At 38.5% G+C, this 62,030-nt stretch overlaps 1 pseudogene across 1 annotated transcript; it reads left to right on the top strand.

Annotated features, from left to right (window-relative positions):
- Positions 1-13,470: 13,470 nt before the first annotated feature.
- On the top strand, positions 13,471-31,903 carry LOC150061623 (small ribosomal subunit protein eS1 pseudogene; annotated as a pseudogene). Its single transcript, XR_016535934.1, has 3 exons — positions 13,471-13,902; positions 18,467-18,570; positions 30,953-31,903. The product of XR_016535934.1 is annotated as a small ribosomal subunit protein eS1 pseudogene (transcript).
- The last annotated feature ends 30,127 nt before the right edge of the window (positions 31,904-62,030 follow it).

Below are 62,030 nucleotides of genomic sequence, written 5' to 3'. Positions count from 1 at the left end.
AAATACCTTCTTACATTTACTTTATAATATTACACATTTATTATTTATTTATAAATATATTTAATCTTATAATATGCACATAAAGGAAATATGCCTCTTGTGCATATGTGAATTTTTTAGTATAATTTATGCAAGTCAATTTGCAATGCTAAATATCACTCATTAGCACTTTACATATATAAATGTAAGCCTCTGAGAGTGGCAGTAGCACTCTTCCTATTGCACAGGGAAGGAAAATGAGGTTTGGGAGGCTCAATAATTTACTCAAATCCTGTAGGTACACAGCCATCTGATGTCACTGATTCTAGACCCTGTGCCCCAGCCAGTGTATCCTCTGCTCAGGGGCTTCACTTCAGACAGGATTAGAGAGGAAGATGTGGTGAGTTACCAAGCATTTACCTTGGAATTTAGTTTCAGAATAGGAGCTAACATCTGTCCCTTTCCAATGGATGTCTTCTACTTCAGCATCTGTCACAGGCATGCTAGTGCATTTGCCAGATGTTCAAGAAACGAATGAAAAAGAAAAGTTCCAAATGAGGTCTTCCTGATGAAACTGGAAACAAAAGCATATGTTTGCTATAAATCATTGTATTCCCCCCCCCCAATCACCTGTGCCCTGGTCCTGCTTGTGCTTCTGAATGCCAGTCTGTTCAAGCCAGAGAGGAGGTCATGAAGAGGGCCTCTCCTTTAAGTGCGAGGAAAAGATCGATGTGCTCCAATGGCAAATGTTGAGGCCAACTGCCAGTTTTGAAATTTTTTACTGTTAAGGGGTATTTCATCCTATGAACAGCACCATTATCATCACGTGGAACGAAATTGCATCTCCGATAGTCTGATTGCTAATCTTGTACAAAGGCCCTTTATCCATCTTTCCACTTTTCCTCAGCCCTGAAAATTCTGAGTCTTCTTTAGACTTCTGTACTAAAGAACTGTATTCTACTACTGCAAATACTACTGCTATGTCCTACTCTTGTAGTATTTATCTATATTAAAATGTCTCTGTTCAAAAAAAGGGAGGTATTTCAGATTGATAGATAATGGCAGAAGGAACGTCATGCTGATGCAGTTAATAGAGATGCCAAGGTTTTTGGTCCATTCTCTAAGTCAGTTTGGAAAACTTGCCCAATATTTTGCCAGGTCAGGCATCTGTCACTGCCAGTCAAAAGGGATGCTGTACAATGAGACTGAGTAATGGTCCTCTCTTCAGAATTCACTGCCTGTTCTTGGAAAATACCTTCAGCTCTTATGCATGAACTCTTAGATCCATTTTCCTGCTAAATTTTGCACACGGTAACTTTAGCTGATGCTGCAGAAACTTTGGTTATCTTACCTTCAACAAATCTGCTAGCACAGAGAATGACCCTGAAGGACTGCCATGACCTTGGCTAGTGCTACTGAAATAAAAATATACTGCAGTCTGCAACTGCATTCTGAGAAGGATGCTCTGCACTTTCATTAATGAAATTTCAACTAACAAAAAAGCAAGTAGCCAGCCACATTTATGGAGCTTGGTTCATAAGTTTTGACATCAGATGCGTCTGTATTTCTTTCCACTTGGGCTCTGTGTAATGCAAAGCTATCATTAGCAGTCTGTCTAGGGGTGGCATCATGGTTCACCCAGAAGCCTCTGCTTTCAAATTACTGTGTGTGAGATTCCAGAATTGTTTACAGTACTGATTCAGTTGATGTTTAATAACACTGGCTGGTGGCAAGTCACATGACATGTTTACGAATGCCTTGAACAAATACTTGAAACAAAGTATATTCAAAAAGAAATTCTCTCAAATCTATGTTGTTGAAATGCAAGAGAGTGAGCTATCCATAAAGAATTTTGTAAATGATGAAGGCATCAGTAGGAGTGCAAATTAGTGTTTCTCACTTTTTTTTTTTTTTGCCAGTCCTGGGAGTAAGCTCAGGGCCTGAGCACTGTCCTTGGATTTTTTTCTCTCAAGGATAGAACTCTACCACTTGAGCCTCAGCACCACTTCTGGCTTTTTCTAAGTATGTGGTACCAAGGAATCGAACCCGGGTCTTTGTGCATGCTAGGCAAGCACTCGACCACTAGGCCAAACTCCCGGCCCTGTTTCTCACTTTTTTGCGTAAAAGAAAATGCTGGTGATATAAAGCTCAGAGAAGAGGACAGAGAGAGAGAGAGAGAGAGAGAGAGAGAGAGAGAGAGAGAGACAGAGAGACAGAGAGACAGAGAGACAGAGACAGAGAGACAGAGAGAGACAGAGACAGAGAGAGACAGAGAGAGAGACAGAGAGAGAGAGGGGGGAGAGAGGGGGGAGAGAGAGAGAGAAAGACAGAGACAGACAGAGACAGACACAGAGAGACACACACAGAGAGATACTTTTAGGTCTAAATTTAGACATCCCTAGCACTAAAAAAAGAGCAGCAGGAGAGGCAAAGGCTTGCATAAAATTCCCTGTAAGTATTATTGTTTAGGAAGCAGATGGACCAAGCAACAGTGTCCTGAGGGAAACAATCCAGCAGAAAGGGCAGCAGAGGAGTCTTCAGGAGACTGGAAGCTCACTGAGAACCCTGTTGGAACTGTGTATTTCTCTCTGAGGCATCTGTGTGGTACAGTGGAGGGTCAGGTGTGTTGGAGTGGCAAGTAGGCTTGAAAGAATTTGCAGGTCCCTTGGTGAAGCTCCCTAGCCATCTCTGACCTTCCAGGTGACCGTTTTCTGTCCAACTCTCCATTAGCAACCTCATGATACTACTCTAAGCACTTCATGATACTACTCTAAGCAAAGACTAACATTTAACTACTGAGACTGTAGTGTTATGGCTATTCTCCTACCTTTAAGTCCTAGAATTCATTGTAATCTTCAAAATTGAGAATACTGGTTTACTTTGTTATGTGGATTGGTGCTACTGAAGATTTCTTTAAAATATTCATTGTCTGATTAACTGAAAGAACACAAGAAAACCGAGTGTGTGGCATAGATTGTAATCGCAACACTTGGAAGACTGAGGCAAGAAAATGACAGAAGACCATCCAGAGATCCTGTTCCAAAAAAAAAAAAAGTACAGCAGTGATAAACCACATTTTAAAAAATATTTTTTATTGTAATTAATAAAAGGGTTACATGATTTTGCCAGATAGAAGGTGCATTAATTCACATACATTGATACCCTTTCACCTGTCTTGGTCCCCATTACCCTCCCCCCAACACCCCATCTTGGTTTTCCCCCTTCCCTATCCAATTTCAAATAACCAAATAGACATAAGTCCAACATATCAGATAACAAACTGAGATACTGTAACAATATGAGATAACCAAGGGACAGCAAAAGAGATGAGAGATAACATAGTACATTAAGGACAACAATCATTCATTATATGGCCTTTGTTTCAGTATCCTAGAGGTCCGTTCAATTAGCTTCATACTATATGGCCTTATGTATCAAGGTTTTGCTCTATTGCAAATCTCTGCTAGGAGAGCCCAAGGTTTCTACTGATTATGACAAATGAGGGAAACCATTGAGCCTAAGTTCCTTTGAGTCTGGCTTACTTCACTTAATATGATTTTTTCTAAGTCTTTCCATTTCCTAACAAATGGGGCAATGTTGTTTTTTCTGACAGCAGCATGGAATTCCATTGTGTACAAATACCACATCTTGTTGATCCATTCATCAACTGAGAGACATCTAGGTTGGTTCCATATCTTTGCTATGGTGAATAGTGCTGCAATGAACATTGTTGTGCTAGTAGATTTAGTATGTCCTTGTTTCTGGATGGTTGGGTAAATGCCAAGTAGTGGAATTGCTGGGTCATAGGGGAGCTCTATGTTTGGCCTTTTGAGGCACTGCCATACTGCTTTCCATAGTGGTTGAATGAGTTTGCACTCCCACCAACAGTGTAGTAGTGATCCCTCCTGGCCACATCCCCTCCAGCATCTGTTATTATTCGTTTTCCTGATCCTAGCCATTCTAACTGGAGTGAGGTGGAATCTTAGAGTTGTTTTGATTTGCATTTCTTTTATGACCAGAGATGTTGAGCATTTCTTCATGTTTCTATAGGCCATTTTTGTTTCTTCTTCAGAGAAGACTCTCTTTAAGTCTTTGGCCCATTTTTTAATGGGATAGTTGTTACTTTGGAGATTAGTTTTGGAGTGATTCAATTTTTTGAGCTGTTGATATATTTTAGATATGAGGCCTTTGTCTGTTGTATGATTGGTGAAGATCTTCTCCCACTCTGTAGGCTTCCTAATTTACTAGCTATGTCCTTTGCCATACAAAAGCTCTGCAGTTTAATGCAGTCCCACTTATCCAGCCTTTCTCTGATTTGTTGTGATTCTTGGTCCTTATTAAGAAAGTTTCAACCTGTGCCGAGGAGGCCTAGTGTATCTCCTATTCCTTCTTGTAAAGTTTTCAGTATATTTGCTTTTACCTCAAGGTCTTTGATCCATTTGGAGTCAATCCTGGTGCAGGGTGACAAAGAAGGATCCAACTTTAGTTTTCTGCAGGTGCTTAACCAGTTCTGCCAGCACCACTTGTTGAAGAGTCTATCTTTCTTCCATTCTATTTTTTTGGCTCCCTTGTCAAGGATTAGGTGGCCATAGGTTTAATATCTGGGTCCTCATTTCTATTCCATTGGTCTTCAGGCCTGTTCTTGTGCCCGTACCAAGCTGTTTTGATAATTATAGCTCTGTAATAGAGTCTAAAGTTTGGTATTGAAATTCCTCCTGCGCTGTTCTTTCTGCTAAGAAGTGTTTTTGCTATACGGGGTCTTTTATTATTCCATGTGAAATTTTGGATTGCCTCTTCTATTTCTTTAAAGAATGCCATTGGGATATTGATGGGTATTGCATTGAATTTGTAGATAGCTCTTGGCAAGATTGTCATTTTCACGATGTTGATTCTTCCAATCCAGGAGCATGGGAGGTTTTTCCATTTCCTTAGTTCTGCTTTAATTTCCTTTTTCAGGGTTTTAAAGTTTTCATCAAAAAGGTCCTTTGCATTCTTAGTTAAGATAATTCCTGGGTACTTCATTTTCTTTGAGGCTATTGCGAAAGGAGTTTCTTTCCTGATTGTTGCCTCGTTCCTCTCACTGTTGGTGTAGGTAAGGCAGTTGATTTGTGAGGGTTAATTTTATATCCTGCTACCCTTCCAAAGTTTTAAATCAGCCCAAGGAGCTTGGGAGTAGAGTCTATAGAGGGATAGTTTTACTTCTTCTTTCCCTACTTGGATCCCCTTTATGCTTGCTTCTTGCCTCATTGCACTGGCTAGGAATTCTAACATTATGTTAAAGAGGATGGAGAGAGTGGGCATCCTTGTCTCGTTCCTGATTTTAGAGGGAATGGCTTTAGCTTTTCGCCATTAAGTATAATACTAGCTGTGGGTTTGTCATACACAGCCTTTATTACCTTGAGGAATGTTCCATGCATTCCTAGTTTCTCCAGAGCTTTTAACATAAAGGGGTGTTGGATCTTGTCAAATGCCTTTTCTGCATCTATTGAGACAATCATGTGATTTTTGTCCCTGCTCCTGTTGATGTGTTGAATTATATTAATTGATTTGCGTATGTTAAACCAGCTTTGCCTCCCTGTGATGAATCCTGTTTGATCATAGTGTATAATTTTTTGATAAGTTGTTTTAGACCATTGGCCAGTATTTTGTTGAGAAGTTTTGCATCGATGTTCATCAAAGAAATAGGTCTATAGTTCTCTTTCTTTGATGAATCTCTGTCTGGCTTAGGGATGAGGGTTATACTGGCTTCATAGGAGAAGCAACATTTTTTTTAAATAAAAAACAAATACAGTGAGATTGCCTTATTTTGCAAGCTTCTTCAATGTTGACAAAGATAAAGCAGCTGCACAGTTGCTTCTGCATTCTGTTGTGATATCGCATCATGGAACCCTAGAGACCTCCACTGTGCACAGGTAGGAAAAGAGAGTGGGGGAGTCAAAAGCTATCCCTGCTAGGTGTTGGTGGCTCACACCTGTAATCCTAGAGAATCAGGGGGCTGGGATTTAAGAATTTTAGTTCAGAGCCGGCCTGGGCAGGAAAGTCCATGAGACTCTTATCTTGAATAAACTACTCAGAAAAAGCCCAGAGTGGCACTGTTACTCAACTTGTAGAGTGCTAACCTTGAGCAAAAGAAGCTCAGGGACAGTACCCAGGCCCAGATTTCAAGCCTGAAGACTGAGGATGACAATGATGATGATGAGGAGGAGGAGGAGGAGGGGGGGGGAACAGGAGGAGGAGGAGGAGCAAGAAGAAGAAGGAGGAGGAGCTCCAATTTTTGAATGGTGACCTCACAGAGTTTGTGATTCTGAACTTTGAGAACTATAATCTAAGACAAAGGTAAACTGACACCTCTAACAAGAAGTCTAAGTATCACAACCTTAAGTTAGAATGATAAAACTATTACACAATTACTTTATCACTATTAGTTAACAATCTTGCTGGATTTTACAAAGCCAGACCACAATGTAAAGGCTATTTTTTTTAAAAAAAAATTAGGAGTCCCTTGCTTTGCTCCAATAGCATTAATTAGGTTAAGATGAAGCAGCAAAGATTCAGACAGGAGAATGGAGCAAGCCAGAAAGAGTAATATGAGAAAGAACTGTCAAAACAGAAGGATATGTACTGTGTGAGTTGGAGGCTAGCAAAGAAAATTGGCATGCAATGGCTCTGTGGATCTGATATCCATTATCTATTCTAATCCATCAAGTTCGCTTGGCTGTGGCAGCACAGTTCCAAACAGGATGCCCCAAGGCCTTCTCCTCAGAAGAGATGGAAAGGAGGAGACATTCATACCTCTGAAGCCATATGTTACTGTAACATTTATTACTCCATATGGTGCAAAAATAACCTCTGCCTAAGCTTTTCCATCTCAAATGCCAACACTTCATTTCTCCAAATGAAACTGACTATAATATCATTACCATCATAAAATCAGCTATTTGTGAGCATAACCGAATGTAAAATAACCTGACGCCTAATTTACCAGGATTGGAAATCCTGGGAGTATAATTCTGTAACCTCAGGAGTAAGGGAAGAGAAAAAACCATCATGTCCTTCAACCTGAGAAAAACACAAAACTAGCTTTTCCTTCCAGAGAATGTAATGAACAGTAAATAACATCCAAGACCAAAACTACATGAATGCTCAGCCCTTGCCAAAAGGAGCCCCAGGAATGCCCAGCATTGCTTCCCAGCCTCCAACTACAAGGGAATGGAAGGGATCCCCACACATGCTGTGATGGCCAGGGAGGTTTCTAAAGTTCTACTGAGTTCTACTCAACAGGAAAGAGTGTAAGTGCAACTGCAGCTAAAAAATAGCTGGAAAGCTCTGTAATGGGTAAATTTCTCTCTCTCTCTCTCTCTCTCTCTCTCTCTCTCTCTCTCTCTCTCTCTCTCGCTCGCTCGCTCGCTCGCTCGCTCTCCTCTCTTTCATTTGTGCTGGTATGAAATTTCAGAGGCTAGGTTACTCATTTTGCTAGCATGGAGCTGCGTATTCTGCCATGTTTGACACTACTGAAAAGGGCAATGTAAACCCATTGGGGCTAGTGACAAAAATCTAAATGTTATGTGCGGGAGCTAGAACACATAGACTACCAATGCCCATCTGGTTGAAGGGAATGTGTATTTTCCTGATCTGAAGAGTGAATTCTCTTTTTAAGAATGAAAACAAGAGAAAAGGAGGTTAAGCTGGACATGGTGGCTCACGCCTGTAATCCTCGCTACTCAGGAGGCTGAGATCTGCTTCAAAGCCAGCCTAGGCAGGAAAGCCTGTGAGATTCTTATTTTAATTACCCACCAGAAAACCAGAAGTGGAACTGTGACTCAAGGGGTAGGGTGATAGCCTTGAGCTGAAGAGCTCAGGGACAATGTGCAGGCCGAGTTCAAGTCCCAAAAGAGACCAAAAAAAAAAAAAAGACAGAGAGAGAGAGAGTGTGTCCTAGCTAGTCAAGAAACTGAAATCTAAAGATTGTGGTTAGGAGCCATGATGCATGAAACTCTTATCTCCAATTAAAAACAGGAAAAAGACAGAAGGGGCCGTGTGGCTCAAGTGGTAAAATGCTAGCCCTGAGCAAAAGAGCTCAAGAACGTGAGCACCCCTAAGCCCTGAGTTCAAGGCCTAAGATCTACACACACACACACACACACACACACACACACACACACACACACACACACACTCAGAGATTAGGTTGGCTCTGACATCTCAGGGCATTGAAGGTGAGAGATTGTCTGCTGTGAAGTCATGCAGGACACTCAGGATAGCCCAAAAGGTAGAGAAGGACACTGCTAAGAGCACAACAGAAATCTTCAGCCGTCAGAAAGTCATAACACATTTACAATGTCATTGAATTCTATGAGTACTCTCTATATATTATTCTCTTTTGGAAATAAGGCGTTTCTAAAACTTTTCTGAGATTCTTTTAATAGTTATCACTTTGTTTCATTTGTAGTTCTACCTTAGCACAAAATGAAATCTGAGCTGTTTCTGTGTGCAAAGATTTTATGTGGACATGGTCATCAGATGAAATTCCATTCTATACTGTGGAAAGAGGCAAACTGGAAGGCATTAGTCACTGCATACGTTCTATCAGATGTTTCTGGTTCATTCCAGCAGCCCTGGAGACCTTCATAAAAACGGCTGCCAAGGCTACTTGCAGGCAAATTTGTAAAATGAGAAGGCATGCTCTTTGGTTTCTTCCCTGTCAAAGGTAGTAAATGTTGTAGCAAGAGTAAAAGAAAATTATATGTGCACTGCAATCCAAGACCTATGATTGAATTCTATTCATTTATTTTTCAAATGCTTGTTTATGAAGTGCCTCCTGTTTTCTAGGCTCCAGGGGGAAAACTCAACAGGAATGAGTACCTACTGGCCAGAAGAGCAACCACTGGTTCAGCCGAACTGATTTATAAGCTAAGTCTTTCAAATGTCTACCTTTCTTTATAGACACTGCTTTGTGAGCTGTGAGGACCCTAAAGGTTATCTCCATTCAACAATAGGGAGGCTGGGGGAAGGAGAGGAGGAGGGAGAAAGGGTGTAGCAGTGGGTTCCTTGGTCCCACAGTGGCAGATGGCTCTGATCTCCAGGCTCTTTGGGACTGCTGGCATGTTCTCTGAAGTGTTTCGCAGCAGCTGGGTGGTCCTCTGAGCTCCAGCTCTGTGGGATACATCCTTCCTCAGACAGTGACTATTCTTACTTTGGTAAATGCCATTTCTCATTCAGCTCTCCCAGATCTGCGAAACCCAATCCTTGTGGTATTCAGGTTAAGTATTTCATGTGCTTTTCCTTTTGGGGCTAGCCCCTGCCTTACCTATACCACACCAGCTCACGCATGAAGACTGGAACACAGATGCAGAGATGATTGGTGGGTGGTGAAGCCAATCATCTTGGCAGGTTTGTTTACCACTCTTCATAATGAAAAGAAGAGCATGGACACTTTTAGTTGCCTATTTTACCTTACATACTCACCCATGGTTTCTTTTAGCAAACATTCCATTTTCATAAAAGGATATATATATATATATACATATATATATGAAGAGTAGTTTTCTCAGGAAATTGTTTAGATCTACAAGAGTAATAACTTCTTGACCTTTTATCATAAAGCCAGATTTTTTTAAATCCATATCTTTTTATTTTTAGCTGTAGGTATAAATCTCCTGCACAATGTCATTTTATGACTTCTTTCCTACACATTTACTTTATTTCTGTTCCTTCTTTGTAAGACAGAGATTAATTTAACTGGAATATCTGTGGATTCTTTTGTGAAAAAAATGCACTCCACAATGATTATTAGCACACTACAACACTTACAATTTGTCAGTGTTGATGTCTAAGTATAGGATAAGTATTCCTATAAAAGCAATCTAGCGTGTAATGTGCTGGATTTTAGAAAAGCAACTTGCTTTAAATAAGATCAATGTTTTCCCTTCAAATATTGGTGTGCTATCACAATTGTCAGATTCGTAATTTCCAACTACAAAGTGAAATCTATCTATCTATCTATCTATCTATCTATCTATCTATCTATCTATCTGAATGAACATTGAATGTCTGTTTCTTTATTTAACATGATCTTTTAAACTTACTTTAATATGTTCTAATAAATGGAAACTTGTTTAATATAAAGTCAAGGGGAAGAAAATTTTCAAGTTCCAAACAAGGTGTCTCCTAAACACACACACACACACACACACACACACACACACACACACACACACTAGGACTAGGATTTTGAACTCAGGGCCTTCTGTTTACAAAGCAAGCACCACCAAGCAGTACCCACATTTTATGAGTTTATTTGGCAAGTCTCTATAAAGTGTTTATGATTTGCCACAGTTCCCAGGTACTAAAAATCAAGTAATCCTAATGACTTAATAAGTCACATTTTCCAATTCATTGTTATCAATAAAATTGAATTTGACTTGTCAGATGAAGTATCACAATAAAATGGCTATTGATGATAAATCACAGTGATTTTTGGCCTCTAACTCAGGAAATCAAATTCCATAAATTTTATAACAAAACTCCAACCATTTTCTTTGACTAATTCCTCAGAACTTAGTCATTAAAGGATAATTAGGACTGAACTCATTTTGATTCTGTTTCATTTCAACACTAAATACTTTTTATTTAAGCCTATGCAAATAATAATCTGTTGCATTAGGAGGCAGAGTCTCATTAACATTTAACTTGTTCTGTCCACTAATTACATCTCAAAATAGTAAGTATAATTGTACTTCTTTAATCAACCATGCACAGGTAATAATGGTTAAGAATAACACAACACATAGAAAGGTAATTTAATATTTAGAGCTCCATATTTACAAAAGCAGTACATTTTCTTACAAATATTAGCTTCAAAATGTATTTGTAGCAGAAACATATAAGACAAAGTGTTTTCAAGCATAACTTTTTATTATATTAGGGTAAAATTATATGAGAGAAGTGGAATGGAGAGCCAAGTATTGTGTCAAATATCCAGTTCTCAGGAATGGTCACATACCTTTAAAAGAGGTGATCATGTCAAAACACACAAGTATTTAGAGTTTGTTTTATTTAGTTTGAAATGCAACAAAACACTTTTTTATATAGATGTGAATATGTACAAAAGTCAAGAAATTATGTCCTTGCAAATGTTTAAGCTTATAATTAAATAGTTTACATAGCCTAACACAATTCTATCTATCTAGTTTCCTTAAGACATCTTAGGGGAAACATGATCAGGAGACTTCACAGACACAGACCAGCAAGGGGTCAGTTGAAAATAACTACTTCATCGGCCGGGGGTTTGGCCTAGTGATAGAGTGCTTGCCTAGTATTTATGAAGACCCAAGTTCGATTCCTCAGTGCCACATACATAGAAAAAATCTGGAAGTGGTGCTGAGGCTCAAGTGGTAGAGCTCTAGCCTTGAGAAAGCCCAAGGACAGTGCTCAGACCCTGAGCTCAAGCCCAGGACTGGCAAAAAAAAAAAAAAAAAAAAAAAAAAAAAAAACACCACCAACAACAAAAAAAACAAACAAAAAAACCTACTTCAGCATTTTGAAATGGGAAATACTGCCAACACATGGGCAAAGAGGCCCTGTGTTCAGCAGCAGGGAATCTTTTTTAAGGTTCCGCAGAGCTCTTAGAATAATAAATATTATTTGGTATTCTACTTTTAACACACTATAGAATGTGTCCTTTGGGGGTATTATGGCATCTCATGGATCATCATTTTGGTATATATAGTCTAATTCAGTAGCATGTATTCTGTATTTTGTTTGGAATGCAAAAAAAATTATAGATGTTGAATCTGAAGCAAAACAAAGGCCAATCCTTCATTTACATTGTAAAAAGGCAGATTTTCAACCTCAGAAAATCAATTTAACTTGAAAAGAACAGACTAAACACTGGTGCTTCACGCCCTCAGTATCACAACTTGCTTACCAAACTATCTAGCTTTGTCTGGCTAAGAGGGAAATACTGGTCACCTCTCTTACTCTGCAGCCTATGCCAGGATTGAGAGGCCAGTTACTTGGTTCTGAATGGGTCTTTTCAAGTCTTGGTTTTTACATTGCTGAACCCCACAATCTACAAATGCCAAATGCTCTTTGTACATGTCTGGATTTGTAGACTGTAGACATAACAATGGATTATTAAAACCATGTTTATTCTGGGCACATACAAAGCTCTTGCAGTTCGTATAGAAGTGGAAAAACATCAAAAATTGATTTTGCAAATGTTCTTGAAATGTCATTGTCTGCATATCCTCAATTGGTTATAAATGCTCACACACTTGTTTTCATTACAAAAAAACAGGTCTTAACTCTAAAAGACAAAAGTATAAAGGCAAATAGTTTCAATATATTGTTTACAAATGTACTTACCATAGGTCTGTGAAATCCTTATGCACGGAATCCAACCATTCTGTATAAATAACTTGTCAATGTCTTTTCACATTTTCTACCAAATGAAGTGACCATGTGCTCGGAACTGCTGTTCTACAATATTTTCTTTTGCGTCCAGCCTCACACACTTTTGCCCTGAAATTGATTCCAAAGGGGAATTAGAAAACAAACCTATTAAAAGTGCATTTTATAGGACCTTTATTATTATTATTATTATTATTATTATTATTATTATTGCCAGTCCTGGGCTTGAACTCAGGGCCTGGGCACTGTCCTTGGGCTCTGTCAAGGCTAGGACTCTACTACATGAGCTACAGCCCATACTGTGTATGTGGTACCAAGGAATTGAACCCAGGGCTTTGTGCATGTTAGGCAAGCACTATACCACTAAGCTACACTCGAGGCCCTACATGCCCTTTTAAAATGCACGCTATCTTTTCTCTTCACTCTAGAATTCTGCAAGGACACACCAAAAGTGGTTTGTTATCAGTACTTCTGTACTTTTTTATTTACATTTTTACAGGATTGGAAGGTCACCCTTGGCTACAATAATTACCTCAACTGGAAGCACTCCTGAATTCCTGAATGCCTGAATACACGACAAGGTGTCTCTCAGTGTGTACCAGATTTAATTGTTCATTTTCCTAAATCATCCAAGAAACAATACAGAAGGCAGAGGAGGGAGAAATCAATACTCAGTTGCATTGCTTTGTTATGCCTATATCAAACTTGGAATTTTTCCCTGTCCTTGTATATACTATTTTGGAAGAATTTTCTTAAAACTTATTATTACAAGCACATTTGCTTCCCTACTATCATAACCACAATGGCTTCTGTATCATCAGCACTTTCCGTGACTCTAGGTCTGAGTAACACTTTTCAGTAGACATGTTTGTTAGAATCCCAAGAAAAGGCAGCATTTCCAGCCCTGGAAAAGAGAATTGTGTATTCTCTGCAGATGTATATTAGTGGCTTTGAATTCAGATATAAACAAGGAGACAACTTCTTCGATTTGTGTAACCTCTTGGTGGCTTTTCTAAGTTTCTCCCCTTTTAAACATTTCATTAGCCAAATCAGGGTATTCACATATATCTGCAGTACAAACGGATTTTCAAGTCAGAAGTTCACAACTACTAATGAATGTGCCTGCTTGCAACACTGCAAATGAAAAGAAAATCTGAGGAAGATTTGGCTAGTTTTCTCTTTCTGAGCGCAGGGCAGCCAGAGGCACTGAGGAAATCCCATTTGCAGCTAAGTATTAAAGCAAAGTAAAATATATCCCCAAGGGAACCTGGGAATGGACAGATTTAGATACACCTGGTTCCATCAGAAGACGCAATTCTGACTGCAGATCCTCAACTCCTTTTCTTAACCACACTGAGGCTATGGGAGCAAGTTTAAGCTGCTGATCTGCTGTGATGAGTTCTGAGGTACTTGAAACTTCTCCGGGGAAAGGTAGTTTATGGGCATCGATCACCACATCAGTGAAGAGGATCATGTGCCTGTGGAGGTTGGAACAGTTAATAGTGTGCTCTGGTAAGTGGGGAAGGGATAATAAATTAGAGGGCACTTAATATTGACATCATTGAAGGGAGGCTGGGAATTGACAGGTCTGGGAGTGAGGGAAGATCTTTGTGTCACTACTGAAAAACTCCCTGGATCTTTAGGCACTTTGCAAAGAATTCTGCTTCTGCCTTAGGACTTGGCTGAACCTTGGCTTGATCCCAGTAGAAGACTGTGGCTGCAGTCTGGTTCAGTTGGGTTTTTTTCCTCACACACAGTACACATTCCTTGTTGCTGTATCATGCAGGCATGCATTTGCCCTGAATTAAGCTTATTTGAAAGCTGAAAGTGAAAGGCAAGAAAGAAGAATTAAGAATTAACAGACCCCCAAGTGCGGGGAGGGGGTTTCTAAGATGGGGTACAATATTTCAATCTAAGACTTTTCTTCCTTTTTTATTTTTTTGATATTAATAAAAGGGTTACATGATATTTGTCAGATAGAGGGTGCATTAATTCACATACATTGATACCCTTTCACATGTCTTGGTCCCCATTACCCTCCCTCCAACCCATCTTATTTTCCCCCCTTCCCTATCCAATTTCAAATAACCAAATACAAATATATCCAATATATCAGATAACAAAGTGAGATACTGTAACAATATGAGATAACCAAGGGACAGCAAAAGAGATGAGAGATAACATAGTACCTTAAGGACAACATTCATTCATTCTATGGCTTTTGTTTCAATATCCTAGAGGTCCTTTCAATTTAGCTTCATACTATATGGCCTTATGTATCAAGGGTTTGCTGTATTGCAAATCTCTGCTAGTAGAGCCCAAGGTTTCTACTGATTGAATTTTTAGGTCCTGGGCACTGCCCTGAGCCCTTTTGCTTAAGATTTTTGCACTGTCACAGCTCTATGTCTGGTCATTTATTGCAGATATGATCTCATGGACTTTCTCTTCCATGCTGGCTTGGAACAACGATCCATAGATTTCAGCCTCCTGAGTAGCTGGGATTGTAACCATATATCTCCCACAGGTGTCAGACTCAATCTCAGACTTTTGAGAGATTGACACCAGTCTGTTGAACCATAAGGAGCTTGGCACCTTTTGTTCAAGAAGCCCAATTATGTGTGTGTGTGTGTGTGTGTGTGTGTGTGTGTGTGTGTGTGTGTGTGTGTGTGTGCTAGTTGTGGGGCTTGAACTCAGGGCCTGGGTGCTGTCCCTGAGAGCTTCTTTTTGCTCAAGGCTAGTGCTCTACCACTGGAGCCACAGTGCCACTTCTGGTTTATTCTGAGCAGTAAGTATATTATAGAAAAGAGTTACAGATTTTTCCACTGAGGCTGGCTTCCAAGCATCATCCTCAGAGCTCAGCCTCCTTAGTAGCTGTGTGAGCCAGACCTGGCACAATTTCCATTTAATTCATACAAGTTTCTAGCATTCATCAGCAATTTCTGTTCCAATATAATTCCAAGACTGTGGTCAACTGGCCATTCTTCGGGCCTCAAATTTCCCCCAGATTTCCTACATTCATTATATTGCAATCTCCCTGTTTAGAAGCCTGAGTTCTCCTGAAGGTGCTTCTTTTTTCCTATCAAGCCCTATCTAATTACCTCCTAATTCTTCCATTTGTCTTTATAACTTTGTTTACAATCAAATTTGTCTTTCTTAATGTGTTCATCCCACCCCTTTTTTACAGTGTGATATGTTTTGTTCATATATATATAACCAAGTCTTTTTTTCCCACCAGTCCTGCTCTTGAGCGCAGGGCCTGAGCACTGTCTTTGGCCTTTCTCAAGGCCAGAGCTCTACCACTTGAGGCACAGCTCCACTTATGGCTTATTTCTATGTATGTGGTACCGAGGAATTGAACCTGAGTCTTTGTGATGCTAGGCTGTGTCTTTGTGCATGCTAGGCAAGCACTCCTGGCCCATAGCCAAGTTTTTTTTCAACTCTTTTCAGTACATTGTCTATAGGATGATTTACAAGATCCTTCCTATGATCTAGCTTTATGAGCCACTCTATGCGTCACTTCACACTTTTCTCTCCAGCATACCTCTCCATGTTTACTTCTCTCTGTTGGGACTTCTGGGGCAGCATCACTGAATGGTGTAGAGCTCCTCAAACATGCCATTCGGGGCTTGCTCTGCCTGAACTGTCTTCTATTCTCCTCCTTCCTGAATTTTCACTTCCTTTTATGACCTATGCAACCTTCATATTCACTGGGAAGCTTTCTTTTTAAATTTTAAGACACATTTTTAATTCTTTCTAAATATGTCTTGGGGATACTTCTAATATCCCTGAGTTAGATACTCTTCCATCAAGTTTCCAGACTGCCCTGGGTACTTTTTAAAAAATATTTTCATAGTTCTGCTCATTCCCTTATTGGAATTGTCTGTTCTGCACAGACAGCCACATGTGAGATTCTTCCTGACAGACCCTCTGCGCCCTCAATTATAATACTATGAGAGGCAATGGATGACTGATAAAGTCGACATCTCTCCATTCTGGCTGGACTCCACCCTCTTGAGAGAGTTCAGTGTTTTATAAGTGCTTTCATCTCTACACCCTACAACCAGGATGGTCCTGAGGCCATGGACACTGAAAAGTGATTTGATGGATGGACTTACTCTACAGTATACCTTGTTCATAACTCAGAGAACACAACCGAAAACAAGCCATTCCAGCTTTTGTTACATAAGAAAGACAAAGACATTACATAGGAGGGGGCCTAGCTAGCAGGCAACTGTTTGAATCAGGTTCATTTACCCCATGATTTGTAGATTTATTTATTGTTTTCATTTTATTTTTTATTATTAGGGTAATAGATTGAAAGGATACAGTTACATTCACCATTACTTCTCACACACTGATAGCCCTTCTTGTGTTTTTGTCCCCATTCCCTCCCCACCCCTCCCAATCATCTTGTTTCCCTCCCCATGTAGATTTATTAACACAAAAAGCTCTTAAATAAAAATCGGGCCTATGAAATAGCTTCAACCTTTATTCTAAAAAATCTATGGATATTTCAGGAGTATTCTCAAAAGATGGAGAAAATATTCACATTATTGTATTTTAAGAAATACTACAGTATAGCTACAGTATCATATTGATAGACTTCTATGCACATTTCAAATTAAAATTTCTGTGACCTAAATTAGCATCTGTCATTGTGACAGCTGCAAGCCATTCTGGGAGCTGCTCATTCTTATGTGGGGTTTAAGCCAGCCTATTAGTAAGCATCAGGTTGAAATTCCTCTCTGTGATGCCAGCAAATAGATCTCATTTAATTGAGCAAATTCAACAAATATTTACTGAACATCTGTTTAAGAACTGAGATAGGCACTGCAGATGATACAAAGAGGGATCCATCTCTCCCCTAAGACTTTTACAACACAGTCATAGATTAAAAGTTAAACCAAAATGCAAGGTGTTACATTGGGGGTGGATGGCATAGACAGTGATTCTTATCCAGCTATATCACTCCTCATAACTTTGCTTTCTGACTACATGAATATATGTAGTTTTGTGTGTTTACATGTCTTTTTTTTGCCAGTCCTGGGCTTGAGCTCAGGGCCTGAGCACTGTCCTTGGACTTTCTCAAGGCTAGACCTCTACCACTTGAGCGTCAGCACCACTTCTGGCTTTTTTCCTATATGTGGTACCAAGGAATTGAACCCGGGTCTTCGTGCATGCTAGGCAAGCACTTTAACCACTAGGTCAGACTCCCAGCCCACATGTCTTTATTTCTATCCATTCATTGTTATTGTCATTTTAAGGTTGACAAGGATGAGAATTTTGGGGTCTTAATAGCATATACAGGGCAGCCTCAACAGTGTCCTGACATAAAGAAGATGCTAAATAAATGTATGTTGGATCCGTGAATTTGGACGAGAGAGAAACTGGCATACACAGAACTGATTAAAGTACAAAAGACATTTGATATCCTGCTTGATTAATGCAGGTCGTCTGGGTAGAAGCAATGAGATATCTGAGGTGTAAGGCTTCACCAAGGCAAATGTTGGAGAGAATAATGAGGTATACGTGCCTCACTAAAGATATGTTTCCTGCTGCATATTATTGGGCCACAAGATCAGTTGGAGTTGTTGACCAAATGAGGATTATCCTTCTTTAGCATAGACAGAGTATTTGAGAGAATGACATATATGTTAAAGCAATTTCAGTTCTTCCAAGTTTCTGGCAGTCTGTCTGCAACTACTATCACAGTTTGTTGTAACTTGCGAGGGCAATGTGTTGTTTTGCCTACAGAGATGAAAAGACTTGGAAAAAATCATATTAAGTGAAGTAAGCCAGACCCAAAGAAACGTAGATTCAATGATTTCCCTCATTTGTATTAATTAGTACAAATCTAGGACTCTACTAGCAGAGGATGACATTATCTCAAAACCTAGGTACATAAGGTCATGTAGGATGAAACTAAATGAAAGGATCTGGAAATAAGAGGTTAATTTTGTGTGACTGTTGTTCTTAATGTACTACGTTATTACTCTTCTCTTTTTTTCCCCTTTGGTTAAACTCATAATGTTACTGTATCTGACTTTGTTACCTGGTATATTGTATATACTGTAAGGTCTGCTGAAAGGAAACTCGACGCAGTTCAGGAGAAGAGGGTTTATTGCATGAGGAAAGAGCAGATTCCTGCCACTGAAGATGGAGTCAGGCTGGAATACTCAGGTAACAACAAATAGCTGGCTCCCATATCCAAAAGAAAGGACACAAGTAGCTTGCCTGCAACCAGGAGACCTGGCCTCCTCCATTGTGATGCCTGTGGGATCCAGTGGCCCTGGGCACCATCATACTTCTGTTGCCAAGCTGAGTATCTTGGATAGGTTGGGATCCTCCCCATGTGTGGGGGGTATGGGAGGGACTGGCTCACCTTGTAGAGACGAGGAGTGATGGTCGACTCCCCAGTGTCCCAGCTGTCCAAACTTTGGCACGGTCTTGCCCAGTGGCCTTCCTTGCCACACTTAAAGCATGGTCTGGGTGGTGTACGTTGGGTGCCTCTTCTTTGAGGAGCCCGAAGGGCAGCAGCCAGGAGCTGGCAATTTTTCTTATTACGGCAGCCTTATCAGCTTTTTTCTGTTCCTCCAGGTTGTTAAAAAACCTTAAAGGCCATGCTCACCAGATCTCCTTGGGGGGGTTGAGGGCCATCCTCAACCTTTTTCAACTTTGTTTTAATATCAGGAGCTGATTGGGAAATAAAATGGGTATTAAGGACTATTATACCTTCTTTTGACTCCAGGTCCAGCTTAGTATAACACTGGAGTGCCACTATAAGGCGACCAAGAAATTTGGCTGGATTTTCAGTGGGTCTCTGGGTAACCTTTAGTTTATCATAGTTGACTGCATGGTGGGCTGCCTTCTGGAGGCCAGCTACCAGGCAGGTTACCATCCTATTTCTGCTAACTTTTCCAGGTGCATTATTTTCATAATCCCATTTGGTCTCTTCCCTGGGCACAGATGTTGCCCCAACTGGGAAAGTATTGTCTAGGTGGTGGGTTGCATCAGCATGTGCCTGGGCTGCAACCCAAACCCTTTCCTCTTTTTCAGAGGTAAGGATAGAGGACAGGACTGTATATAAGTCATGCCAGGTGAGGTCATAAGTCTGAACAAGGTATTTAAACTCCTTGTGTAATTATTAGGGTCTTGGGAGTAAGATCCCAGTCGCTTCTCAATCTGGGAAAGATTGGTCATTGAAAAACTCTGTCTGCCCCTGCCACTCTTGCAGAGGAAATAAGGGGGCTGCTAGAGGCTGTGAGCCACCAGTGCAGGATTGGGTGTGAGCTTTGGGAGGTGAGGAAAAAGGAGATGGGGGTGGGGAAGGAAGGAAAGGTTCAGCTTGGGGAGGAGAAGCAGAGTCTTCAACATTGAGCAGAGGATCAGGCACTTTAGGTTTAGGAAGAGGCTCCAAGCTCTTAGGTGATTTGGCAGGCTGCCCCTGTGCCGGGGGCTAGGGAAAGTTGAATAGAACTGGTAGAGAGAAGGGCAAGCATGGAGAGAAAAGAAAGCCTGAACATATAGAACCTCTGGCCATTTACCATTGCGTCGGCAGAAACTAAATTCCTGAGAATATTATAATCCAAAGTCCCATTTGGGGGCCAATGAGACCAATTGTCTAGACTATACTTTGGCCAGACACGATTGCATAAAAGATGAACCATTTTGGCTTTATGGAATCCTTGAGTAGAAGAACATCTAAAGAGAGTAAAAGATATCCCAAGGGGGTGTTCTGGCTTGAGTAAGATTGATGAGACCCAATTGTAATAAGAAACACTAAGAGGAAGTGAAGTCTGTGAGGATGGGGGGTAGTCAGTGAGGAGGTAGGGGAAGAGTTAGTGAGGACATGGAGGGGGCACCCAGTCGGTGAGGACACCAGGGAGGGAGTGGAGTCAGTGGTGACTGGGGGTGGAATCACTGAACATGGGGCAGAATCAGAACGACAGGGTCTGGAGTTAGGACATCCTTGGGTAGCGTCAATAAGGATGTTGAGTGGGATAGTAGAGTGTGGGGAGGGGAGGTGGAATCCAATCTCACCAGAACAGATTGGGGGGTAGGAGGTCTTAAACTAGACACAGGGAGAGAGCCCTAGGCAGGGGTGGGTTAAAGGAGACAGAAAAGAGGCCTGCAGGCAGGAGTCACTCACCATGTGCAGACAGGAAACATTATAGTGAATGCACGGCCAGCAATGGGAAAGGCAGAAGTCTGGGAGTGGAGTTTCCTTTCTCTGGTCTGAAGGGGAAGGTGCAGAAGGTGGATTGACCCTTGAGAAACGGAGGGGATCCAGCCACTCCTGACCCTCTCCCCCATCCAAGTCAGGCACCAAGTGTAAGGTCTGCCAAAAGGAAACTCCACACAGTTCAGGAGAAGAGGGTTTATTGTGTAAGGAACAAGCAGACTCCTTCCGCCCAAGATGGAGTCTGGAGAGCAAGAGAGCTTATGACAGGAAGTGAGAGAGTATATAGGGGAAGGGTATAGCTACAGTGGAAGTAGATGTGATCTCAGAGAATGGGGAAATACCTCAGACTGGGGGACCTCCCACTGCCCCAGGCATGCCAGTTGCCAGGGTTACAGGTGGTGGGTGGGAATTTCCAGGGTGCAGGGGGAGAGAGCCAAGGGAAGAAATCATTTCTTCCATGTGGATCTAACATATGCATTTATTTGTTTATTTGAAATAGGAAAGGGAAGGGGGAAACATTACCCCGACAGTAAAAAAATAAAATAAAATAAATGGATAACAAGGCCCAGGTAGAACAGACAAGTATTACACTCTACTGAAAATGACACTTTTCCACCAATAGTGTGCAGGAAAAAATATCCTTTAGAGAAAATCCTTTGGATCTTTCATAATGTTTTAATATTCATAATATCACTATACCCATGCACACATAGACTAGAAGATTCATCTGTCTTGATTTTTTCCCAATGGAATCACAAAAAAATGACAGCAACTCAGTTTATAATCCCTAGACTTTCTTATCAGTCCTCTAGCTGTGTCTTCATGAAGACTCAGGTAATGCAGGGCTGAATGACTTTTCATTTAAATCATCCTTAGTGGGGTGAAATACTAACTTTGGATGGCATAAGGATCCTGGAATATAAATAGAGGATATACAATTATTCATCAGTTGAGCTCTTTGATATTATTCTTTGCTGTTGCAGTTTTGTTAAGTTTTGCCTTCTTGTTTGAATTTTCAAAAATGAACCATAGTTCCAGGAGAAGGAAACAAAAGCATATAATGAGTGACTATTGTCCTTAATATACTATGTTATCTCTCATCTCTTTTGCCATTACTTTGTTATCTCATATTGTTATAATATTTCACCTTGTTATCTGATATATTTTATATATGTTTAATTGGTTATTTGAAATTGGATAGGGAAGGGGGGAAATCAAGATAAGTGAGGGGGAGGGTGGGAGGGAAATGGGGACCATGTCATAAGAAAGGGTATCAATGTTCATGAAGTTATGCACCCTCTATCTGGTGAATATAATGTAACCTTTCTATTAATCACAATAAAAAATTTAAAAAATGAACCATAGAAAATTTCTATATTTTATCTAGGAAGATGACATTAAAATTTCCCCTTAATTTTTTGACAGTCCTGGGACTTGAACTCAAGGACTGAGCACTGTCCTGGGTCTTTCTCAAGGCTAGAGCTCTACTACTAGAGCCACAACACCACTTCCAGCCTTTTCTAGGTATGTATTACTGAAGACTCGAACCCTGGTCTTTGTGCATGCTAGGCAAGCATTCTACCACTAGGCCAAACTTCTGGCCCCTCCCTTTGGTTAATTTTTTAAAATATACTTTGGCAAAATACAGTGGCTTATGTCTGGAATCCTACCTACTTGGGAGGCTTGGAAGATTTAGGTCTGCGGTTCAACTTGGAAAAAAAAATTAAGATCCTAACTCAAGCAATAAAAACATGCTTTTCCTTGAGGCCCTCAGGAAATATAAATAAGAGGATCACAGTCCAGGCTAGGTTATGTATAAACATGAGCCCCTGTTTGAAGAATAACTGAAGCAAAAAGCATCAGTGGTGTGGCTCATCTAGTAGAGTACTTCTTGCTTGGAAAGTGTGAGGTTCTGGGTTCAAACATTAGTGCCCCAAATAGGCCTTGTTGCTTGTGATTGTCTTAAGTATGCTCAGTATATAAAATAGACCAGAGGAGAACTATTTTGGTTGAAGAAGCAGGCCGTGATGGCTTGATGCTCTTCTTCTTCAGCCCCAGCATCTCCTCTGTGGCAAGCAACATTCTTGATTTCCGCTGAATAAAATTTGATATGCACTGAATGATACAATGGTACAAAGTGATATTTAGTGATACAAAAGAATAATTGTATCATCATAGGGATGGTTCATTCATCCAGGTTAACTTCTGAGGTGTAATTGCCCTGGTTATTCTCCTCTTCCTTGATAAATGGTGCTACCAAGAGTGTGATTGTTCTGCAAATCTCTCCGTTTATCTGTACTGGAAAGTTAAGGTACTGGGAAATTAAGGTGGAGAAGAATAACTGCCTTCATTGTCCCCTAAGTAATCATCAGTATCCTAGCAATAATAGAATTGATTCTCATTAAAACAAGAACTTCTCAGTCTCCCAGATTCTTCACATTGTGCCAGGACTTGTAGCATTTCAGTTATTTAGTACAAATCTACAGAATGTGTGATGGGTGTAAGTTAGGAAATTACTGTGTCGGACTTTGATTTAGCAAGTTTGTTAAGTCCCCCTGCCCTTCCTCACATCTGTTGGTTTGTGGGTCTGTAAAGTGGTTTCAAGTCCTGCACAGATGGTACACATGACTGAAGAAACAGGTCTAAACACAAGCTGGGATAGGACGAAAATTAGGCTTGTTTTTATCCTATGATCTACTCAAGTCATTTTCCTAGGTCAGCCACAGTGACATTAATTATATTTGAAGTCATAACTTCTCCATGCAGTTCCACATAATTGTGCAAGAATTTATCAAGACAGCACATAACTAATTAAATTTGGCAAAGGACATTCTCTGTGTTGCCAGGGACAGAGACTGCAAGGTGACTCCTGCAAAGTGACCAACTGGGTTTAGAAAAAATATTAGAACATATTGAAACTTTAAGGTATTTCCATTTTCCTATTTCATATCTTTTAGAATATTCTCATTATGCAATTGTATCAGCACAAGCACATAGTTAATGGACACACAGAATGTTCTTGAAAGATTTTATTGGACGGATATGAGAAATACTCAAATTTATTTATTTGGGTAAATACATGTTTACATATTACTACCAACAGGAAAATTTGTTACTTGTTGTTTGGTAGTCAGATAAATACCTAGGTAAACATAGAGCAGCACAAGGATACAGTGAAAATGTTGACACCCTATAGACCTGGGTTTTAATCCCTGCATTCACTGCTTTGCTATAGGTGTGATCTGTTCACCCCCAGATCTTTAGCATGGTCACATCAGTCAGTTGTGAGATTGTCAGGAAAAGGGGGACCTAGTGGGAAATCTGCAGGTCGACTCCTCAAGGAGTTTTGGGGTCCCCTGGTTCTCTCTTGCCTTCTCTTTGCCAGTATGTTTGCTTCCAGAATGTTCTCCTATCCTATTGCCTATCACAAAGTGATAAAGCAAGAGAGCCCCGCTCACTAGTGCAGAACTGATGCCAACAACTTGCCCTTGCATATACCAAACTGTGAACTAAATAAACTTCTTTTCTTTATTAAGTTAGCCTGTCCCAAGTATTTCATTACAGTAATGAAAATTTGATGAATACAATTGCTATGTCACCCTGCACCAGATTCAATTCCAAATGGACCATACATTTATTCCAGACTCCAACTTTAGTTTTCTACAGGTGTTTTAACCAATTCTTCCAGCACCATTTGTTGAAGAGGCTGTCTTCCATCTAATTTTTGGCTACCTTATCAAAGATCAGGTGGCCATAGGTTTGTGGACTAATTTTTGGGTCCTTGGTTCTATTTCATTGGCCCTCAGACCTGTTCTTGTCCCAGTACCAAGCTGTTTTTATTACTATAACTTTGTAATCAAATTTGAAGTTTGGTATTGATATTCCTCCCACACTGTTCTTTCTGCTAAGGATTATTTTTGCAATATGGGATCTTTTACTATTCTATATGAATTTTTGGACTGCTTCTTCTATTTCATGAATGAATGACATTGAGATATTGATGGGTATTGTGCAGAAACTTTTTATTTTAATGTAGTCCCACTTATTAAGTCTCTTTGTTGTGTTCCTGTGACTGTTCAGGAAGTTCCTGCCTATACCTATAAGTTCTTTCTTTTTCCCCATATATTTTTATTGTAATTAATAGAAGGATTACATTATATTCAATATACCTATAAGTTCTAATGTCTTTCCTACTCTCTCTCTTGCAGTAATCCCAAATTTTGGGGTTTGATGTTTAGGTCTTTGGTTCACATAGAATTCAAGTTGGTGCATGGTAACAAACAAGGATCCACTTTTAGTTTTCTGTATATGGCTGCCCAGTTCTCCCAACACCAATTGTTGAAGAAGCTGTTTGGATATTTTTTGGTTCCCACCCCCATTCCCCCCTGTACGTCTTGGCTTCTTTGTCAAATATCAGATGACTGTAAGTATATGGTTTTACTTCTGGGTCTTCTAATATGTACCATGGATCTTTGGGCCTATTTTTAAGACAACACCAAGCTGTTTTTGTTTTGTTTTGCTTTTTGCTTTTAAAAATTATTTGTAATTATATTTTATTGTCGGGGTAACTTTTTGTTATTACGTCTCATAGTGTAGTTTGAAATCTGATATTGTCATACTGCCTACATTGCTTCTTTAACCTAAAAATTGCTTTGACTATTCTAGGTCTTTAGTTATTCCACATGAATTATTTTTTTCTATCAGTAAAGAACATCATTGGGATTTTGATGGAGACTTCACTGAGATTTTTGTAGGTCAGGTTTTTTTTTTTTGGCAGTATGGCCATTTTCACAATAACAATTCAACTTTTCCATGAACAGGGAGATATTTCCATTACCTGGTGTTCTCCTTGATTTCTGCTTTTAGATTTTTATAGTTTTTGCTGTGAAGATCTTTTATATCTTAGGTTAGGTAATTCCTAGCTATTTTTTAGGCTATTGCAAATGGAGTTGTTTTCATGATTTCCCTTTCTGTTTGTACATTGTTGGAATACAGAAAGGGTACTGATTTTTGTGGGTTAAATTTGTATCCTGCTACTTTGTCAAAGTGGTTGATCTGCTCTAGAAGTATGGGAGTAGAGATATTGAGGTCCTTTGGGTATACAATCATGTCATCTTCAAATAGGGATAGTTTAATTTCTTCTTTCCCTGTGTGAATTCCTTTCTTTTTCTTGTCTTATTGCTCTAACAATTCAATAACTATATTGAAGAGCAGTGGAGAGAGTGAGCATCCTTTTCGTATTCTTGACTTTAGGGGAATTTTTCTTTTTCCACCATGTAGAATGATGTTGGTTGTTGATCTGTCATATATAGTCTTTATTGATTTAAGTAATCCCATTATTTTTTTGCCAGTCCAGGAGCTTGAACTCAGGGCCTGAGCACTGTCCTTGGGCTTTCTCAAGGATAGTGGTCTGCCACTGAAGCCACAGACCACTTCTGGCTTTTCCATGTATGTGGTTCCAAGGAATCTAACATGGGTCTTTATATATATATATATATATATATATATATATATATATATATATATATATAGAGAGAGAGAGAGAGAGAGAGAGAGAGAGAGAGAGAGAGAGAGAGAAAAGGTACCATTTATTGATCTATTTTCCTTTAAAAAATATCCTTCAGTAGTCATATAAAGAGGTTGCGACTCAACTGTAAGTTTGTAAGAATAATGCATCCGATTGTCCTTGTCCTGAGAGAACAACTACATTTGAACAAAGTACACTCAGTAGGTTAGCCCAGGTCTTTATGCATGTTAGTGAAGCACTCTACCACTAGGCCAAACTCTCAGCCCTAGTAATCCCATTATTTTAAACATAATCATTTTGAAGTATATAGTAGAGTTTTTGGCACAATATGTTGTAGCTATTATCATTTATAGAATTCACTATTTAAGCTGTCTTCTAGACTGGGACATTTCAGCTGTATCCATATAATGTGGTTTTATTAGAATGGAAATAACATTTGATTCTATGGACTAGATAGATTTTCTTGTCCATTTTGACTCGAACTATTAACTACTAACTACATGTCACACTTACTAATTTGTATATTAAGAAAGGAGGTCCCTTGTTCCTTGTCTTCACTGAGCTCTGCTCTGCTCACGCATGGCTGGACTAATGCAAGTCCACATCCACATTACAAGATTCATTAGGGGAAAAAAGTCAGCTCCTGCCACGTGGTAAAAGATAATGGAAATTTACTTATTAGAAGTCTTCCAGAGAAAATTTCCTAATTACTTGCTTTTGATTGAAATGAAGGAAAATAGAAGCAATTCTGAAGTGAGCCTTGTGATTGTGTTTACCTAAACATAGTGTGAGAGTCTGACAATTAGGAAGCAATTTCCTACAAATCTCCTGCATCTGTTTCAATCTCAGACAGTTTGCAATGAGACTAATTAACAAGGGAGTCACCAAATACTTTGAAGAAGGTGAGTTTACTAAGAACCACATCAGGTCCATCTAAAATAGGTGTCACTATGGTAGTCCAAGATTGGTACCATATGTTTGATTTCAGCAACACATTTGCTGGGCAGATTGGGGCACCTTCAGAGTCAACATGCCAAACAGATTCTGACCACACAAGCATAGCAATACAGGACTATAATCCAGACCACAAAGACATAAAGTGATTATGTAGCAATGCTTTGAGTGATGATTTGCAGGGGGAGTGATTAATACTGTAGCATTTTTTACACAATAGGGGAATTCATTTTTAGTTTGGAGTGTAAGTCATTTTAGTATTTAAAGTGCTCCTTATATTACTTTAGTTCTCAAATCTCAGACTGCTTCAGAAAAATAGAGCCATAAGAGAAAACATATACATAGGCAATCTAGACAAAAAGAGATCCAAAATACACTGTGGTAACTCCACAAAATGTACTCAGCATTAAAAAGAAATGAGCCATCAGTCTTGGGAAACAACTGAAAAGGTTATAGACTGTATGTATATTTTGTGGTTCTATATCTTCTGGCAAAGGTAAAACCATGGAGACAGGTATAAAACCATGTCTAGAGAGAGGGTTGCAAGAGTTTGCAGAGGGTAAGGATAGCTGGACAGAACACATAGGATTTTTAACACTAATTTGTGATCCATAATTGAAGATAAATGCTTTTATACACGGATCCAAATCCAAGAATAGAACCCAATAAAATTCATCATCCATCTTTTCAACACCAAGAAACTATAATCTAAATTATAGATGTAGAGAAACTGTAGCACAATTTATTTTGTAAAACAAAGGGTCATTATTCCGTAGCAGTCATTGACAGAAAAGATTATCATAGTTATAGTGAGTAATGAAAGTCTTCAAGGTGGTATACTGATGTCTATGATCTAGGTCTCTGAAAAAAAAAAGTACAATTAGAGACACATAGTAGTCAACCTCAAGTGCATACCTAATAGTAAAACCATCAGTAAGTCGATGGATTTCTTCAGAACTATTTTATGTTAAAAATTTTGAACTCCTTATTTGGAAATGATTTCATGCTTTTATAAGAGTTGTGAGATGGCACAGAGTTCCCATACACCTTGCCCCAACTTCCTCTAATGTTACTATTTTACAAACCCCTGTTCACTTTTCATAACCAAGGAAGAAACATTGATATAATATCATGCACTAGTGCAGAGACTTTATTTGAATTTCCTACTAATGTCTTTTACTTTGTTTCAGGATCCCATACAGTATACCATTACCATGCTCATTGGTGATCACCTCTTCTTGTTCTTCTCTGATCTCTGATAGGTTCTTAGGGTTTTTTTTTTTTTTGCTGATCCAGGGCTTGAGCACAGGGCATGAGCCCTGTCCTTGAACTTTCTCAAGGCTAGAGCTCTACCTCTTGAGCCTCAGCACCACTTCCGGCTTTTTTCTATGTATGTGGTACCGAGGAATCGAACCCGTGTCTTCGTGCATGCTAGGCAAGCACTCTACCACTAGGCCAAACTCCCGGGCCCTCTTCTCTGTTTTTTGTTTTTCCACATCCTTAGCTTTACTGTGATTCACTTTAAATTGTACTTTTAATGGTTTGTTTCATAGGTTTATAACTTACTCAAAAGCAATACTCATGGACCAATGTCGCCTTGATAAGAGTTTCAAGAGTTGGGCATATAAAAATACTGATCCTATGAAAATCTTATTGATATTGATAAAGATCAGAAAATGAAACAAATTGTTCTAGATATTGGCCAGAACCACAGGGGTTACAACAGAGTAGACAGATCTAACAGTGTAATTTTATAGGGATGACAATATTATTCACCATTTGTGTATCAACTACCCCTTCCACAAATATGCCCGTGGGGATATGACTTAAGAGTGTGTCCTAAAAATGTTTAGGGTTTTGAGGTTATCCAAGACCTAGTAGACTTGACATTCTGGGCATCATCCCTCCTTCATGTGAAAAAGATAAGGATATTTCAAGGGAAAAGCTTATACCAATTCAAAAAACAATGATAAGGATAATACAATTGCCAAGAAACATCTGAATCACAATTAGCTACTGCCTAGGAAACCACAGAGGGGACCGGGAAAGATGAGGACAGGTAGAGGTCACACACACACACACACACACACACACACACACACACACAGCATCCTTTCTTATAACTCCCATCAAACTAACTTCATCTGTTTGGTTTTTTTCTTAATGTTTACTGTTGTCTTTTTATTAAATGCAATTTGTAGGCATTTGACTTTTTTGCTGTTATTTATTGATGAGTTTGCATGAAATTGCATGTCTTTTCAGGGGTCTAATGCTATATTTATCTTGTCAGCAAGCTCTTGTAATTTTAGTGTGATTTGGAAGATGAAAGATCTACAAGTGTGTATGTTGGACTGTATCACATGTGAGACTTCCAGCAATGGCTCCTAATCCTGTCTGTTCATCATAATCACCCAGGGAATCATTAAACTTTCAGTCTCTTAGGGTTGACCTCAGGTGTTCCACAGGCAAGATCTATGACCTTGTTAATTCTTTGAGGTCCTTTAAAGCTAACCCAGAAACAGTTATGAAGATGTGACTCGAAATCACCCTACAGGATGACCTCTGGCTCCACATTTCTATGTTGTCACCTATCAATCTGTCATAGATTCAAAATAAGACATGTGCCATCATGCAGTAGCCAAACTACACAGCCAGCATTTTAATGTGGACATCAATATCTGCCTGGATTTTAGTGAAGTCTGGGACCAAGCACAGCATGCATGTTAGACATGGGCATTTTGCAAGACAAGCATCTCTGGTTGTAATACTCTGTAAGTGACAAGTCTTTATATCCCTACATTTTAATTCTCAATAGCATTACATTTACTGAGCACATTTAAAGAGCAAGTTTATCTTAGAGCCAGACTTTCAGATATTTAAACATGAGAGAATTCTGAAGGCAGAATGCAAATTGAGAGTAGGATGTGTTCATCCACTGAACTCCCCATCAAGCATGGGGCATTGGTGACACTTGGTAAATTGGAAATCTGAACTTGTGAGAGCCATTGGAATAGGAAGGGTGGGTGGGTCAGCTCGGAGCTCTGTTGATTCTGTAGCTGGCCATCAGCCTGGGACTTGCTCTAGTCAATTTTATGACCATTAACTCCAATGCTCGCTTATAAAATTGACTTCAAAGGCCATTTGGGCACTATCTGCTCTGTATTTCAATCTTGGTCTCTCCCCTGCAGTAAATGCAATTTCCACAGTGACTACTTAACAGACAGTTTAAACCAGGCAAATCTTGAACTTTCTACATTAAATAGGGATCTAACTTTTTCGAAAGTTGTCTATAGCTGTGGAATGTTTTTCTTAGTCCTGTACTAAGGCATAAATAAACAGCTGAGCTATGGACTGGATGCTGTTGAATCTTGATAAAGGCAATGACAGAAGTTTTGAAAATGAACAAAAAAAAACGTGATATAAAGGCATCAGTACTTCTGGCAAATTAGAGGATATTTCTAGCCCATCTCTGTTGTTTGCTGGGCAGGAAGCTTACTGATGCAGAACAGAGATTATGCCTTTCTGGGTGTACTTTTTAAAGTTTGGTACCAAAACAAACTTAAAACAGGAACTTTAATTCACAAATCAAAAGTGAAATAAAAACAAGTCTAAGAGGGGAGGGAGTAGGGAGAGTACTCCTTAAGAGGATTTTCCTGAAATGAAGTAGGGCTGCTAAATGAGTACTCTCAACTGACTTAGCATGGCAAGAGGCAGGTTCTACCTCAAGAACACCACACCACAGCTCTGGTTCTCAGACTTGTCTCCACCTACCTTCACTTCCCTCCTCCTGCTCTGCAAATCACAATTACAGATCACTAGTACTTTTCTAGAACAACATTTGTGCAAAATCTTGCTTCTCAGTAAAGCACTTATGTATGTTCATGAGGTTTTTTTTGCAGGTGATTTGAACAAAAGATTTATCAAAATAACTGGAAATTAAGAATGATGTTGGACTTTTTGGCTCTCTGACCAGCACCATGACAGTCAGCAAGAACAAGCGCCTTACGAAAGGAGGCAAAAAAGGAGCCAAGAAGAAAGTGGTTGACCCATTTTCTAAGAAAGACTGATACGATGTGAAAACCCCGGCCATGTACAATATCAGAAATATTGGGAAAACACTAGTCACGAGGACTCAAGGAACCAAAATCGCATCTGATGGCCTCAAGGGTCGGGTGTTTGAAGTGAGCCTTGCTGATCTGCAGAATGATGAAGTTGCATTTAGAAAATTCAAGCTAATTACTGAGGACGTTCAGGGCAAGAACTGCCTGACCAACTTCCATGGCATGGATCTCACCCGAGACAAAATGTGCTCCATGGTCAAAAAGTGGCAGACCATGATTGAAGCTCATGTTGATGTCAAGACTACAGACGGTTATTTGCTTCGTCTGTTCTGTGTTGGCTTTACTAAAAAACGCAACAATCAGATCCGCAAGACCTCGTATGCTCAGCATCAGCAGGTCCGCCAGATCCGGAAGAAGATGATGGAAATCATGACCTGAGAAGTGCAGACCAATGACTTGAAAGAAGTAGTTAATAAGTTGATTCCAGACAGCATCGGGAAAGACATAGAAAAGGCTTGCCAGTCTATTTACCCACTTCATAATGTCTTCGTTAGGAAAGTGAAAATGCTCAAGAAACCCAAGTTTGAATTGGGAAAACTCATGGAGCTTCATGGTGAAGGTGGTAGTTCTGGAAAAGCTACTGGGGATGAGACCGGTGCTAAAGTCGAGTGAGCTGATGGATACGAACCACCAGTCCAAGAATCTGTTTAAAATTCAGGGTTTTAGTAATGACAAATTAAAGGCCTATTTGTGAAAAAAAAAATGATGTTGGAATGACAAAAGGAAAGAGACCAAACTCCATGTTCAAATCAGATGTTTCTCCGAGATACCATAAGCAAGATGCTGATAAGTAAATGCTTTTTAAAATAATTTTTTAAAAACCTGAATCCTAATTATATTCTTGTTTTATGTTTGTTTGCTTTTTAACCCAGTTCTTCAGGCTTATTAGACAAGGGCTCTAGCTTTTCAGCCATGAAACTATCTCTTTGGTTTTATTTTACTTTTGAGATAGAGTTTGCTAAGTTTTTCAGGCTGTTCTTGAACACTCAACTATACACTATGTACCTAGGATTACAGCAATGCATCCCTCTGCCCAGTAATAAATCCTCATTTATTTTGTCAGTCATGGTACTTGAACTCTGGGCCTGGGCACTATCCCCGAGCTCTTCAGTTCAAGGCTACCCACTCTACCCCTTGAGCCACAGCACCACCTCTGGTTTTCTAGTTGTTAATTGGAGATAAGAGTCTCATGTTCTTTAGTGCCTGGCTGGCTTTGAACCATGATCATCAGATCTTAGCATCCTGAATAGCTAGGATTATAGGCGTGAGTCACTGGGCCTGCTGTAACTCTGTTTCTTGCCTCCCAAAAGTTGAATTCATTACGATATAAACGATGACTCCATGAAAAGTCCATGGAGTGGACTATATTCCATAATTCAATATTCACTATCTTATGTACATATATAATGTAAATATTATATGTGATCTATATTATATATGATGATATGCTATTGTATTACATGTCCTATACATGATATAGCACATTTATTTTCTGTGCATCACAAATATGTAATGTTACATGTATCATTTACCACATATGGTCATATATTAATGGGTATTTAGCTATAGCTTTTATATAGCTTGTTATAAATAGTCTGAAACAACAGCTCAAGGCCAGTAACCTAAAGCTATCCTACTGATGGAACAGCAAACTGGGACTAGAGTTCTTTCTTTCTTTCCTTCCTTCCTTCTTTCTGTCTTTTTTTTTTTTTTTTGCCAGTCCTGGGCCTTGAACTCAGGGCCTGAGCACTGTCCTTGGGCTTTCTCAAGGGTAGAGCTCTACCACTTGAGGCACAGCACCATTTCTGGCTTTTTGCTCTGTATGTGGTACAGAGGAATCAAACCTGGGTCGTCATGTATGCTAGGCAAACACTCTACCACTAGACTAAACTCCCAGCCCTTTTCTGTCTTTTTGTTTTTTTGGGTTTTTTTTTGTTGGTCATGGGTGTTGAACTCTTGGCTTGGGCCCTGTCCCTGAGCTCTTTAGCTCAAAGTTAGTACTCTACCACTTGAGCCACAGTGCCACTTCCAGTTTTCTGGTAGTTAATTGGAGTTAAGGGTCTTACAGACTTTTGTGCCTGGGCTGGCTTTGAACAGCAATCCTCAGATCTCAACCTCCTTAGTAATTAAGATTATAGACATGAGCCACCAGTGCCTAGCCTTATAGTCTTTATTTCTTTTTTAAATTAAACTTTTTTTCATCCACACTGGGTGTTTTATTTTAACTCAGAAAAGAACAGAATGGGCAAGAATAAACCCTCAAAGCAACACATCACTAGTGATTAATTCAATATAAAGGAAAAAGCTAGTCATTTGGGGGTTACTCATCAAAATTCTAAAGACTCTTCTCTTTGTTTACCCACCAAAGAACCAGAACTGGTGCAGTGGCTCAAGTGGTAGAGCATTAATCTTGAGCAAAAATGCTTAAGAACAGTACCTAGGCTCCGAGTTCAAGCTGCCAACACTTGTACCAACACACAAAGAAAATATATACCCAACTGTGTGTCCTTCCATGTTCTCTGAATGTTTCAGGAACTAACAAGGGAAGAAAAGTTGTTAACACAAGCCAGGCATGGTGGCTCAAGCCTGTAATCCTAGCTATTCAGGAGGCTGATATCAGAGGATTGACTTTCACAGTCAGCCTTGGTAGTAAAGACCACTAAAGGCCAAGAGACTCTTATCTCCAATTAATCACTAGAAAAGGGGAAATGGGACTGTGGTTGAATGGGGTAGGACTGTAGCCTTAAGCTGAAGAGCACAGTGACAGTGCTCAGGCGCAGAGTTCAATCTCCATGAAAAAGGTTAAGAGAGATTTGACTTCTGTGCAAATTTTATAATAAACATTTAATTGCATCTTCCATTCATAAATTGAACTGGATGTAGTATGTCATTATTATAATGCATGGACCACACATAACAGTGGGAGACATTAGAGGAGTAGTGGAGAGTTCGATGCTTTCCGTGTTCGTGACTGATTAGAAGTTATTGAACACTTGTTCTTTTTGCTACTTTTCTTCTTTGAGAAACACTTCTCTGATGAACACTGAGGCATGCCTTCCAGATGAAAGATTTTCCACAATACTTCTACTAATGAGATTTCTTTCTCCTGTGTTTTATAAGTACAGAGCCATGAATTCTTAGTAAAGGTCATTCCACAGTTTTTCCATTCATGCAATTTCTCTCCTGTGTGTTTTCTGATGCAAAGTGAGGTATGACTTCTTGAAATAACTTGATGGGTGCTGGTAGCTCTCACCTGGAATCCTAGCCAGTCAGGAGGCTTAGATCCGAGGATCATCATTCAAAGCCAGCCCCAGTACAAAAAGTCCATGAGACTCATATATCCAATTAACTACCAGAATATTGGAAGTTCAAGCCAACAGATAAAAAGAACAAAAATCTTTCCACATTTGTTTCATTCATAGGATTTCTCTCATGTGGAACCCTGAGCTGTGCCTTCTGAGTGAAAGACTGTACATTTGCTACATTCATTAGTCTTCACTCTGTGTGGGTACTCTGATGTAAACTGAGTTTTCTTCTAGGAAAAAGACTTCATATATTTTATTAATTCCTACCTAATGTTTCTATCTATGAAAATTCTCTTATGGTTGCTTAGGTGTGCTTTCTATGTGAAGGACTTTGTACATTTGTTACATTCATAGGCTTTCTTTCCTGTATGTCATGTCTGTTGATTAGTAAGGCCTTCCTTCTGGATGAAAGCTTTTACATTCATAACACTCATAAGGTTAATCTCCTGTTTGTCTTTTCTGATGATCAGCAAGGTCTGCCTTCTGGATAAAAGGTTTTCTACATTAATTACATATCTAAATTTTCTCTCCCGTAATTAAACTTATTTTTTAAAAATCACAAAAACCCTACATACTAAAATTATATACATTAAGTATCGGTCCAATCTTCCATCAACCTATTCACAATTAAAACAGCACCATGGTTTTCTCATCCAGGTTAAATATGCCTAAAAACTGTTATTCAAAGAATATGTTCCTTTAAAATAAAAAGCTCTTCAAGAGACGGCAAGTCCTCAACAAACCAGACCTTCTACCAACCAGTGATGATTGATGACATCACACTAACTTAAAAAGAGAATACTGTTTTTCTTCTACGCGATGATCTCGAGTGTGACCACAAATGAATAAAACCCCTTTTGATAACATCTCAATATATTGAAATATCCTTGCACCTGCACTTCTTAAAAACTCTCCTTTTGAATTAATGCTATCTTTGCCTGAATTTATTTACTGTTTCTGGTGGTGCTTGGGAGTGAGCCCAGGGCCTTCTACCTTACTATAAGGCACTCTGTTGCTGAGCTACACACATCCCCAGACTCTTGTTTTGAAGTTACACATGATCATCAACAAATCTCAACTAGATAAAGCCACAGTCTTTAAAACAACTGAACAGGGAAATAGTTAAAAGCTCTCTGAACTGCATTTTCAGATATATTGAATCAGAATCAGAATATGGGAAATTTAATGTTATTTTAAACATTATACTTAAACCAATTAGCACTTTTATTTTCAAACAGGTGTGGAAGTTTTACATCTCCCAATTGAGAATCACGCAGTGCCTTCTTCCCTCTATGTTTCTATCTCAGATTCTCAGGGTCCTCGGTAGTCAGGTGTTATTACTCACTTCTCACAGAACCTTCCAGAGGCTCCAAGTAAAACATAACACTTGGCAGCTCTTTACAGCCAATCATAGTACCAAAGAATCAGGTTATACCGCTGTACTTGTCAGGCACATAAAGCTATGTTGCAGATGGTTCTTTTTTTTTTTTTTTTTTTTTGCAGATGGTTCTTAATTTGCTTCTTTGATGGAAAAGATGAGGGAAGAAGAGAGCCATTCATGACTAGACCTGACCTGGAAATGACTAACATGTCACCATTTGGTCTCACTGCCAATGTTTAGGTAACACCAGTAAACTTTTCATGCTTGAAATTTTTGAGGTAAAATTATCTCTAAAAGACAGAACAGGTAGTTCTGTTGGTCCACACAGAATGGTGTCCTTACATTCCTACAAAGTGAAGCAGAAGAATCACTTTCTGATTCTGTAGTGGGAACAGCATACTTGAGTCCCATGCTCCCTCGCTTGTAGGGGTGAGAGTTGGCTCTGGAATGTCAAGTGTGCAGATCAATGAGGGCATTTCATAGTAGTGGCCATCTCAGTCTGGGTTGCTTTGCTCTGAATGTTTCAAAATAACTATGCAGCAAGAGGAAAAAGGACATTTTAAATGACTATCCCTTTAAAATCTGTAATGATATACCATCAGCTCAATTATTGCCTAGTGTTTCAGAAGGGTGCCTGACATCAATGTGTTGGAAGACACCAAGATTTGGTGTGAATGTAAACAAGGAGTTCAACACAGGGAAGTGAGGAAAGAAACACTGACACATAAGTTGCCAAGCGCTACGGAGAACAAGACTCAGAACAGAAGCCAGCCTCAAACTTCTTAGAGGCCATTTTTGAAAGCCTTGGTTGGTAATAGTCTTTATTTCTTATACCTACTGATAGGATTCATACAATAATTCTTTGATTAGCTAAGGCTCTTGCTTATATGAAGCCCTTTAGACTTATTAAATACATTGCTTTGAAACATTTTGATTACTAGTGACTAACACTCACCTCAAACAGATGAGGAAAACGTGAGAATCTGTTCAGTTGCTAGCAGGAAGTAGCTGAACACAAGGCCTGCAGGATCCACAGACTGTTGCTCTGTTACTTCTTTCCTTCTGTCTTTTGTCTTTTCTTTAGGCTCACGAGGTTCAAAATTTTGAAAAAATAGACCTCTCCCAGTGAATAACACAACTTCCTGCAGAAGTCTGGGCTGCTCTATACCAACTGCTTATCTCTGGACTGGTCACTTTTGTTTGTCACATGGGACACTTGGAGATTTCTAGATGGCTCTTACACAGAAATAAAGAATCTTCAGGACGTTAAACAAGAACTTTGTATTATGTGATTGTGGTTCTTAATGTACTATGTTAATTCTCTTCTCTTTTGTTGTCCTTTGGTTAATCTTGTATTGGCAAAGTATATGACTTTGTTACCTGGTATACTGGGGCTTTTTCATGTTTTTTTTCCATAAATTATTATTGTAATTAATAGAAGGGTCACATTATATTCACCAGGCAGAAGGTGCATTACTTCACAAACATTGATACCCATTCTCATGTCTTGATCCCCATTTCCCTCACCCCACGCCTGCCCCTCATCTTGTTTTCCTATCCTATTTGAAATAACCAAGTAAACATATATACGATATCTCAGACAAACAAGTAAAATACTGTAACAATATGAGATAATCAAGGGACAGCAAAAGCAATGAGAGATAACATAGTACATTAAGGACAACAAGCACTCATTATATGGCATTTGTTTCTATATCCTAGAGGTCCTTTCATTTAGCGACATATTGTATGGCCTTATGTATCTAGGTTTTGCTCTGTTGCAAACCTCTGCTAGGAGAGCACAAGGTTTCTACTGATTATGACAAATGAGGGAAACCATTGAGCCTATGTTCCTTTGAGTCTGGCTTACCACACATAATATTTTTTCTAAGTCTTTCCATTTCCTTACAAATGGGACGATGTAATTCTTTCTGACAGCAGCATAGAATTCCATTGTATATAAATACCACATCTTGTAGATTCACTCAGCAATTGAGGGGCATCTGGGTGGGATCCATATCTTTGCTATGGTAAATAGTGCTGCAATGAACATCGTAGTGCTGGTGGATTTAGTATGTCCTTGCTTCTGGACGGTTGGGTCAATGCCAAGTACTGGAATTGCTGGGTCATAGGGGAGTTTAAGTCTTCTGAGGAACTTCCATACTGCTTTCATAGTGGTTGAATGAGTTTACACTCCCACCAACTGTGTAGTAGTGATCCCTCCTGGCCACACCCCGTCCAGCATCTGTTGATATTAGATTTCTTGATCTTCACCATTTTAACTGGAGTGAGGTGAAATCTTAGAGTTGTTTAGATTTGCATTTCTTTTATGGCCAAGGATGTTGAGCATTCCTTGACGCATCTATAGGCCGTTTTTGTTTCTTTTTCAGAGAAGACTCTCTTTAAGTCTTTGGCCCATCTTTTAATGGGATGGTTGTTTCTTTGGAGATTAGTTTTGGAGTGATTAAGTTTCTTGAGCTGTTGATATAGTTTAGATATGAGGCCTTTGTCTGTTGTATGGTTAGTGAAGATCTTCCACTCTGTAGGCTTTCTAATTAATTTGCTAGGTATATCCTTTGCCATACAGAATGTCTGCAGTTTAATCCAGTCCCACTTATCCAGCCTTTCTCTGATTTGTTGTGATTTTTGATCTTTATTAAGAAAGTTTCGACCTGTGCCAAGAAGGCCTAGTGTATCTCCTATTCCTTCTTGTAAAGTTTTCAGTGAGTCTGATTTTACCTGGAGGTCTTTGGTCCATTTGGAGTTAATCCTGGTGCAAGGTGACAAAGAAGGATCCAACTTTAGTTTTCTGCAGGTGCTTAACCTGTTCTGCCAGCACCTCTTGTTGAAGAGGATGTCTTTCTTCCACTCTATTTTTTTTTGCTCCCTTATCAAAGATTAGGTTGCCATAGGTCTGTGGGTTAATATCTGGGTCCTCAGTTCTATTCCATTGGTCCTCAGGCTGTTCTTGTGCCAGTACCAAGCTGTTTTGGTCACTATAGCTCTGTAACAGAGTCTAAAATTTGGTATTGAAATTCCTCCTGCGCTGTTCTTTCTGCTAAGAAGTGTTTTTGCTATTCGGAGTCTTTTTTCTTTTTGGCAGTCCTGGGCTTGAGCTCCTTGGACTTTCTCAAGGTTAGAGCTCTACTACTTGAGCCTCAGCACCACTTCCAGCTTTTTTCTATGCATGTGGTACCGAGGAATCGAACCCAGGTCTTCGTGCATGCTAGGCAAGCACTCTACCACTAGGCCAAACTCCCGACCCTATACGGAGTCTTTTATTATTCCATATGAAATTTTGTATTGCCTCTTCTATTTCCTCAAACAATGACATTGGGATATTGATGGGTGTTACGTTGAATTTGTAGATACCCCTTGGCAAGATAGCCATTTTCATAATGTTAATTCTTCTTATCCAGGAGCATGGGAGGTTTTTCATTTCCTCAGTTCTGCTTTAATTTCCTTTTTCAGGGTTTTAAAGTTTTCATCAAAAAGGTCCTTTACTTCTTAGTTAATTCCCAGGTACTTTATTTTCTTTGAGGCTATTGCAAAAGGAGTTGCTTTCCTGATTGTTTCCTTATTCTTCTCATTGTTGGCATATAGAAAGGCATTTGACTTTTGAGGGTTAATTTTCTACCTTGCTACCTTGCCACAGTTTTGAATCAGCTCAAGCAGGTTGGGAGTGGAGTCTATAGGGTTCTTTAAGTACAGAATCATATCATCTGCAAAGAAGGAAAGTTTCACCTCCTCTTTCCCTATTTGGATCCCCTTTATGCTTGTTTCTTGTCTTACTGCTCTGGCTAAGAATTCTAATATTATGGTAAAGAGGAGTGGAGAGAGAGGGCATCCTTCTCTTGTTTCTGATTTTAGAGGAAATGGCTTTAGCTTTTCGCCATTAAGTATAATACTAGCTGTGGGTTTGTCATACACAGCCTTTATTATATTGAGGAATGTTCCATGGATTCCTAGTTTCTCCAGCATAAAGGGGTGTTGGATCTTGCCAAATGCCTTTTCTGCATGTATTGAGACAATCATGTGATTCTTGTCCTTGCTCCTGTTGATGTGTTGAATTATATTAATTGACTTGCATATCTTGAACCAGCTTTGCATCCCTGTGATGAATCCTGTTTGGTCATAGTGTATAATTTTTTTTGAAGAGTCGCTAAAGAGGGTTGGACAGTATTTTGTTGTGAAGTTTTGCATCAATATTCATCAAAGAAATAAATCTATAGTTCTCTTTCTTTGATGAATCTCTGTCTGATTTTAGGATGAGGTTTATAGTGGCTTTGTAGAATGAGTTTGGCAAAGAGCCTTCGCTTTCAGTTTCATTGAAGAACTTGAGGAATATTGGTGTGAGCTCTGCTTTGAAGACCTTATAGAATTAAGCTGTGAATCCATCTGGCCCTGGGCTTTTATTTGGATAGGAGGTCTTTTAGTGCTATTTCTATTTCAGTGGTTGAAATAGGTCTGTTTAGTTGGATTAGGTCTTCTTGGTTCCGTGTGGGTATGTTAATATTGCTAGAAATTCATCCATTTCTTCTAGATTCTCAAATTTGTTGGCATAAAGGTTTGAAAAGTGTTTCCTTTTGATGCTCTGGATCTTGGTAATTTCTGTCGTGATATTTCCATTTTCATCTGTGATTTTTTTATTTGGGTGTGCTCCCTTCTTTTTTAGGTAAGATTTGCTAAGGGTCTGTCAATTTTGTTAATTTTTTCAAAGAACCAACTCCTTGTTTTGTTGATTCTTTCTATAGTTTTTTTTGTTTTGATTTTATAATTTGCTTCCTGGTACTGGTATTGTGGTTGGTTTATTGCTCTTTTTCCAGAAGCTTAAGGTGAGCCATTTTTTAAAAGCTTTTGTTAGAGTTGTGTGTGGGGGGGAGGTGAGGAGGGAAATGGGAAACAGGACATGAGAAAGGGTATCAATATTTGTGAAGTAATTAGCTGGTATAAGGATAACTGACCTAAGGTGATAGAAAGGTGATATAATTGAGTACAAAATTTAGAAAAATAAGATAAAACTTATAAAATGTAAGAAGAGTAATGAGAATATATAAAGAAAAGAGGAAGGTCCATATAGGAGAGATCATTGATAAAAAATTAAAAAATAAAAATAAAAATAAGGAAAGAAAGAAAGGAAGGAAGAAAGAAAGAAAAAAGAAAAAAGAAAGAATGAAAGAAAGACAGAGACTTTTTGAAGTGTTTGGATCCTGAATTTAGTGGAGACACAAGTTTCCCACCCTGCCCCACCTCAAAAAACAAAACAAAACAAAACAAAACTGAAGAATAACCCCCCTTTTTTTTTACTACTTTTTTCATTTGCATTTTGTGTGTTCTTACTTTTTATGCCATTTTACCTCCACCCTTTTCTTTTCTTTTTTCTTTTTTTTTTCAATGTTACATTTTTTTCCCCCATTTTGTTTTCTCTTTCCTTCTGCCATTATGGTCATTCCTAGAAACTGTCTGGAGCCAGCAGGTGTGTGCTGCCAAGAAGCACTGTCTGCTCAGGTGCCGGAGGGAGGCTTTTTCCTTAGTTTTTCTTATCCCATGGAAGATTTCTATTCTTGCTTGCCTAGTGTGCACGAAGCCCTGAATTTGATTCCTTGGTACCATATACACAGAAAAAGCCAGAAGTGGTGCTGTGGCTCAAGTGGTACAATGCTAACCTTGAGAAAACCCAAAAACAGTCTGCTTGGTATATTGTATATACATTTATTTGTTTATTTGAAATAGGAAAGGGAAGGGGTAAAACAAGATGATTGGGAGGGGATGGGGGACAAAATGGGGACAAAAACATGAGAGGGGGTGTCAATGTGTGAGAAGTGATGTACCCTCTGTCTGGCAAATATAACTGTGACCCCTCTATACATTACAATAAAAAAATAAAGCCCAAAGAATGGGAATTTTTTTTTTACCAGCAATGCATCAGACAAGGGCCTCATATCTAAAGTATACTTAGAGTTCAAAAACTTAAACCCCTCAATAATAAATCTCAAAGAAACAGCAACCCAATTAATAAATGGACCAAAGAAAGAGAGACTTCTCAAGAAGTAAGAATGCCCAAAAGATATGTGAAGCAATGTTCAACATTTCTAACTATAAGTACTATGTAATTTCTCTTCACTTTTCTTGCCCTTTAGTTAATCTCATGTTGTTACTGTATCTGACTTTGCTACCTGTTCACATTGTATATACATTCATTTGAAATAGGAAAGGGAAGGAGGGAAAACAAGATGATTGGGAAGGGGTGGGGGGAAGGATATGGGGACAAAACATGAGAAGGGGTATCATTGTGTGAGAAGTAATGCACCTACTATCTGGGGAATATAACTGTAACCCCTCTATGCACTACAATAAAAATAAATTTTAAAAAGAAATGCAAATAAACACAACATTGAGATCCCAGTTACAATGGTCATTATTAAGAAAAGAAAGAATAACAAGTGCTGGCAGGGATGTCACCAAAAGGAAACTACACTACTGATTTGGAATGTAAACTTGTTGAACTGCTATGGAAAGCAGTATGGAAGTTCCTCCAAAGACTAAACAGAACTTCCCTATGACCCAGAAATTCCACTCTTGGGCATTTATCCATTAGAACACAAAGAAGGCCATACTAAAGCCACGAGCACAACTATGTTCATCACCGCATTGTTTACCATTCCCAAGATATGGAATCAACTCAAATGCCCCTCGTGTATGATGAATGGGTCAAGAAAATGAGATACACCACACATGAATTCTACTCATCCATCAGAAATAATCATATTATATCATTCATAATGACATAGAATAACGGGAAACATTTATAGTAAGTGGTGTAAGCCAGACCCATAGAAACACATTTCAAGTTTGTTTGTTTTTTATTTGTGGTAGCTAGAGGGTATCTATAAATCTACAAGTAAATACATTGGATGGTAAAAGAAAAGAAAAAAAATACATGGGGCAAGCCAGGCATAGGAGGCTCCTGCCTGCAATCCTAGCTACTTAGAGGATCAGATCCTAGGAGCTCGGTTCAAAGCCAGCCAGGGCATGGAAGTCTATGAAAATATCTCCAATTTATTACCAGAGAATCAGAAGTGGTGCTGTGACTCAAGTGGCAGAGTGATAGCCTTGAGCTGAGCTCAGGAACAGTGCCTGGGTCCAGAGTTTAAGCCCCATAACTGACAAAAAAAACCCAAACCCAAAACATAGGGCATAATAAATTATACAGGTCTCTAGGCATTCAGTTAGTGTGAGAGCAAAGGAGAATATAGTTAGGAGAGGATGACATAGGCCCAATACTTATGTGTATCAGGCCATAGAAAATAATATTTATTGAAATGAACCCCAGAGGTGGAAATGAGGTTTTTTTTCTTCCTATGTTTCTGTCTTTTGTTTTCATTCCCTTTCATCTTATCTGTCTTTGGGAGGGCAAGAGAGGACACAGAAATGGTGGGACAAAGTCTGAACAAATGCAGCAGTGGTACTCACTAGACATTATGTTCAAAATAACAATACAACTTGTGTGCAGGTAAGAGGAAAAATCTGGAAGAGAACAAGGGAGAGGGACATTGTTCAAAAAGTAGTGTATTCTTTATCTGACTTATGTAAGTGCAATTCTTCTCTAGATCAACTTTACAATAACAATAAATAAATTTTAAAGAAGTATCTCCCTAAAAGGCAGAAGTCAGCATTTCCACAGGAAATCCCAAACATGGAAATCAAAATTCTGACCACAATGTCTCTAATTTTGTTTAGATCTTCCTTTACATAGATCTGGGAATAGAAATTTACCTAAATTTAAGTCAGAATAACTAACTTACACTCTAACCACATCCCCATAGGCTACTTTACTTACTTGATACAATATTTGGTACTGAGATATTCGGCCACTACTGGTAGACGGATAATACATTTTACCATTTTTACCTCATCCTACTGCTTGATTGTAGGTGTTTCATGCTTCGTCATATTCCACTCAAAAACCTATAGCTCTATTTTGTAACTTGTGAAAATGAGCATATGACATGATTACCTCTCTAAAATAGTATGCATCTTTAAATGTAAAAGCACATTTGTCTTATCACTGAGATCTTCATTCAAAACTCTCACAAACCCCATTCTAACACTAGCTTTGAAGCTTACTAAATGACAGCCCCTTCCCAGCACTGTGATGGGAAGAGATGACAATGACTGGAACAAAAGCCAAAACAAAGAATCTTAAAGAATACTAGTCCAGCAAACAAAATAATTTTTAAATTGAAATTCTTAGACAATTTTTAGTCCAATTCTTGGACTCTTAGACAATTTTCAAGTTGATTGATTTGGAATCCTCACTATTCTCAGATTTTTTTCCATTCTTCTTTTCCATTATTAGTACAATAATAAATATTAATAAATATTAGGCTTATCTCTTCAAAGCCCCTTCATTCCTTTCACTGACCTTGGTCTGACTTCCCTGGTCTAGCCAGAGTGGGCCCTTGGTTTTCACAGTCTCCTCTTTCCAAAGCTTTCCTTAAGCCTGCACATTTTAAAAGTTCTTTTTATTACAACTTTTATCTTTACATATGAAATCCAGTGATCCATGGCAGCTCCTACCTTGCTAGAGAGAGGTTAGAAAGGAGGAGGAAGAGGTTGTTTTGCCTAGAGAGTTTTATTTGGGTTTTTATTTCTGATTGGTGAGGAATGTGCTTGTGGGAGGTGCTGGAGAGCAGAGAGTAAACATCATGATTGATACGTTTATTGTCTTTTCAGTGCAGGATGTTTTTGAAGTGTTTTTCTATGGTTTAAAGACTGTAGATGGAGAAAACAAAAATGGGAGGAAGAAAGGTTAGAGACAATAGAAAAGAGATTTCAGATTCTGGATCCTCTCTATCTCTTTTTGTCTCCCGATTTCTCTCATCTCATTTCATTCCTTAGTATCAGTATGCTGGTCCCATTTTCCATAACAAGTGCCTGTTATGAATTAGAACTTTATTTTGTAAAATTATGTGATAGGTAACAGAGTAGTTGAGTATAGGAGTCATAGAATTTAACTGCATTAATTTAATTGCATTAAAGTTTTTGGATCTGAGTAGTAACATTCAGTATGTTTGAAACTAATCTAGTAACTTTACCTCACTTGCTAAAACCAGGCATCTCTTTTACAAATCATTCATAAGGCAACAAAGGAACTATTTTCTAACAGCTCCTTGCTGAGTGCAATGGTACAATATACAGATTTCATTCCTTGAAGTCTGAAGACTTTTCCATGTCAAACATACTTTTGGAATCTTAAGGAGAGCAAATCTTCATCTGAGAAAAATATACATTAGAGTTATTCAAGGATAAAAGCAGAACTGTCTTAGAGCAAATGCTGACGCGGTGTGAGATGAGTTGTTTGTTTTTTCAAATAAATTTCAAAAGCTCCTGAGACTTGAGAAAAGGAATAAGAGCACATGGCTGATAGCTAAACCTCAGAGAAGCGCATCACCGGGCAAGAAGAAATTGATGGCAAGCTCTCCTCGGCATCGGAAATCTCCTTTTATCTAGGAGGTTTTGTAGTTTTAGAGGCCTCTGAGAGTTTAAAGAGCTGGATTGTAGTTTAGTTGACAGGCATGCTAATCTGCAGTAGAAGTAATCTAAAGCATTTACAGTGTAACTGCCCAGGCTCTTGTTAGACTTTCTCACTTGCCATCTTATTTTTGACAGATGCCTCATTCAAATTGAGACAGTCTTTGAAATTTCTATCTAAGATGAACTGGCATCTTCAGGTATATTGGCATCATTTCAAAACCAACCTATTTTTAAAGAACATTTGAATGCAGAAAGATGTGTATATGCAAAGTTTTAGATCAAGCAAGTTTCCTGCAGGATGTCTGGATGTGTCTATCTAAAGCATTTGGCAAATGACTAGCTGCCACTCAAAGTAGATAGCTAATGTTCAAGTTATTGTACACTACCTCCTTGCAATTGAATTTTTTTCCAAGCTGGCCTGGAAATGAAACGCTTCATCCTTGAGGAATATGAAGAAGGGAAATGAAAGGAAATGGTTCCAGTGATTTAACTTAATTGCATATAATTTAAAATTTATATTGAACATTAGAGAATTCTTCAAGCAAGTATAGAATATTAGTTTGTCATTTCATATTAGAGGTAATGTGCTTAAGTACACAAACCAGATTGTGACAAGATTTAACTCAAAATAATCCTTCTTAATACAGTCAACTCTCAAATTTGGGCCCAAATTCTTCTTTATTTGGGACTGTAAATAACCAAGTATTGATATTGACGACCAACCTTGTTTATTATGCTTTGAGAATCAGAACTTTAAGGCTCTGGGGCAGACTGAATTTGGAAAGTCTATCAAGAGGTCACTCAAGCTGCAATTCACTTTCAGTTCACTAACAACCCATAGTTGGTATTAAGGTGTCTGAAGAGAATGGACTCTGGTTGACCTACACCATATCCTTTCTTCCCAGAACATGGATTTATTTATGGATCTCCTCTACTCTCATGTAGTTCTATTTTTCAGGGAAGGCTGACCACAATCCAGGATCTGAGATTCAGGCTGATAAAAAGAAAGATAAACCTCACCCTTTAAAAATGTTTGCTTCTGTGATAGGCAGGTGACAGCTCTGATCAGCGATTCAGTGGCCAACCCAAGTGGCTGAGGGAGAAGAGGAGTTCTGGGGAGCATTTCTGAAAGAATCGTAAAGATCTATTCCTCTGAATGTTGAATGCTATTGTTCCTGGATGTGGTACCTGAAACAGCTACTACGCTGTTGCTACCAGCATGAAGCTGATGCTGATACTGAGGAGGGCACTGTGGAGTTCAGTAGAACATGGCTCTTCTCCATGACCACGATGAGTGACTGAATCAACTGACTACCTCTGTACTTCCTTCTTTGTGAGATAATACATTTCCTTCTTGTTAACTCCATTGGGTTTCTTTTACTGCTAGCCCAATGGACCATAACTGATAAAAAGTGTCCGCGGAGGTTTGAAGCCTTGGTCCATTTGGTTGCAGAAATAGCTTTTTAGTTTGTGAAGTTACAATAATGTAGACTTTTAACTATTCTATCAGGGATGAGAATTGGGCAAGGCAGCGAGGCAGAGTATAGCCATTTCAGTGCAGCAATCAAAGCCAGTCCGCGTGATCTGGGGAGATCCAACAAACTTCAGAGGTACTTATTTAATCAGGCCTAGAGAACCTCTATTTCTCAGGAGTGCTTTACAGGATAAATTCAATTGAAGTACTTTTAGAAGGATATGGTGTGAATTCAAATAATGGCAGCCTTTTCTGAACATGTCCTTTCTATCTACTTTGGAACAAAGGCTTCTGACATTTCTGATTCTGCAGAGTTATCATGAATGGGGCTATAATTTTCAGTGGAAGCAGAGAAAAATATTTAAGAATATAAAGTCATTGCAGAGGCATGTTACCCACATGCATTCTCATTATACCCTGACCCCAAATCCATACATAAACAATACACAAGTCCTAAATTTTAATTTATTTAGCCATTTTTGGTGGTACATGGGTCTGAACAGAGGACTTCATGCTTGCTTGGCTCCTCTACTGCTCTAGGCTTTAGTGCTTTGGTGCTGTACTGCTGATCTGTGCCTCCAGACACATTTTGCACTAGCTTTTTAAAAATTTTTCTTGCTTTGAGCCCAGGTACTTGTTTAAAACATAATCTTCCTATTTTACCTTCTCTGCTGTAGTTGAGATGACAGTCTTGTGCCACCACACCCAACTATTGGTTGTCAAAGGGTCTCACAAACTTCTCTTCCTGGGTTGGGCTGGAACTATAAGTCTCCCCATTTCAGCTTCCTGGGCAGTTAAGATTATAGGCATGGAGTCAGTGTGCCTGGCCAGAGCTAGAGGATGGTTGAGGCTCTCTACAGATCAAGAGGACTTTCACAGGAACCACTCATTGGCTGGATTAGATCATATTCTTGGAGAATACCATTGTTTAAACAAATGCTAGGCAGTAAATGCCATAAGCCTGGGACTAATTATGTGCTAAGGCTGGTGGTGGTAATATTGTCTGCAGATATGCATGGGGCTTTTTCTGAAGGATAGGCTGGAGTATAGTAGAGTCTTGAACAGAGTACTCCAATGAGTAATTCTAGAAAGGGGATACTGAGGTGGAGGCTGAGTAGGCTGACAGTGATGTATTTTCCCCAGACAATTTCCAATCTGCAGTTTCAAAATAGTGATCATAAGGACTAGGGGCGTAGTTCAATGGTAGACAGTTTATCTAGCATACACATGACCCTGAGTTTGATCTCTAACCCTAAAAAAATACAATGAGATCATAGTATACTATCTTTGTAGGATTCCTTAAATCAATCCTTTGTGGTATTTCTTTTTTTTTAAATTCTTTAGGTTTAATTCTGAGGTTCAATAGTAACTAAAACATTTCAAATAATCAAACAGAAGTCCATCCATTCATAGAAAACAAGAACAAATTTGAATTTAGTAATATTCATTTCTTTCCAATCTCTGGTTTGAAAAACCAATTAAAGCATGCTTTGAACATATTTGTTGTTCCTATTTTAAATAAAACATGAAAGCTAGGTATTTTTAGCCGATTAATTGATTGCATTCAAATCAAACCTCTAGGCTATGCAACTGTAAGGGTTGCAAAGTTCTCACATAGAGTAATCCTCAACTTTTATAAATATGAATCTCTACCTGGACACAAAACAATTTACACTCCATATTGCTTTTGAAATTAATAGAAACCTTTCTAAGAAGTTTGTGAATTGTTTCTTTCAGAACACATGACATATTACAAAAATGGACTGGTTGACAGGAGCCAGTGGCTCACCCCTGAGCCACTAAGGATGAGATCTAAGGATGGCAGCTTTGAGCCAGTCTGGGCAGGAGGTCTGTGAGGCGTTTAGCTTCAATTAAAAAACAAAAAATCAGAAGCAAAACTATGATACAAGCTGTAGTCTTGAATGAAATACTTAGGGTCAATGACCACACACTAAGTTATGTGTTTTGTGTGCAAGACCAGCACAAAAAAATAAGAAAAACGGTCGGTTCATTAAGATTACATATGTTGGCATCAAATGTCTCTCTCTCTAGTATAAACTAAAGAAGACTTTTGGTAAATTAATCCACTTCTGTGCTTTCGATTCCCCCCCTTTGTGGTACTTCTTAAATGAAACATCTCCGGCATTTTAGTGAAGTACTCATAATTGGCACTGAAGAATTTTACCCCTATGTACAGTCTCCTGATATACAGGTGTTCAGGTAGGCCATAATTTTTCCCATAGTACACTTCAGTAGTTTGAAGAACAAACAACAGACAGACATTCATTGATGGTTTAACTAAACCATACAGATAATAGTTATAACTCTCTTCCCATTTGTTTACCACTTTAACAGCACAATTTTTTTCCTTCAGATATTACAATTATCTCCCATAAAAATGGTAGATTACAAAGACATACATGGAAACCAAGCTCATTAATACATTGTGGATTATATTGTTCTTGCTACAAATAACATTCATATGACTAGCTGAAAGAGGATCTATTTGATTTTGTTATGATTTTGAGCCTGACTTTCTTGGTTCCTCTTGGCTCAACCATCTCCTGAAGAAAAATTACATTACATCTCCGGTAAATTGTATACATGGGATTCTGGGTGGGGCAGAGGTAAGCCAATGATGCTGAGGCTATGGTTCCTGTCCCTCCATGTCCTCTTGAGGATGCTATTGTTTGGTGATCATTTGGACACTGGCTCCCCCTGTCAACTACTGCTCGTTTTGTCCAGAAAGAGCAAATGTCCTCAGGGGAGAAACCACAAGTTCTAGAGATTCGCAGTTCACTTCATACCTAAGGCATGGGCATAGGATCCTAATGTGAGTAATGTCTCATGAGCCCCGTCCCTGAGGTCCTGAATGGGGTTTACTTCCTAATATCGGAAAAAATGATTCTCTCCTTTTTTATACTGGATTTGATTATGCTAATTCCTATGCTGATACAGCATTTAACAACCAAAGAAAGAACTGCTAACGGGCTGAAATCTCAGCTAAAAACGTGGACAGTATGGAGTCCTGTGCATTTTGAGTCTCTGTACCAACCTTGGAATGACCTTACCCCTGGGTTTCTTGCCCTGATTGTTTCTTTTTTTTTTTAAATTAAACACTTGTAGCCTATTCTTTTGTTCCTTGAAGCCCACTTCCTTCCCTGTTCTTACAATCTATTTATATTATTTGATTTTTCTTGTATCTACTTCCTAGTATATGTTCTCTGTCACCTCAGTCTGCTTTTTGATATCAAATTTCCATTGTTCTTGCCTACTAATATACAGCCCCTGGTTCAGAGTTCCAGCAAAATTAATGGTACACTGATAATATTCTGGGCACCATATTCAGGTATGTTTCCTGGGGGTACACAGATGCATAAGACAAAGATTTTATCTTTAGAAGATTTTTGTGTACTGGAACAAACCCACACAATAACTCAAAAAAACTAACGTGACATTGCAAGATGAGGTTTTACACCAGGGAATAAAGCTCCAGAAGACCTGAATGAACTTTGTATGTTTTTTAAGCCCTTAATCCTTGTCCAGGGAATTGTTGCTGGTAGAAGTTAGTAAATACAGATGTAGAAGTCCATATTAACATTAGCAATCCTCCACTGCTATTTTGACTTTTTGTGCATGTCTAAGCAAATGTTTATTTTACTATTCAAAATAACTTTTTTCTTCCTAACCCTTGGACCATTTCAGTCTCACAACCCACTTTACATTCCCTTCATCTTCACAAAATAACTTGTATCTCACTTTGTCATTGACTTGCTGGCTCCATTTTTTCAGCTCTCCTTTCCTTTGAAAAAGTGTTCTTGTTTTCCATATATTTTTATTGTAATTAATAGAAGGGTTACATCATATTCACCAGATAAAAGGTGCATTACTTCATAAACATTGATACCCTTTCTCATGTCTTGGTCTCCATTTCCCTACCCACTCCCCCACTTTTCATCCTGTTTTCGCCCCTTCCCTAACCTATTTCAAATAACCAAATAAGCATATATGCAATATATAAGATAACAAGGTGAAATGCTGTAACAATATGAGATAACCAAGGGACAGCAAAACGGTAAGAGATAACATAGTTCATTAAGGACAACAATCACTCATTATATGGCTTTTGTTTCTATATCCTGGGGGTCCTTTCATTTAGCATCATACTGTATGGCCTTATGTATCTACGTTTTGCTCTATTGTAAATCTCTGCTAGGAGAGCCCAAGGTTTCTACTGATTATGACAAATGAGGGAAACTACTGAGCCTATATTCCTTTGAGTCTGGCTTACTTCACTTAATATAATTTTTTCTAAATCTTTCCATTTCCTTACAAATACCACAACTTGTTGATTCACTCATCAGCTGAGGGGGTATCTGGGTGGGTTCCATAACTTTGCTATGGTAAATAGTGCTGCAATGCACATTGTTGTGCTGGTGGATTTAGTATAGCCTTGCTTCTGGACAATTGGGTAAATGCCAAGTAGTGGAATTGCTGGGTCATAGGGGAGCTCTATGTTTAGTCTTCTGAGGAACTGCCATACTGCTTTCCATAGTGGTTGAATGATTTTACACTCCCACCAACAGTGTAGTAGTGAGCTCTCCTGGCCACATCCCCTCCAGCATCTATTCATATTAGATTTCTTGATCCTGGCTATTCTAACTGGAATGAGGTAGAAATGTAGAATTGTTTTGGTTTGCATTTCTTTTATGGCCAGAGATGTCGAGCATTTCTTCATGTGTCCATAGGCCATTCTTATTTCTTCTTCAGAGAACACTTTAAGTTTTTGGCCCATCTTTTAATAGGATGGTTGTTTCTTTGGAGATTAGTTTTGGAGTGATTCAATTTTTTGAGCTGTTGATATATTTTAGATATGAGGCCTTTGCCTGTTGTATGGTTGGTGAAGATCTTCTCCCACTCTGTAGGCTTTCTATTTAATTTGCTAGGTATATCCTTGCCATACAGAATGTCTGCAGTCTAATGCAGTCCCACTTATCCAGACTTTCTCTAATTTGTTGTGTTCCTTGGTCCTTATTGAGAAAGTTTTGACCTGTGCCAAAGAGACCTAGTTTATCTCCTATTCCTTCTTGTAAAGTTCTCAGTGCGTCTGATTTTACCTTGAGGTCTTTGATCCATTTGGAGTGCAGGGTGACAAAGAAGGATCTCCTTCATGAGAAAGTGTTCTTTTTCCCTCTAAGGCTAGTTTCTCCTTTCACCCCTCCACTATCCACTTAACAAACATTTATTGAATACCAAATATCAGTGAAATACCAAATGAGAAAGACATTTACTTACTATGTCTAGCCAAGACCTGACACAAACTTCCTTTTGCTTCAGTTCCCTTTTGTATTGATTTATTTTCTTTCTGCCAGCTTCTTCTCTACAGCTCTAGGAATATTCTACCTCTCCTTTTCTAATTAATACTCTTTCATTATTCTTTGCATTCCCTACAGTTTAATGGCATCCCTCCCTTTTATATTGTTGGGGACCCATCAACTTTTTTCTTCATTCTCACCACCTTTGTCTTGCTCTGTGGTACCTCAGTGAATCTTGCCTGCATTGCTGGCCTTTCTTTTCACATGGTCTTCTTTTAGAACTTTCCCACTCCAACTCATCTCCAAATGGTTACTGACCACAGAATCTGTCACCATAGACTTACTTCTAGAGCTTCCTTCAGCATAACCCAGAACTCTTTGTTTATGTGAGCCATTTTTTCCCTTCAGTTGGGTACCACTACCTCTACCTGGACACTGAGCCCTCCTTTCTCACCTCACTATACTTCCCTTTCATTCTCAAAATTTATCTGCATTTTATCTCAACAATTAAAAATCCTGGTTCATTACTTTCTGTTATGCATGTTTGGCTATGGTTTTAAAATGCAGGAAATCCAGGCATCTTGGCAGGATCATGGTGCCAAAAATTGGACTGAGGAAAGATTGCAGTGCCCTTTGTAGCTAATGTTTGTATATCAATTCAGTTTATATCTTTTATGCAAACCTTTTAAATCTAAGGGATTTTCTGGCAGTGGGGTTTCTTTCTGTTTACAGTACACTGTTTTACTAAGGTTAGGATACTTACCTGGTTTTAAGTTAACTATTAAAGTTCTCTGGTTTTGCCTTGTATTGTTAGATGATGGTGTGTAGAGCAGCTTGTCTGGGGCCTTCCTAAACTCACATGGAAATCATTTCCTCATCTAGTGATTTTTATGTGACAAAAGTTCTGTGAACTTGTATTGCATCTGCTCCCTGGTGCAATGTTATCATGCTATCCAGAGAGCTCCTCTAAACATTCATTTATGAGCATAAGGATGGCAAATCGGTTGTGGCGAATTCCCTTTATACATATAGAGGAAATGCTTTCTAATAATATATACCTGCTAAGTCTAATGCTGCCAAGAATACAAAGTACCAAATCCCTGGCCTGTGGAAATGTATAATTACGTGAAACTGAATTTCTCTTTTTCTTTCTTCCTTTCTTTCTTTTTTCTTTTGTTATTGTGAGTCAAGACACAGGCTTGGTCCCCATCACCTGTAGGTAATTAGTGGGGATTTCAGAATCCATCAGACCATCCTTTTAAACATGGGTCTCTGTTATGCAGAACACATAAGGGTTTCTGGGCTTGCTAACAACCCCCTGCTAACCTTAGTGAAATATCAGTAGCACTCACAGCAGCTCTGCTTTGATTAAAAATTAATGGTGATGTGGGCAGTGGGAATTAATTATGAACTGTGAAATCTATGTCTGATGTGTTTAAGAAAAAAATGAAAACTATAACTGCACCAAAATAGGCTATTTCCAATGCATTTTGCATGTTCCCTTCATGCAAAAAAATTTTAATTGATTTCAATAGCTTTCTTTTGCTCTTTCTATTAAAGAACTCAGTACTAACTGCTTGTTTTGCTTTTCTATGATTAAAAGAAAGGAGACACAAATAGTATTTTCTTCCAAGAAATTCTTTTTAATAAAACTGATAATGTATTTTTAATTTTGCTGGTAATTTGGGTACAAGAATGTTTATAACTTACTGAGAGCTTGAAACAATGGAAATGAAATCAGTAGAAATTTGTTTGCTGTTCTTTGTTGTGTGTTTAATATTTGTTTCTGTTAATTATTTGAATTACATGAAATATGTTTTGCATGATCTATTTCAGGATAGAAGAACAGATGTTTGGGAAGACAGACAACAATTCTTTTGCCTTGGGAACTTTTTCTCCCATTTTCCATAATTTGATATTTGGTGCTTTTCCAAGGTACTTTGGGTGCTTAATGGAGTTGGATGGAAGAGACGACAGCCTTATAGGAAGGACTAATTTTACAAATGACTTATTTCAGAATTCGCCTTCAACATGTCACTATCCTATGCTTTAAAAGAAAAATCCCAAGTAATATATTTATGCCTTGAAGCATCTGAAAGGCATTTTTTTCCTTTTTCTTCCTTTCTATCTTTCCATTCTTCTTCCTTCTTTCTCATTATTTATTCAATCAGTTATTTGTTCACCATATTGATTAGGTGCTCATTGCCCTTGGTTCTCATAAGTGACATAGAGAACACAGGTAGTGAGCTCTGATGTAATCCTTATAACAATCCTATGAATTAAAAGTTATTGGTGTAATGTCCACTTGAGATTCCTTGCTCAAATTCAGAAAGCTAATAAATGATGTTAGGATCTTTTTTTGTTTGTTTGTTTTTGCTTCCCTCTCTTTCTGTGTCAGAGATAGACCTGAACTCACATAATGTTGATTTCCCAAATAAGCTCATTACTCCACTATTATTCTGTACTCATCAACAAAGATACACAATGTGATAAACAGAAATTATGATTTATCTCAACTTTGCTAAGGTTCATTGGAATTCGCCAGTAGTGGCACTTTCAGAAAATTAATATGTCTCATTTACTGAGTGTTTTACATCAAGGAAATATTTACGTTTCTACCTCCAATTCCTATAGCAGTCCAACAAGTGTTGCCCATTTACAAATGGAAAACTGTGGGTTAGCTGAACCAGTTTGTATGGATGAAAATCACAGCCAAGTAAAAGGCAAGGGATTTGAGTGCAGATGTGAGATTATCACATGCTCACACCAGGAAAAGATGATTTGTCAGTGAGGAATCAAGCAGGCATTCTTTGTCATATTCTCCCATTGAGAATTTAGCACATGCCAGGCTCTGTGCCAAGTAGCCCAGCCACAGCGATTGTGGGCAGATAACCCCTCCTCTTACAGAACACTGTTGAGTTCTAACATCAAAATCAAAGCTGGTTGCAGGCTGCTGCCTATGACAGTATTTCTTATATGCTTATCTCTCAACTATAAACGGAGCTTAACATGGCTGTAGTTTTGAAAATATCAAGTTGGAGATCAGATTTCCATATGTACTAAGTGGGGTTTTTTTTTGGTGAGAAAAGGGAAAAATAAATGTTAATGCTTACTGAAATGCTGGGTGGTACTAGTTATCATATTCTCTGTGGGACAAAAATGTGGAGTGGGGATTTAAGGGTTTAGATTTCCCCCCTTGAGGTAAAAAAAAGTCTCTGTGAGTTGGTGGTTGCATTGTATTCACAAAGATTAAACAATAAAGAAAAATAACAAGAGCCAGGGTCTTTGCCAAGGGTCTACTGAGTCCTAGATACCAGGCCTTGTACCTACATTTATAATTTACATGTGGTGTTGTGTAATCTTCACAGCAGCTTGACAGACAGATAATCTTCTAAGTCATGTTGACAGAGGAGATTGAAACACAGACAAATTAAACAATATGACTGAAGTCAAAGGAAAGAATGAAAATTTCAACCTAGCTGATGTCCTTAGAAACCACTAATTTGTCCAAATAAATAATCTCACACATTCTGCTTACTTCAACAGGTAATTCTGCTTCAAGCCTTGTAATGTGCCATAATTTTTCATGTTGTCACAAACCACTTATTTAGCACCTGCCACATGTGAGGACTTTTGCTAAGTAGCCAAGACACAGTGTCTGGCAATGGCTAGGGTAGTGTTTATTATTCAAGGTTTTTCATTCAAGTCCCTACAACATTGTATCTCCTCATAATCTTTCCGAAGAAAAGAAGAAGTTGGCTGTAGAATACCAACGAGTTATTTTTTTCTATTCTTCTGTATAAGACATAACTCAAGGTATGAAGGAGCTGATTTCATAAACCTGAGTTTAGTTGAGATTCATTCAGGATTTAGTCTTCACAGCTTTGCAAACATCCATGAAGGAACTCCAGTGTTTCTTGCTTTAGCTTTTTTTTTTTTTTTTGTAAGATTATACATGAAGACACAGGGAGACGGGTTTGTAAAATTCAGTGCATCATTGATGATTGTGCAGTGGGATAATGAGATAGTGGTGAAGGAATGGCTATTGTAGCATCCTACTGCCTGGTCTGCTATAGCAGGAGCTAGGGAAATACTCATCTGCCTGATTTTGGCTGCTTCTCCTGGCTTTGATGGATTGTGTCTGGATGTCATTCTCCAGACCTGATCTCCAGTGTTTCATTCAAATGGCTGAGGAACCCTGCTGCCTCTTCCTTCCATGACACAGCCAGCCCCAGGCAGTCTTAAAAAAAAAAAATTAGCCTTTTCTTTTTTTCCTGCAGATGGAATGTTTTACGTGAGAAATAATCCAGCTGAATCTTTCCTCCAAGGTTTGAATAAGAATGAACCAGTTTATGGTTCAATAGGATTCAGTCAAGAATGTGATCCTCTGGAGAATAGTGAATAGTGGGAATTTGTGAACTCTAGGTTCTGGGGTTGAGATGAGATTATCTAGTCCTGTCATGTTTTGCATGTAGAGTTGGATCAGAGTTTCAATTCTGATGTTGCTCTCTGCAAGTAGCCTCCATTTTCTTTTTCATGAACCACAAAGTTGAGACAAGAAGTACAAAATATAATGTACGTTACTGGACACATCCCAAGTGCCCCCCTCCAAATACTGTGTATTGTCATGTTTTTATTTTGGTTATGTCTTCATGATGAAGGAAAAAGCAGCCCGTTTAGACATCTTTCATAGAAATGTGGCACTCAGTGCCTTACAAAACTAACAATAATGTGAAGTCTTTTATATCCATCTTGTACACTTATGTTGTTTCCAGGGGAGACTTGCCATATGAGCAGAGGAGTGTAACACTGAATGTGCTGGGTGTCTTTCTCAGGGAAGCCCTGTCATCCTCACATTGGGCATCTCCACTCCCTTCACCCTTAAGTCCTAACTCATTTTTTGATAACATGTTCTGTCTATGTCTAAAAATTGTCTTGTGATGATGGATCTTCAAATTTCTATTCATAATTTTGTCAGATTCACTTTAGATGCTTTGTACTTGTATCACAAGTAGAATATAAATTCTTACCTTGTTACTCTTATTTGCTTCTGATCATTATGTGTCTACGGTCTCAAACACTGATACATACTTTCTCACTTAAATTTTGCCGAATATTAATATTGAAGCATCAGTTTTATTTTCCCTACAATGGACTGTTTCTCATCAGTAAAAAGAAATGATCTGGCTGTATGTGATGAATCTCAGGAAACATTTGAAAAGATGAAATGAAAGAACCCAGACACAAGGATTACATGCACTATAATTCCATTAAAAAAAAAGAACTCTGGAAAAATAAATTTAATTTACAGTGACAGAAAACAGAGCAGTGGTTGTTTGAGGCCAAGTGTGGGGTAAGGAAATTGACAGAGAAGGAACATAGGAAATTCTTCATGGCAAAAAAAAAAAAAACAGTTCTAGAGCTTGGATATAATAGTAGTTACAGGTTATATTTATTTATCAAAATTCATCAAATGGCATGAAAATGGATCCAGTTCATTGTATCTAAAATATAGTTCAATAACATTGAGTAACACAATGATCTTACAATTCTGCTTTTATAATGTCAAATTATTTGTCTTCATAAATAATTAACTGGTAATCACATAGATGTTTAGATTTTCATATTTATAATGTATCTTGCCATTATTTATTTGAACTGCTGTTAGAAGTCAGTTAGTCACAGTGCTAATATATCTTAGATTTTTGTTGTAGATACTGTGGATTTTTTTTTCCCAGTCCTGGGGCTTGAATCAAACCTTGCTAGGTCTTTGTGCATGCTAGGCAAGTATTCTACCACTGGGCCAAACTCCTGGCTTCTGTAGATTTTTTTTTAACATGCAATCTAGTTATGAAATTTAAGAAAAAAGTCTTTAGATGTACTATAGTTTGTAATTCTAATGACTTCTTTCTCCACAAATTTCTAGAAAGTACCCGATTGTTATCTCTTTAGAGTTTGATATTTATCATCCTTTCAGTTCTTCCTTTTGGAATTTCTATTAGATGAATATTTGACTTTCTATCATTCCAGTTCCCAAATATTTCAGTATGAAATTAATATTACATATTGTTAATGTTTTGTGTTATTACTTAGGCTAAATTTATTTCCTTAAGTATAACTTGTATTTCATTCATTGCAATGTTTATTTCAACTAAAAGGAGCTTCACCACTATAATTTTAATTTCATATTAACCAAACTTGCCTATTTTTATTTGTATTGTTCATTCTTGCCTTATAACTTCTATTTCTAGCTTTGGCTCCTTTGCACACTTTAAATGTATTCATTTGTAAATCTCATTCATTTTCCTCTATCTTTCTGGGTTATCCTGTGCTGTTTTCATTTGGGTCTACATCCTGTTTTCCTATGTGGTTTGTGATTTGCATCATAAGTTCATTTGCAAGGAGGTTTGTTTACTATATGACTCTCAGAAGGCTTGGTCTACGGAAGTGGTTTTTGGTTTTTCTCTGCCAGGACTCTAGGGGTTTCATTGGTTCCAGTTCAGTTTTTATGTCAAATTTCTATGTAAAGTTATTTTTTTTCAGGGAAGACCATAACATCTTCTTTCCTAAAGATGCTTTTGCAGTATAATGTCACTACTCCTCCATGAAGAATTGGAGTTGATTACTCCTCTTCCCTTAAATTGGAGCTGTCTGTGTCCGGCTTTGGCCAGTAGAACATGGCAGAGGTGATACTATGTATCTTCCCAAATTGAACTCATGAGTATTTGAACTGGCACCCTCACCACTGGAAATAATCCCCTTTGGTGACCAGTCATTATGTTGGAAGTCTGAATACTCTTGTTACCATCAGACTTAGAATGAGTCCACACTGCCTACTCACAAAGGGAGAGGTGAAATAGGGGAGTGATGTAAGCAACAATTTATTCATTCTTTCAGCCTCTCTCAGCCCAATGCTGAATGGTGAGGAGTGAATGACTCTGTCCCTAAATTAAGAGAAGAACCATCCAGCTAAGGTTGGTCTGCATTCTTGACTAAGAGATCATGAGTAAATCTCCTATGAGCCTTGGGACTCTAGTCAACTGTTTCCATCAAGGTGTAGGCTGATCTAACCTGGCTTACTTCCTTAGTTTCATGGGTCTAGAATTTCAAGTCTACCTTCCATGGCTCATCCTTCCATATCTGATTAGTTTACCACAAGGACTGGTAATTCATCAATATTCCTTATGAGCCAGAGTAGACATTCTTAGCCCTGTGGCACAACTTTCTCTAATTATCCAAAATAAATGATGTTCTCTCTCATGGAATCTCTCTTCTCACTAATGCACAATAACATTTCAATTTTTTTGTGGTACTGCATGGAACCCAGGACCTCAAATACATGGTAGATAAGAATCAAACCATTGGATCCCTGCTGTGTCTATGTTTTCCAATTCCTATGAAATCAAGGTTTTATTATGTAGTTGGAATCTTTCTTATCAACTGAAAATGTCACTTCTTCTATGTTATTGCACTCTATCCATACCTCAGTCAAATGGAAGGCCTCTGTCTTCTTCTACATATCCTACTGCACATGCTGCTTCTATAATTTTATTCACATTGTTCTATTTAAATAAAGGCACATCTAGATTTTTTACCTACCTTTCAGACCCTTTAAAAGTGATCCTTTTTTATGAAGCCCCTTTTGCTAGCATAAGCTATAATATTGTTTTGACCTATAACTGTCATGACTTCTACTTTCCCATGCCTGTAAAACAAAATGGTTTAGGGCAGAAAATGGCAAAATGACAGCTCAACAAAATCATCAAAAAAAACCCCTAGCCCATTGCCTATTGGGAGAGGAATAAAATTTTATTAGGAAATAGTCACATTTATTTATTAATGCATTGACTACTGTTACTTTCCCACTACAATGGCAGAAACCATTATTTGCAACAGAGACCATATGGCCTGTAAAATCTAAAATATTTACTATCTGTCACTTTACAGAGAAAAGTTTGCTGTTCCTGATTTAAAGATTAGGAATTGGACTTTGTATTATGTCTTAACATTTACCAGCTGTATGAACCATAGTCTGCCATGAAGACCAAGTGATAGAATACAAATGGACTATTTTGAAGCTTTTAAAGCTTGATATGGACAATTATCATGGTATTTCTTTTTGCCAGTCCTGGGCTTTGAACGCAGGACCTGGGCACTTTCTCAAGGCTAGTGCTCTAACACTTGAGCAACAGCACCACTTCCAGCTTTTTTTCTATGTATGCGATACAGAGGAATCCAACCCAGGGCTTCATACATGCTAGGCAAACACTGTACCACTAGGCTGAACTCCCAGCACCTGCTGTTATTTTTGCCATAACTTAAAGTACATCTTTTTGGTCTCTTAGTTAATAAATTGAATGTATAAAGAAGTGAAAACAAATGAGAAACTCTGTAGCCAGTATTTAGATATTACTACATACTTTTTACAGTGTTGAGCAGTTGTATGTGTCTAAGTGAGGTAATCCAAATGTGAGCTTCATTAACTAAATACCTAAATTAAATTTGAGAAATAGAGAAACGTTCCCTTCTGAGAGCTTGCCATAGAACATTGTATGGTAGAATAGAGAAGGGTTAGTGTGTACTAGCACATCTTTGATGGTTTGTGCAAAATATCCATCTGAAGATGAAATTTAGAGTGAAGAAGTTGACATTGTCATTTCCATCATCAAATGACATCTGAGCTTTTGTGATTTGGCAGAACTAGGTTTTGGAAGAATGGAAGGTCAAAGATGGTTTGTCAATATGCATAAAATAAATGAGAAAGCAAAAGAACAAAAGAGGCCAACTCCTCTGATGATTCAGAGATGGGCGGTGAAGCTAGCCCTCCTTTCTAGGCATAGCCCATTGCCAGAGAAATTTGAAAAGAAACAAGTCATAACTCACCAGAAAATTGTGCCTTCTGGGTCCTTCTATTGTGTCATTGAAGTTTCTCTTACTACACTAGCAAGCTATAAGTTGTTTTCTCTGTGTTTGTGCAGAGGAAATACTGGGTGGGAGGAGCAAATGAAAGAGGCCTGGAATCCTGCAAAGCATCAGGGCCTCTTTAGTTATACAGAAGCTGTTAGGGAAGAAAGACAATGTTGAAACACAGCAACTTCCAAAATCACACTTGCTTTAATACCTGGTATATTTGCACATAGACCTGATGAATAAGACAGATTAGATGATATATAAGTATATAGATAGGAGATTTTTGATTTTTAAAAAAACTACAGGAAATAATGATATAGTGCTTTTGAAAACCCAGAGATGCATCGAGAGTACTGTAAAAGTTTCCTCAAACTGAAATTTGCTGCGAAACACATTATATGGGCTTGGAGGGAACTTTAACACACAAGATATTCAAACTATGAAAATGGAATAAAAACTATTCTCCTCTTTACAGTAGAAGTACATTTTATGACAATATATCCTAAGCTATTTTTTTCCGTAGGCATCTTCAATTTGAAGTTCATTCATTCAATAGTAAGTGGGTGGAAATCATGAAAATGTTTCAATACCTAGGAATTTCACTGACATGGGCAAGAATTTTAACAAAGATTGCTGTCTTTGGAGCTTAGTGATTAAAATTACACCATCCAAGGATTTGTATTTTCTGTAGATCTGTTCTAGCTACTCGTCTACATATATGTTGTTTGTTGGTTGGTTTATGTATCATTGATTTGTTTGAGATAAGATCCCACTATGAACATCAGACCCATTTTAAACACGCGATTTTCCTGACATCTGAGTGCTGGGATGACAGGTGTGTGCTGTCACATCTAGTGTGTGTGTGTGTGTGTGTGTGTGTGTGTGTGTGTGTGTGTGTGAATATACTACAATAATTTTAGTGCTGTAGATCTTT

This window comes from Megascapheus bottae, chromosome 6 (genome assembly GCF_031878675.1).
Source record: "Megascapheus bottae isolate mThoBot1 chromosome 6, mThoBot2.hap1, whole genome shotgun sequence".
NCBI lineage: Eukaryota > Metazoa > Chordata > Mammalia > Rodentia > Geomyidae > Megascapheus > Megascapheus bottae.
This window is presented reverse-complemented; position numbering and strand designations above follow the sequence as displayed.